General features: G+C 48.1%; 2 protein-coding genes across 2 annotated transcripts; one reads left to right on the top strand and one right to left on the bottom strand.

Moving 5' to 3' along the window:
- Positions 1–18,164: 18,164 nt before the first annotated feature.
- Positions 18,165–33,688, top strand: LOC116494400 (probable G-protein coupled receptor 83). The gene is made up of 6 exons (XM_032196278.1): positions 18,165–18,233; positions 21,075–21,947; positions 22,700–22,825; positions 23,932–24,065; positions 27,862–28,470; positions 33,651–33,688. Exons 2-5 carry the CDS (start codon positions 21,564–21,566, stop codon positions 28,454–28,456), a joined length of 1,239 nt encoding a protein of 412 aa, XP_032052169.1. The 5' UTR covers positions 18,165–18,233; positions 21,075–21,563; the 3' UTR covers positions 28,457–28,470; positions 33,651–33,688.
- An 11,539-nt stretch (positions 33,689–45,227) lies between these two features.
- EDA2R (ectodysplasin A2 receptor) lies at positions 45,228–51,377 on the bottom strand. The gene is made up of 8 exons (XM_032196339.1): positions 51,291–51,377; positions 50,432–50,610; positions 49,461–49,546; positions 48,994–49,158; positions 48,316–48,462; positions 47,419–47,933; positions 46,510–46,558; positions 45,228–46,086 (listed from the first exon to the last, which is right to left on the bottom strand). The coding sequence occupies exons 1-8, from the start codon at positions 51,375–51,377 to the stop codon at positions 45,791–45,793; spliced, it is 1,524 nt and encodes a 507-aa protein (XP_032052230.1). The 3' UTR covers positions 45,228–45,790.
- Positions 51,378–54,736: the final 3,359 nt, after the last annotated feature.

Here is a 54,736-nt window from a genome sequence, read left to right as displayed (position 1 = left end):
GAACCACTTCTCTGCTTCCCGGATGCATGGCTTTGCAGTGAGCAACTCTGTTCTTGCTTCTCTTCCTCCAGCAGCAGCTGAAGTTGCTCAAGGCCTTTAATTAGGTACAAACTATCTGAAGTTAATCATCACATGGGTAAGTACGGACCCCAGAAAAACACACTTCAATGTTTTCTGGGCCTGACTGTTACAGACTTGGGCTGGGAACACAACCCCAGTCCAGTCTGCTCCTAGTCATTTATGAATCCTAAAGGCTGGAGAAGTCTCATTAAGTCCACTGAGCCTTCTGCAATCAGTTAGTAACAGCATCTTTATGGTGATTTTTTTTACTGGTAAAGCCATACCTCAGGCTACAAGGAAACTCTTTTAATGGATGCATTTCTTAGAAAAATAAACACACACCAAAAAGTGCAAAATTAATTAGAGAAATAAAATCCCCTCTGAAATAAAATGGGAGAAAGAGAAAAGAAAAACTAAGTGGCTTGATTGTACAATGTGGTAATTTTCTTAAGTCTGAATAAAAATTTGTCACTAATGACAGAAAAAAAGTGTACCCTAAACTGTTGTGTACACTCTTCTTTGCCTTTAGTTATAATTGCAGGTTGCAGCATCCTATGTGTGTGACAAAATCAATGCGTTGTACAAACAGTTTTTCAGGGTTATTGTACTTCACAGACTGAGCTTGTCCAGAGCTTCAGAAATATCTTTACTGACACCTCCTCAAGCTGAGTTCTAGATTTTGGCAATCCAGTCTCCTGTGAGCTGAGATATGAGTTTCCAGTATATGCAGCATTAAAAACGGATACACGCCGATTGCTGAGAAGCAGCACTTGTTTTGTTCCCGTGTCAAGCATTGTCGGCACGTTCTTTGCGACTCGGCTGCATGACAGCTGGGAACCAGCTAACTGCTCCTATTTGTCAAACATGTCACTCAGCAAAAATAAAAACAGCTGAGAAAGCCCTGGCTTCTGGGAAGTCGGCAGATACCATCTCTGCATGTCAGAGCCATGACTGTGTCAGGGAACAACATTATCACTGTACCTTGGCATTGTGCGTGGAGCTCTCATCAGCCTGCTCCCACTGCGCACAAAACCCTTGGTGAAGGCAGAGCCACGCAGATGCTGGACAGCCCTGTGCTGCTCAAGTTGCTCCTGCACCCATCCCACCTCAAAGATGTCAGAGGTGGAGCCTGATCATGCATACAGAGCGTGCTCTCACCAAGAAGGGGCATGGTGTCATCTTCAGGCTGATGGAAAGGGGCACTGAATGCAGAAAGTCTCAAGACTTTGCTGCCAGTCTGCCTGATAGAAGAGTGAGAGAAGGAAGACTTCTTTTACTGTCTTAATGCCTGAAGAATCCCAGAATTTATTTTTAAAAAGGTTGTGTAGAATTAAAAAAAGAAAAGATGTGACTATAATGTGGTGTGGGACTGTGTTGGCTACCTGGAGAAGGACAGCTGGGGCTTGGGATACTGGCAACAGGTGGACCTTTGAGCTCATATTCCCACATTGACAGATTCTCCCTCTTTGTGTTCAGCAAATCACTTTATTTTTCCACTCTCCCCTTTCTGTAAAGTGAGGTTAACGATAGCAATTTCTGTGCTTCACAGGACTGCTGGGTAGGAATTAACATTTGCCAAATAATGAGACATAAAAGACATGATATTAATGTGGAATAAAATTGCTGCAGAGGAAATGCATTTTTTAAATTGTTGGGATCTCAGGAGTGAAATAGCTGGGCATGATGGGTCTAGACTGAGGAATAAGAATTAGATCTCAAAAACATTTGGGAGTTCATGTAATCTGGACTGGAATGCCTATGGCTAAAGCAGTAAGAGCGTGGGGTTGTCTTCAGGGTACAAAAAATGTAAATTCTTTCACTGGAAATAGAAAGGAAATCCTCACGTTAATGGGATCCTTAGGTAAAGGATCCCAGCAATGGGTGCTTTTTTTGTCTTCCTTTTTGAGTTGGCAAATTTAATATTAAAACTCATGATTTTAAGATAAAAATTCATAGCAGCAGACAGAAGTGATCTCCCTTGCTCTCTACCTCCCAGCCACAATGTGGAAAGCCTCGTCCAATGTTTATAACGATTCCAGCACTGAGGAAGATAAATGAGGAATTTGTATTGTTGGACTAGATTGTGTGTTTGTCAATAATTCCGAAGTAGTTCCTGAATTAGTCTATTATTAATAATCTATTTTCACCATAAATGGGAGGACAAGAAGTTCTAGCAGGCAATGCATGAGACATCCAGGAGAAACTGATTAAAACAAAGCCAGAAATATCATCATACTAGAGTTGTGAGTCAGATCCTGACCTTTCAAATAAGCACCACAGCGAGACAGCTCATGCGGCTGGGATGCCGGTGACCCAGGTGACACTAACTGGACAGCTCAGCACGGCAAGCTTTTAACAGAGGGGGGAACTGGGAAGGTCACACAGTGACTCTGGTGTGGAGGAGGCACGAGGGGCTTTGGGAAAGGCTCTCCTGGCCCAGGGCCTGCCTCCTGCCAGGAGACTCGCTATCCAACTCCGAGCAGGTCCTCCTGTGGGGCTGGGGAGCAGTGCCCTCCCCAGCCAGTCCTGGCTTGAGACCGGTCCATGCCTCCGGAGCACTCCGCTGTGGTTCTGCGGGGGACAGCAGCCCAGGTCAAGCCAGTGTCAGGCACTGCAAGGGGCAGGATGAGTCCTGAGCCTGTCCCTGGTTCCAGCAACAAGTAGCAGAGGCATGCCATGGCAAAGTGTGCATTTGGTAGGAGCAGAATGCTGCTAATGCCCATTTGGGTTCTCCTCCTAATTTTGGCTCAGGATCCAGACTTTCACCGAAGTCAGAACTGACTAGTCTGGTGTATGACTCAGGCCATAGGCAGCACAGAACTACCAGCTCCTCAGCAAGCGAGGATGTAATGTAAGCCTAACCCTCAGCCTGTGTTTATCTCAAACTTGTGCCTCTCCTTTATCCCTCTTTGTGTTTTGTGCCAGCCATCCCCACCAAAGTGCCCGACAGGATCCAGGGCCGCTGTGTGCCGGGGGTTTTGCTGTGCTTGCCCTGCCAGGTCCTGCAGCCCCAGAGCGATGCAGCGAGCTCTGCTCCTGGCGCTGCGGCAGACGGGAAGGAGATTCCAAGCATGTTAATCAGCTGAGCTGCTGACCTTATCCATTCTGCTGCAGGAAAACATTTTCTATTGCTCCCTCTTAACAACGACACACTGCCTCCCTTGTTCAGTCACCAAGGATCTCCACAAAGGCAGAGAAGAAAGCCCCATCTTCTCCATGAGCAGAGATCCACGGGGTCCTGCATACTCTGTGCCGAGGCCTCCTTTGGGGAAACTTTGTGGTGCCTGAGTCCCAGCTGCCGCTGCGGGACGCTGTGGGTGCTGGAGAGCTGCCAGCTCCAGCAGCCCTGGCTCTGGCCCCGCGGCCCTGGGCGCTGCCCCGGCGTGTCGCCCAGGCAGTGGAGGGGATGCTCCAGCGCTGCCGACCCAGCCTCCCGGGGAGTCGCTCGCCTGCCTGCCCACCCGCAGCCCTGGCATGCAAAGAGGGCGAGAGCTTCCACGCCTTGGACCCAGGGCCCGAAGCTGTGTTATCCGTCGCCTTGCCTTCCTGTTCCCCAGGGAGCTGGGCAGATAGCCGCCTGGCTTACGCACACAAAGCCGTTAAAACGTACAGACAGCTGCTGGCAGGAAAACAGCGTTTGTCTGTATTAATTCACTGATAAAAAGCTAAGTCTTTTTTAAGGTCATGGGCAGCGGAGTTGTTATGTCACATCCTGCTGTTTATTCCTCCACAGCAGCCCTTCACTTTCTGAACACGCAGAGCAGCAATGCCTCTTTCCAATAAATTAGCTCTGCTCACCAGCATTGCCTGGTAGCAGCAACAACCAGCAGGCCACGCTCCAGCAGCAGGAGCACGAAGAGCAGCAGCACATGATCAAATGGCGAGGTGATACCCGGGCAGCCTGTGGTGCTTTGCTCTCACTGAACTGTGGGAGTTGCTGCCTGTGCAGCTCAGCAGTCAGCAAAGCCTAATCAAAAGCTAGGAGGTGGAATGAATAATTAGAAAATTGTCTTCATATTTAGTTTCCAAGCCCAGAGTTACTCGCCTTGCCTGGGGGCTGTGGATGTTTGACAGGGATCTTGGTTGTTTCCTGGGGTCATGGACACAATTTTCTTCCTCCAAGGCAGAAAATAGCCAGATAAAAACAAACAAAAGATACTGCTTGTGTTGATTCATGAGGAAACAATTTCCCTTCTACTTTAGCACCATACCAGCAGGAAACTGGAGGGCAATATGCCACAGGGACATAGAAAATGACACTACGTACAGATTTCCTGGGTGTTAGATAATTCCTTGATGGCCCTAAAATCTGTAAGTAGGTTTACACTGAACAATATGATGTAGATTAAAGATATTTGTCTCAGTCTCTAGTAAGCTTCTACACAAGAAGGAGCTTAAATCATAGAATCATTAAGGTTGGAGTAGACATCCAAGATCATCTGATCCAACCACCCCCTCTACCACCAATGTCACCCACTAATCCATGTCCCTCAGCACCTTGTCCAACCTCTCCTTGAACACCCCCAGGGACGGTGACTCCACCACCTCCCTGGGAAACCCGTCCCAATGCCTGACTGCTCTTTCTGAGAAGAAATGTCTCTTGATTTCCAATCTAAACCTTCCCTGACACAACTTGAGGCAATTCCCTCTAGTCCTATCGCTAGGTAGTTGTGAGAAGAGGCTGCTCCCCAGCTCCCCACACCTTCCTTTCAGGCAGTTGCAGAGGGCAATGAGGTCTGCCCCGAGCCTCCTCTTCTCCAGACTAAACAACCCCAGTGCCCTCAGCTGCTCCTCACAGGACTTGTGTCCCAGACCCTTCACCAGCCTTGTAGCCGTTCTCTGGACATGCTCCAGGGCCTTGATGTCCTTCTCCTAGCGAGGAGCCCAAAGCTGAACACAGCACTTGAAGTGCAGCCACACCAGAGTAGAGCACAGGGGGACAATCAGCTCCCTGGTCCTGCTGGCCGCACTATTCCTGACACAAGCCAGGATGCCGTTGGCCTTCTTGGCCACCTGGGCACACTGCTGGCTCATGTTCATGTGAGTATCAATCAGCACCCCCAGACCCTTTTCCTCTGCACAGCTTTTGAGCCATTCTCAGTGGAGTGTTATCTACACCACTGGAAAACGGGATGGGAAGGATAGGGAACAGGAAGGGAAGTGAATCTCCTTGGTGCTCCCTGCTGTCAGCTGTGCTGGGACTTGTGCATGAGATTTCTCCAGGTTTGTATCCACACCTTGCAAGTGGCTCTGCTTTTGAGCCACTCAACTCAAGTTTCAGTCCCCACATCTTGAAGCACTTAAGAGTTTTAATAGCTTAGATTTCACTTTGCAACTAAAAGCCTTATTTGCTACCTGTATAATTGCCTATTATTATCTGCTTTTCAAGTCACAAAGTGGTTTCTTCCTCCTGTGAATCTTTCCGTAATACCTCACTCCTCTGTCAGTGACAAGGCAGTTTCACAACTCTGACTTCTCTGAGCATAGCTGCTGTACTCTGAGAATTCAGTGGCATTTGGTTATGTTGTGGCAGCTGAAGCAACCCTTTTTGCCACTGCTGGCCTCAGTAATTACTCCAATAAATGACCTGAAATGCTCAGAAAGGTGCTATGTAGTGATTCTTGAACGTGCTGGTTCTGAACTCATGAAAATTCAGCCCTTTGGGTTGAAGGCTCCCATCAGCTCCCATTCATGGAGACAAAGCCTTGTGTTTTCTGGGTCTCCTGGTTGACTCTGGAGTCTGTGGCTCTGGCTTTTAACAGCAGCTGCTCAAATAATCCTGTTCTGTGTTTTGTAAATATTCAGGAGAAGAAGACAAAAGATTGTCTAAACGAAGTGAGCGATTTTGCTTTCTCTGAGAATTGAGTAGCTGCTAAACTGCTTCTCCAAAAATTCTCCAACAGCTCCAAAATATTTTTCTCCCCTAGTGATCTGTCTTATTATTTCTGAGCTGCCTTGTGGCCACGAACATGATGATACAGTGAGTTAGACCATCCATTTCCTGTTTTCTCCAGGACTGGGGACATACTATCTTGAGTAGAGTGTAGCAGAATGTGTTGGTTTGGTCGTAAGAGTGGAGATAGCACAGGGAAAGATAGCAGAGAACTACTCAAACTAATCCAACATTAAAGATGTTGATTTGCATTAAAATATATATATATATATAATTGTAGGTCTGTATTTGTTTCCTTGTTTCTGCTATGATCTTTCTTCAGTAGTGAAATAGCTTGCAAACAGAGGTGCAAATTTAACAATTTGTTACACTCCATTGCCCACCGCCCTAAAAGACAGTAAAAATCGCTGAAAACATCCTGTTTCTAGAAGCCCTCAAAGGAAATCATATATGGTCTGCAATCTTGAAGGGCATTCTGATGAATACACAGATTAGCTCTCCTGCAGTTACCCTCAGTTTGGAATTTTGAAGTCATGGTCATCAATCTCTGTGAGCAGTAACTAAGAGAGCAGTAAAAGCAAAATGTGCTCAGATATAGAAAAATCAAAAAAATAATGAGAAAGTTAGGTTAGAAGGCAAGAAGCATTCATGGCTAATCTTGAAGGGAACTACCAAAGGATCTGCACTCCCCATCACCAGTACAGTTTCCTCCTCCCTTTCTGCACCCTGTCCAGGATGTTCATGCCACTAACAATGCCCACTTGGCCATCCTTGCGAGCTTCTTATGTATTTTTATAGATTTTTCAAGAAACTTTTTTCTGTCTCCTAGGTTGTGAAGAAATGGATAGTCCTTTAGTACAGTTCATGGATGAAGCACGTAGGAACTGGGATAGGTTTTTTTTTTGGCATTTTAGTGACATGAATATTCAGGCTGTCCTGGGACATTCACTGGAAATCTCTTTTCTACCAAAGTTCTGAGCTTCCTAAGAACCCAGAAAGAGTTTACAAGCAGCAATTCAAAAAATGTTTTCATAGCCTTTGAAGAGCCACCCTGTATCTTCTGGTCCCCTTTTATGTTCGATACTTGTCAGAGCATTAAGATGAGTATTAATTGCTGAGCCCTGTAGGAAATGGGAGTGTTATGATGTGGTCTATAAAGGAAGATCTCACATATTTCAAAGCACTCGAGAAACAGACAAACCCAGATAACAACATCAAAGCTGACATTATGTTCTTCTTATAAAATACACAGCATTTGGTAGAGGAAGAAGATTTCATAATATAGTTGTGTTTCTGGAAGAGAATAAAATACCACTTTGTGAACATTTCAGAGCTGCAAGAGCTGCACTGTTCACAGCTCCTAAGCTCAGTCATCAATCAAAACTCTCTGGGAGACCAGTTCCAGTAGTCTGATGGGCAAGTGCAGAGAGCAGTGAGGAATTACACCTGGGCCAGGGAGGGTAAACTGGTTCAGCCGGGCATTTGCCAGGTGTGTGGGAGGGGAGGAATTTGCAAATGCTTGCCAGGGACTGGAGTTGACATTATCTTGAAATGATTTTAAAGTTCTTTGAAGTACAATTACACTTAACAGCTTTTCATTTTAATGCATTGATTTCTCAAAAGTAAGTATGAGATAACCTGGAGAAAAACTAGTGTTTAATCTAGATTTGAAATTTTGAATTTTTATTGTCTGTCTCCAGACCAGACCAGGGTCTCCATGATAACATCCAGTAGTGAGATCTACATACAGATTGAGCCCCAGGTTTTATTTAAAAACTAGATACTTTGGGAAAAATAATAATAATAATAATAATAATAATAATAATAATAATAATAATAATAATAATAATAATAATAATAATAATAATAAAAAAAAAGACTAACAAGTTTGAAGAGCAACCAGTAGAAATTCCATCATGACCTGGTAGCTCATCTCCAGAAAGCAACTGTGTATTGATAAAGTGTTCATTAAATAAAGCTTATTTCCATTATTATCCATCTCTGGTGGAGAAGCAGCAGAAGTCCCAGTGGAGAGATAGTACTGGATTACATAGATGAAGATTATCATAAAACAGACACATAAACAGCATGGATTCATAATGCACAAGAAGTCTACTTGATTGCTGAGTCTTTGGCTGTGCAGTCCTAGCAAGCACTCCACCAAGGCAGTTTTCCTGTGGGTGTAATTGCAGATGAGTCTGGAATAGCTTGGAGCCTGGGGTGAATGTAGTGCTCAGAAGCTGTGATATTTCTCAGCTTTGCTGCAGGAAGCTAAGGACTGCTGGTAAGCCACTACTGACCGATAGTCACTCCTGGAGCACAGTGGGCTCTCTGTGGAGCAGATCAGCTGCCAGAAGGTCTGTGGCATCTGGTCTTTCAGAAGAAAAGATAAACTAATATTTTTAAACTGTAGAATGTTATTTATTTTGCTCTTTCTATTGCCCACACATTCATACATCACTTTCTTTCTTTTCGAAGTCTTCTTTTCAAGCTCTTTTTCAGTGTGTAGGATCCCAACCATATACTAAACAGAAAAGAAAGGAAATCACTTGCTGAGCAGCCTTGCAGAAGAATCTCATGATCTAAGGTGCTCACCCTGCTTGCTGTGGTAAGGAAGGTATCCAGGTGCCTATGTGGGCCACTTCCATCACTTTATTGCAGTCCTGATGATTGGCTGGAGCAGAAAACTCTGGCTGGCATGAGTAGGAGAGGTGAAGAGCTGCAGCTGCCTTGAAAGCTACCTGCAGCTTTAGCATATCTTTTCTGACAATGAGCTTCTCACACATGGAGAGGTTGTCAATTCACAATCACTTCAAATGCAGGCAAAGCAGAATATTGGCCTATCTTTGTTCACAGGCCCATGCAACTGTAACAGCCTTTTCTGCACCTTTTCTTTTTTGAGATAAACAAATACGAGTTCCTGAATCAGAATTGGAGAGCTTAGACTGTAAAAATAAGCAGATGGCAATAGCACAGAGATTTATCTGTGCTCTTGTATGAGGTCTCCAATGTTGACAAGAGATGACTACTTTCATAACAGAAGGATTTTAGGGTTCAATTCCATAACTCAGTTTAGGCTGGTCTGAGTCAGGCTTTCCTCCGTCTCAGCAAGCCACATCAGTGACCAGAGTAACTTTTTTTTTTTTTTTTTTTCTTCATTTAGATTATACCCTGTTCATTAGCACAAATGAACTGAATGGAAAGAGGAAAATTGCTCCCCAGGCCCTGCATTTGGCAGTGAATTTTCTGTATAAAAAGGAAATGCCTGTCTCTTCAGCTTTAATTGTTCATATTCTTAAGCAAACAAAGAGAACATAGTAAAGAGAGGTTCACGGTATTCTTCCTCTGAAGCCATTCATGTGCCTCTGGGAAAGATTTGGCTTCTGTGCTTGCCAAGCTAATCAGTGAAACAGAAAACACAGAACATTAATGCGCATTTTAATCCCAGGCACTGCATAGTCACAAAAAAAAAAAAAAAAAAAAAAGAGAGAGAGAGAGAGAGAGAGAGAAAAAGTTTGAAAGATAAATCCACCTGATACCCATGACTACTTGACACTAAACACCTTGGACTAGAGAGAGAAAAGCAGAAGGGACTTTTCCCATTTTAGTACCAGCAAGGACAGGAATAACAACTGGAAGAAGAATGGATAGGACCCAAGTTCCAGGTTGGACAAACCCCAAATACACAAATTAATCCATCATCCAGTGTAATTAAGCATCACTGACATGAGCAGTGGGTTGCCAGAGCGGCCAGATGAACAGACGATGTGGCAGGCTTTCCACAGGTCTCAGTGTTAGCCTTGGCTCTGCTTGTACTGTGGATAGCATAAAGCCGACCAAAGGCTTTGAAATCCTGCTCCACGTTTCCTCTTGGGAAAGGCCTTCACTTAGCATCTGTATCTGAATCCTGACATGGCGTGGCTCTCCCTCACTTTGACAAAATATTTTGTAGCTGTGGGTTAGGTGTTTGGAGGCATGCACCGTGTGATGCAGCACACAGCGGAGAAGGTCAGGCTGGAGTGTGGGGCAGCCTCCCCTCTCCTTCCCTCTCCTCCCCTTCCCAGCCCCTGCTTGCTTTAGCTGTGTCCCAGGCAGCTTCCCTGAAAAGACGGGATGTGCCATGAGCAGCAGCAGAGGTGACTTGTCTCTTCTTGTGAGCAGCTTGCAAAATGTTGGAAAAGCAAGAAAGAGTTTCCTAAGTTTTGTTCTCACATCTAGAAAAGGAGGAACCCTATAGGACTGTGATTTAGATCAGCCCCTCAAGTGAAAGAGATGGAAGCAGGACGCAGGAAATCAGCATTCCTGTGACATCTTCTTGTATCGAGGCTACGGCCTCAGACAGGACTAGCAGCCTCTTATTTGCCAAGCACAACATCCAGCAGCTGAGCAAAGCCGCCCCCAAAATCCAGAGGAAGATCAGAGAGTTTCAAGAACATTTTGAAGCTTCATTTGACATTTCCCTGGAGATAACAAATCTGCAGGTGCTGCGTGCAGGGTCATGCCCAGAGCACCCATCCGGGCTGCAGTGGCCAGGGGCTGGGGTTTGCTCCCCAGGAGACTCAGGTGTCACTGCTGGCACCCGTGGAGCCGCACGGCCACAGATCACGTCAACAGCCATGGGCAAACTGAAACTGTGTTGGGAACTGGAGATCAGCAGCTGCTTGATCCACGAAAGGTGTGGAAGCCTCGGCAATTCTTCCGAGAAGAAAGCACTGCAAAGAGGTAACAGGCAGTAAACCTTCATGTATTTTCATTCTGCTTTGCATTTGTTCCACAGTCCTGGTTCCGGAAGATTTAAGATTAACTCCACAGAAGCAGTATTTGAGTTTCCATTTGAGTAAGTTGTAGAAACTATTGCAGATAAAGGAGCCTAAATTTACACATGTAAACATATTTTGCCCAGTAATTGGAACTTGGAACAGTCTTCACAGAGTATGCTGGCTGGCTACTCCGTACAGCCACATGCTAGTTGGGTGGTTTGCCTATTTATTTGTTCCCTGGATTGTTTAGAACACTGGATGATTCTGCATCAGGAAGGAAAAAATGGAAAATTACTACCTTGACCACAAAGTATTACAGAAATCCGTCCCCAAATAGCTGTGGAAATCTTTCTGTATTGCTTGGTCCCAGGTCCAGAGGTCATTTTCCAGTGCTTTCATTTAGCTCCTTAGACCTGAGATTTTGAGGCTGCAATTTTCCCAAGCACTGCATTTTGCAAACACACTCAAGCTCCGGAATTCTTTGCCTGCTTAAAGCTGTAGAGATGTGAGTGTGGTGCGGCATAGCTGTATGTCTGAAATAGCAGTATTTTTCAGCAGCTAAATGCCAGCCCCTCAAGTAAGTTCCAGCACTGCTCAGCAAACCTGAGGCTTTCCCTGACATTGAAAAATGCCCCTCTTTGCTTCTCATCAGTTAAGCCAGTCCTCCTTTGCTGCAGTATTTTCCTGGACTGCTGTGGAGAACATCACAGCCTGCAGCCCTGCTGCCTGCCAGTGTCCTGCACAGGCTCTCCTGCTTGTTGCCCTGGGGCAGGTAAAGCCACCTGAATTCCTTGCTGCCAGGTTTTTGTGCCCCTGGGCTGTCCGGGCTGTCCTGGGCGCGCCATCACATAATGGCTTCATTTCTTCAAGAGCCTTTGGTGAGAAATCCAGCACTTACCTTTCTGGGGACCCAAACTGGCTGTACATAGTGGGTCCTCCTTGTCCACACTGCCTTCTTTAAGCAAGAATGTTTCTCTAAAACCAAGGCATCCAAACATTTCCTCTAGTCAATCACCTTTCTCCACATGTGTGTTGATTTTGTTTTTCAGGCTGCCTGGAAGGGAAGCTGGACGTGCTGATTTGAAGTGACCGGGATTGCCCCTGGCTCTTGTTTTAGAAAGGATGCCACATTTGCCATTTTGTGTTCCCTTGGTGGTAAGACAGGTTTAATTTATAAATTAAAAAGCACAGTAATTAGTGTTTTTGTATTTGAGCACTTCAGACCTTCTGGGGAAGTACTGTTTGGAGTATGCTCTTCAGATTTCATTATTGTAACTTCATAACCTCTTTTGCCTGAATTAACTGAAAACTAAAAAAATAAATGCGTCAGAGTGAGTGACTGACAAAAACAAATGTCCCTTTCTGATTGTTTTTGCTTCTGCTGCCACATGTTTGCAGGCACAGAGAGCTGTACTACTCATCCCACCCCTGCTGAATTTCTAACCTGCAGAGGCTTTCAGCTGCCCGTTCTCCCCACGAGGTTGTGGCTGCTTCAGGCATCACCTGCTGCCCAAAGCCCTCCTGAGCCACAGCTCCTTGCACAGCTGCCCACAGGAACACTTGTCACCATATTCAGGTACCCATATCAGGGGCCTGAGGGGTGCTTTTGCCCAAGCAGAGCTTGGAAGGACACTAATTGCTGCCAGCTTCTCTGTGGGACCATCCTTTGTAAGCTAATACATTTTTTTTTTTCTTTTCACTTCTCTTCCTTTTCTCAGAGCTGCACAAAGAGACAGACTTGAAATGAATGCACACGTGGCCACTACAGCTTGAGCCTCATCTTTCTTCATTCCTCGCTTCCTCAGTACGTGAGTTATCCCAGCAAACCTATCACAACTTCAAATCAATCCAGGAGCAGAAATAATGGGCAAATGCAGGATGCCCTTGTTTAAAGGCAGGAAAATGCACAGCAAATGCTGAGGTACTACTGAAATTTTTCTCACCTTGTCAGATGCTTCCAAATCCCAGTTAATCAATTTGACTTCCTAGATGATGAGTGGAGAGGTGTAAATGAGAGGTCTCCGCTGTGTCTTCTGGTCTCTAATGCTTTGCCAATGGCTCAATGTGGCAGGATTCCCGTTACAGACTCTTGCCGGCAGAGTTGGAGCTCTCTGCCCTCAGATCCACAAGGCACTTGTAGATAGGCTTGTTTTTAAGACTGAAAAGTGAACAAGTTTTGAACTTCTCATCAAAGGCAACACAACTCCATGTGAATGCAGAGAGAAGTGTGCATCTAAATGCAGTTTCTGGATGGTCTCAGCTGAAGTTTAGGGTCTCCTGCTTACGGTGTCTGTATTTTCACAGACAGACTAAAAGCAATACGCAGAGGTTGGTGCACCGAAGAGCAGACTGCTTTCAGAGGTGAAGAAGTGTACAGTATCAGTATATGTACATGACACAGTAAAAATCGCCTACTTTCTCCATTCATTGTCAAGTCATTTTTGTTAGCAGTGAGTTTTCAGTTAAGGAAAAGATGGTTTGGGTTTCTTTTTTCTGTCCTATATTCCAACAGAGATTATGAAGAATGACCAGATTTAGCACCTACCTAAGAAGAAAACTTACCCTAAGGCGCGTTAAAGGCTTGGAGACTTCTGGAGCCAAAAGTCTACCACAGCAAAGGATACTGCATTCTTCTGAAATGTTAGGGTGGCTGCTCTTCCCAGAAATGGGGGCTATCCCTGTGGACTGCAGAGTGCCTACCAGTGCAGTGAGCTGCGCTGGCGTACCCAGAGACTCCAACAGGACTTTGCTGTCTGTCAGTGTTATCTGCTGGTTTCATACCACCCACAATGGATATCATGTGGCCAAATGTCAGATGGGAACCGAACACACTGTCAATGGCAGTCTGTGTGATTTTAAGGAGATAAAAAGGAAAAAAGAAAAAAATAAAGAAAAAAATAAAGGCTCAAGATGCAGACCCAAGAGGACTAGCTAGACAATACCCATCAGCTCAGACAGAGGGAAGATTTACAATGTCATATTGGTTTTCTTTGTTCTGTCACCCAAATCTTTCAGCTGAAAATTCAAGGACTATCAAATCCATTTTAAAGCCTTTCTTTTCCAGCCACTCTGAAGTTCCATTATTAGTAGCTATTACGTACTTGCCATTTGTGTTTTGAATAATAAAGTCTAAATTGTAACAGTCCACAGAAAATCAAATGCAATTGCTATTGCATTGTTGGTCTTTTCTTGTTTTCTTTCTTTTTTTAAAATTTTTTTTTTCTTTTTTTTTCTTTTTTTTTTTTTTTCTTTCTATTGAAGCTCTTTTTATAAGACTTTTCCCTCCACCCACTTGCTTATGATGAATGTAAGTGCTCTTTAAAATATATGCTAATGGAAGATTTTAATCTGAAATAATGTGTCTGAAAGCACTGTTCCCATTTATATGGACAGCTAATGCTGGATCATACTCTGACCCTGGGGAAACTGTGCCTGAATATCACTGGAAGTTTAACTTACAGTTCCTGCCACCTGAATTTTAATTTGACTTAAGACAGCAAATGAATTTAAAATTTCATTATAGTTTCTGTTTTGAATTTGAAATATCAGATGTTTAGATATCTGACATTTTTATCCCAGGTAGGCAAAGCTTCCACACAGCTCTGTCTGGAGGGAGGCTTGAAGTCCCTGCTTTGTGAGCTGAGCTCAAATGGAATAGTAATTTGAAGGGAAGTGGTCTGGTGCAGAAGATCTTGCCCTGCAGTTCAGAATTTGTTAATTCAATCCCTGGCTATGCTGCCATCACCTTATGTAAACCTGAACTGGCTTTTTAAATGCAAGTCTCATGAGGGAGAAGGGGTGAGTAACCTACATGTTGCCCATCTGTATACATTAAAAGGTGAATGCAGGTATCATGCATGGTGATAAATATTTCAGAGAATTGGCTGTGCCTTTTGTGCCTCAAAATACGACGATGATAACAGAGCAGACATCAATATTTGAGAGCATAAGTAGTTTTCCTGAAGCTGGTAAGTTACAATGCCTCTGTACCTGTGTATCATTAATTCATCAGTCTAGAGGGCATTTAGCCCTCCAGGAGACAAAATGACCTTCTGACATTTAAAAGTAAGACACCAGAAGGAAAAATATTGAATGCCTTTAACATCTTCAGTCTGCAAAGTCTCCACAGAGACAGGCAGGTAACTTGAATTTTGCCCAAGGAAAAAATGCAGAACACTCGAAGCAAATTTATTCCACAGCACAGCCACTCCTGCTCCTAAAATATTTTCTGGTAGGCAAAGAAGCGGACTGGTGTCAGAATGACATGGAAGCAAACGCTGGCTGCTCCATAGGGTGCCTGAGGGGCAGTGGGGCCAGCAGCTGGTGCAGGGGCTGGGAGAGAGCTTGCTGTGAGGAAAAAAAAAAACACAGGAACCTTAAAGCCAGAGCATGACAAGTTTCATTAATATGAATTATTTCAAAATAACTTGATTTAAATGAAATGTTTTAAACAGTGCCTTTGGAAACATGGCTGACTTGTTTTAGTCTCCACTTGGGTTTCAGGTTGCAGTCTGAGACCTTCAGTTCATCCAGAAGTTCAGGCACATGCGTGAACGTCAGGTGCAGCAGAGCACCACAACCTGTGCTAGCTCTGAAAGCCACAGACAAGTGCTGTACTGAGTCAGCTTACCAAACGAGTCTGGACGGGGACATGCTGTGGGTTGTGTGCTGGCTGGCTGAGGTAGGTGTGTCAATGTTAGCTATCAGGGAAGTGCACAGAGTGAGTGGGGTGGAGAAGGTGGACTGCTCCTGGCCAAACCTCTTCTTCTTCCCCCTTCACTAAACAGGGGGCAGTCGTCCTGGGCAGGAGTGAAGGCCAGGGAAAGTAGCAAGCATCACCCAGCTTCTGGCCCATCCTCAGTGCAGAAATGAAGCAAGCAGTAAGGCATAAGCAGAAAATAGCAGGACCAGCTGCAAAGGGGAAAGTCACTGTCCCCAGTCAGGAGGGCTAATAAGGATTATTGTTGTAATAAGAATACTGGAGACAGTGACTGCTGTGCTTCAGGTTTTCATTCTTCAGCAAATGAGTGCTGGACTGTTTCAAGAGGTTCTAGCACATACATGTAATTAAATAATTTGTACCTGAAGAAAGCTAATATGCCTGGGATTCTGCTGTGAATTTGATTGAATTCATAGCTTTCATCTTGGAACACGCTTGCAGTTAGAAAGCAAGTAATAATGTGTGTCAGGTAAGACAAGCATGAGAAGATAATGAAATGGCTCTTGAGATGCAAGGGAATGGCCAGCTTCCATTGCATGGTAACACAGAGAAAGCCTGACTTTAGGAAAGAGAAAAGGACTGCACTTGGTGCTGTCAGCCTGAGGAGAGGAAGGTCCCTGGGCGGCGGGGGAGGCAGCAGCCCCGTGGCCAGGGCACCGAGGTGCCATCACCAGTGAAGGACCACGGCTTCGCTAACAGCCACGTAATTCAGACCCCGAAGGGCTTGTCAGGCCTGGACGATGTTTGCTGTGTGTGGAGATTACTTCAGCTTCCTTCAGCTGAGATCGCAAAGTTCACCTACAGTTAGGTGGCTAACATCTAACTTAATTTTAGTTTTTATGTATCTTTATACAACTGAATGCTTTTTTTTTTTTTTTAAACTAAACCCATTGCACCGTGTATGATAAAAGTCTAGTGCAATCAAGGAGTTGTGTCATAATTAAACTTCTGGACCAGAAAGAAAGATGTGTTAACAACAAAATGGTCAGTGATGGCACCAAGGAGACCAAGATAAAAGGGAGGTGGACTATGGAAAGGAAAAAAACACTGGTAAGAGGCAAAAATTGTGCAGAGGGAAAGGAGGGAAAACAGCCATGGACAGAATCAGATCATAGGGGAGACTGGAAGTGGACAGAAAGCCAAACCTTTTTTTTTTTTTTTTTTTTTTTTTAATAAGGTGTGAGCTACACACACATACACAGGGTGGAAAATGAGAAAGACAGTAATCTCCACTTCAGAGATATGTCTTCTAAAATCTTTAACTGAAAACTAAGCTGCCTTTATGTTTTTGCAAATCTGTGTCAAAATCCATCAAGAGGGATCCAGGCATGGGAAAAAGCACTTACCTAAGAAGAATGCATCAGTGCTGCAAATCCACTAAGAGCCCCACTTCAAGAATTCGGACTTGGAGATTTTTGTGATTTTTTTTTCCTTTCCCATTAATTACTTTACCAGCATCTCTGCGCAGCCAGATGCTCCATACCGAAAGGTCAGTGGAGGACCCTGTCTGTGTTCGACGCCCACCCTGTGCCCGCTGCCCCAGCCCCCTGCCAGCAGCCTGGCCGCAGGCTGTGCTGCAGCACCTGCCGTGTGCTCGCTGGGACCGCAGGCAGCCTGGCTCCGCGCTTCCCAGCCTGGGGACTTGACCCAGAGCCCAGTGAAGACAATGCAAAGATCTTCATTGAGTTCACTGGTCTTCCAGTCAAGCTTCTTGGCAACTGCCTTTCAGAAAGGTGCCATAGGCACTGAGTTTCTGTGCCAGCTGGTCTGGGAATTAACGTGTGGAGGAGACCAAGCTTTACCCTTGGCATCCGGGGCTGTGTGTTCTGGCAGCCCACACAGAGGAAGGCACCATTCTAGCTCCTGTAAATGACTTTTGAGACTGACCAAATCTCTTGGAGTAAGAAGAAAAGAATCTCATTCTTTTTTCACAAGAACTGATGAACAGCTTCTGTTCAAAAGGAAGTGACAATTTTACTACACGTATCAAGCATCCTATCTGCTTTTTCTTACACAGTGAAAGAATAGCATGATCCTTGTAAAGGTAATACAACAGCATGAACCTCTTCACTCTTCTAAATGTCATAGAGGAAAACGTGAGTTATGATTCCCATACAGCTCTCTCTATAGGAAACTTCTATCTTTGGACCTCTCCTTTATGTTCCTGCAAAGCATACGCGAACCCACGGCACAGAATAAACCAAAGACTCGCTAATCGCCGGCGTTGCTCGCTACCTCCACTCGTCCATGCCGGGAGATGAATCGTGTGCCTCGGCGCTCGGGTCCACCTGGCATCCAGCTCTGCAGAGCCGCGGGCTGCCGTCAGAGCAAAAAATCGGTAAACGCTGCGGGAGCCGGCGGCGGGGAGCCCCCCAGCTCGCGCCCGCTCAGGGAATGGCCGTGGCCGAGGGATCTGCCCTCGGGCCGCTCCGGGGGGGCAGCTCCGAGCCCGATCCAGCCCGGGCACCCCCCGGCTGCCCCCTGCGCCCCTGGGCTGCGGCCCGGAGGGGTCGGGGAGGGGCCGGGCCGTGGCGGCGGCTGCCCGCGGTGGGGGAGCGCCGCCCCCCGCCTGCTGCCGGGGCGGGGGCTCGGGGCTTCGGCAGCGCCCCCCGCATCAGCGCCGCAGCTCGCAGCCGGCCCCGCTTCACCTCCGGCCCTCCGCGGCTGCTCGGGGGTGGAGCGCAGCCCCCGGGCCGACCCGCCCCGCGCCCAGCCCGGCAGCAGGACCCCGGGGGGCGCCTGCCGAGCCCCGGGGGCTTCCCGAGGAAAGGATGCGAGCGGGAGGATGGCACGAGGGGACGTAAGTGGCGGCGGGTATTAGCTTTTTTTTTTTTCCTCCTGTTGTTTGGGTTTTGTTGGGGAACTGTGAATAACTTGTGCTTGCAACGCGCGTGCTCTTCTTTAAAGATTTATCCGGTGCAGAAAGTGAAGCGTTGATTTATGTTGAGAATGCAAGTAATTTGTCAGACTGTGTTTGGAAAGATGTACTTAAATTCTTTGGAATGAAAGCATCAGGAAGAAATTACTGTTAAAGCAGGGAGGTGTATTCAGCCAGCCTCTTGCAACCAGATCGTAGAAGAGCCGGGAAAAGTTGAACCAAGGTGTGATCTTCCTCTCTGGTCCTTCAGACTATATTAAATTATATAATTGTATAATTTTTCAGTTGAAAGCTGAACTCTTGTATTGCATGCAGCCATAGTGTTCCAGCTCATCAGGGTAATCTGCATTTAAACACTGTCTCAAGAAGACAGGATGGCCATCTCTGCTGCACCTGTGGTCTAAAGCAACAGCCAGTGCTGACAGCTTCAACAAGCACCTCACATAACGTTTTAGTGGGTACAGAAAGATCTGAAGAGAAATTCCATGTCAGAAAATCAAGTTGTAGCTCCGTCATCTTTCTAAGCTCTTCCATTCCCCTTGTCCATTTGTTCCTAGAGCCTTCCTTGGAAGAAATAAGGTTCAGCCATGGAGTGGGCCAGGTCAGAAGGCTGATCCAGCTGGAAAAGCTGATTATTTAATTTTCAGCTGGAACAGCTTCTTGATTTGATTGTACAGGTACCTAGACATAGGCACAAAAGAAAAGTAGTAACCAAGTCCCCCTTCATTACCCACATTTAAGGCTGTGGCACCCTGATCACTGTGAACTATCTAGAGTGCAGGTCCTGCAGGTAGTCCATGAGAAACAGGCTTCTCAGTCACATGGGCACTTCAGAAAACCTGTCTGCACATTTTTTAAATTAAATAATCAGTCCTGAGATGTTTCTTGATCTGTTTTGACCCATGCATTGTAGTAGTTTCTTGAAACTCAGATTCCATTACAAGCCACTCTCTCAGGGTAGCAAAGACAATTGTACACATGAGATGCAGGGAAGGCAGTAGGTGTTTTCATCTGTCATACCACAGCGTCATCTCTCAGGCTCAGTGATGGCATTTCAGTGCAGCATGAATATCCCAGATGTGCTTGTTCAAAGATGAAAGTGGTTCTGCTAGAGCTGACTAAAATTGTCTGTCTTTGTTACACGTACACTGCGCTACCTTTACAGATCACTGTGGCTTCCTTTCATTGAAGAGTGAAGAATGATTGCCTTGGTGTATACCACAGCAGACATTAAAGAGGCATGGAGAACCACATGCGCCTTTCCCAGACATGATAAACCTCACAGGTCTTTTAACACCCCAAGTGGAGCGGAGAGACTGTCTGCTCTCCCCTTGCAGAAGTCCAGGTGAATGTAGTTCTGGACGCTCTCATTTCTGGTGTGAGCATCAAGTCTTTTCTGGGTTGTGCCAAGCTCCTAGTCTCGGAGATGTGTCGCTGCAATGAGTCCCCTGTGCCAGCCGTCTTCTTCAAACAGGATGAACGATCCCTTTCCTCACTTGCAGCTCTCATTTCAGTTTCATAGCAGCACCCCAGCACCATGTCTTGTGAGAAAGTCAGATTAGGACCTGCTCTAGGGCTGGACAGATACTGAAACAGGGAATAAAGAGGTCAGATATAGAGACCGGGATTTTCTGCCTGTTGCACTAGAGCTGCTTTGCTCTAGCAGAGTCCATGAGCATTTGTCATGCTTCCTGTCCTTTCAGGGTTATTTCATGCATAAATTTGCCCAGGAAACTGCCACTGCCTGTACTCAAAATTTCTTCTTCTCTTTGTCTCCTGCATAATTGCACCTTCCTCCCACCCCAAGTTGTTTCACATCCACTGCTTTTGAGGGCCATCCTCTTGTAGGTCCTCTGTATTCCCTACACTCACCAACGTAAGCAGACAAGCAAAGGAGATGTTATTATGGGAATGTATGGGTATGAACACACATATGCTGCTTACTTCTGTAAGAAATCTGTTGATCCCTGATTCTTGCTCAGTGATATTTGCAGCTGAGGTCCAGAGGCAGGAGCAAGCGGTGTGTTAGAGCTTGGGATCTGCTGAAAGCCTGCTTCAGGCCCACCACCTGCTATGCAGTGAGTTCACTGCCCTCAGCAGCCTGACAGTTTGCTGTGTGGGGAGGTATTTCAGGGAGCTTTTAGCGATCTGAAAGCACTGATTATTAATCCTGCACTCCATATGAAGTCCATTGATTTGTGCACACAGTCATGGAGCTTGACAGGAATTGCATGTACAAAACAAACCGTCTCTCCTCTCTGAGAACCCGGAAGAGTTTCTAAACAACTTTCTCCTCCTGTATGCAGCATATCCAGAAATACTGGTGTGCGTGGTTCATAAGTTCCACCCAACACCAACAGATCAATGCAATATAAAATAATCAGAAATGTGTAAAAACAATAAAAGGAGGCCTAAAGGTGAGTAAGCAGAGATTTTTTTGTCTAGTGAATTGTTCTGGTGCACGTAGCATTATGTACTGGTTTGTATATGGTATAAGTGTGTAGTCTGGAACTTGCATGCCACTTTTATTGCTAAGTCTCACCTTTTGCAGGAGAGACTATTTTCTCACTGAAAATGAAATGCTGTAAGCTGAATTCAGCTGTTGTTTAGAAGAGAAAATATGAAATAGATCAAAGTTGACTTCTGATGTGATTTCCACATTCTGAACCACTTTGGGATAATTGTTGGGGTTAGATGCAGACAAAAGCTTCTTGTGCTTTTAAAGGTGGTATCCCAAATGGCTCTGTCTTTATGTTTCAACAGGGAAGAACCAGGTGTTTTGAAGTAGAGGATGAAAGCACCAACTGAGCAGCCTTCTCTGAAAGCTGGAGGAAAAGTGGGCTCAGCTGAGAACAAATTAGAACAAGCTGACATGGAATTAAAGCAACTTCAAGCTCCATCTGAGGTTTTCCTACATTTACTTCATGTAATAACTAATTATTCTTTCCAGCCAACCTGTGGAGCTATTACTGTTCTTGATATATGAAGGGGTTGAGGGTGTGCAGTGCCAAACCAGCCCCTTTCCAGTGTGCCTGTTGAAAATGCTCCCCAGTGCTGCCTCTGCCCCTGAGGAACCCATCACACCTTAGAGGCTCCCTTTGGCTTTGCACTTAAAGATATTGTTCATAATGCCAACTGCATCTTCATCAGCTTCCTAGAGAACCGAGCAGTTGAAGCTGACAGATCACTTGCTATGCCAGCTAGAGCTGTGGTCCCAGCTGCCCTGAGTGATCAGAGTCTGGCTAACCCGCCATGCCTTACTCCCTGCTTCAGTCGTACAGGCCACAGATGAGAGGTTTTCTTGAGGAGTTTGACCATTACTCTTCCTTGGTCAAACTCATGTCAGTATACCAAGCAACTAACAGGACCACCTTCAATTGGACAGACAGCCGCATTGTGGAGTGGGAGAAATTTGCTGAGCTGGCTAAATATGAGCCAGAGTCCCAGAAGCCAACAGTGAAGGCTCTCCTCATCGTGGCGTACTCGGTGATTATCATCATGTCGCTCTTTGGGAACATGCTGGTGTGCCATGTGGTGCTGAAGAACAAGAGGATGCACTCAGCCACCAGCCTTTTCATTGTCAACCTCGCGGTCTCTGACATTATGATCACGCTGCTCAACACACCTTTTACCTTGGTAAGTGGCATGCTGTGCTGTCCTTTCAGCCAGGAGGGACATCTTGTGGAAAGGCTCTGCCTGGTGGTCTCAGGCTCTCTGCTCATGCTGTTCTAGGACTGAGGCATGAACCCAACAGAAATAAGTCTGATAGACAACTCTGCCAGGCAAGTAAAACTCTGGTCAGGAAACTGTGTGCTTCCCTTGCTCTTCTAGACTCTATTTCCTAAAAGACTCCGAAGTCTCTCCAGGTATGCTGCTGAATGGGGAATGGAGAATAGGTGTCTGGATATGTACGTGATGTTAACATACATGCTGGGGGATTGCAAGGTCAAACTTAAGACTTAGTGGGTCAAAACAACTTGAATGCTGGTTGTACTTAGATAACTGGAAGAAAGAAGGCAAGTTCTTCAGATCTACCAGATGGATTAAGTCTTCAGTGAAAGTTCTCCAGACCTGCAGGGGGTGGTTGTGTGAGCAAACTATGGTCCGCTTTTTCCAAATAAAATTGTCAGTATAATCAAAAAGTTATTACCATTGCTCACGAATGATGTTTATGTGATTAAGCCAGGAGGGCTGCAACAGGACCATTCATTTCAACTATGTTTTTTAACCTTATAAACTCTTCTGTAAAGTGTTTTGAAATCCAGCATAGCTAGTTGGGTTTCAGGTGAGGCTGCCCAGACAGCCAACCAAAAAGCATGAGCTGGCTCGGGTGCTGTCCAGGGGCTTTCCCTGTGGATTTCCTTACTGATGGCTTGTTTTCCCCTCAGGTTCGGTTCGTGAACAGCACGTGGATCTTTGGGAAGGCCATGTGCCACATCAGCCGCTTCGTGCAGTACTGCTCGCTCCACGTTTCCACGCTGACTCTAACAGCCATCGCCCTGGACAGGCACCAGGTGAGGCACTGCTTGTCTGCGCTTCCCTTGCAAGGCTCCCCCCAAGCCCCTGCCAGTCTTGGCTGAGCCGGCGGTTCAGGCTTTATTTTAAATGGGGGCCTTGAAAGACAGCAGAGCCGCTGCTGAATGAAACACGTTTGTTCAGCTATACAGGGAATTTTTTCAAATATTTTCAGCTTTCTATCCCTAAAGCCATAAAACACTGGTCTGTATCATTCTGAGCTTAAATTCTGACCTCGTCACCTGTTTGTTCTTTTGTTCTTCTTTTCCCACTGGGCATTTGCTGCATCATCCAGATGCAGGGCAGATTGAGTTGGTAGCAATTCTTGTCTCACTGCAGCAGTGAGTAAAAAGCAATCCTGATGTTAAAGTTCTAAAGTAGAGGATTAAAGTGTAACTGTGGGACTGATGCTGGACCGTAAAGGGGAGTGGCAGAGTGAGAAACTTCTGTTGGCAACACTGGGAGGACATGTTGGAGCTGTGAGAAGACTACCTGCCATCTGCCTACAGCCAAGCTGCATCAGTTGCTTACTTACTGTAATAAATACTCGAGGTACTGCAAGTAGACAAAGGAGGAGGTAGACCAGGGCAGTGCTTATTTCTAGCAGTCACTCTCCTTTCCTGTATTATATATACACCTATCAGCCAAAATGATGTTCTTCAGACTTTGAGCTTTTATAAGCTTGTTATCTTTTAATCTAACTCAGGAAATTTCATAAAAGGTGAGTAAATCCCTCAAAACATGGGAGAAGGGCTCAGCTTGATAGGTTTAGCTAGTACAGAAGACATTTTGTTATGTAATTTATACAGAATAAATGAACGTATTCATTATTGAAGAGACTTGTGTAGATTTTCTTTAAGTAACCTACAATTTAAAGAAAATTAGTCTCACAGAAGAAAATAGAGAAAAAGTTTATTTGAAAGCACTTCTGAAAAGTTGAAGGGTTGACATTTTCTAGGTCACTCTAATAAGCAGGACATTTTCCTAATCATGGATGTTATTTTCTTAATAGCATTAGATCATGTGAAAAATACCTCTGCTGTGTGTACTGGTGGAGGCTTTGCTTTCTCATGAGATAAGAGTCACTGTGAAGTCTTTATTACAGGTCATTCTGAACCCACTAAAGCAAAGGATGTCACTAACAAAAGGAGCGCTGAGCATTTCTGTTATCTGGCTGATGGCAACCTGTTTCTCCCTGCCACATGCCATCTATCAAAAGCTTTTCCAGTATAACTACAGGTGAGTTCCTCCCTGGCACATCTGACCCCTTCTAAGCAAGAAGTCTTGCAGCCTTCAGCTGCAGTGGTGGTGGCTTTTAGCAGGCAGAGCTCCTGGAGGGGCTCCCAGGTTCGGGGGGGGCAGGCAAGAAGTTGGTGGAATCAGTGGGAATTTGTGTCTGAATAAAATCTAATTTCCTATGGCAGAGGTGGCTGCTGTGAAGAGCCTTGTGGCTCACTTCAGTGCACATATGCGCTCAGGACGTCACTTTGTTTTCATCTCCCCAAAATCAGGACGAGTGGGTCAGTCTCACCTGTGCAGCCTCGTTCTGGTGGTAGGCTGTAAGGCACAGGTGGGCAGGTGGTGCAGCTCCACTGGGGCACGGCAGCTCGGGGCCTTCTTGAGTTTCATTGCACCTTCAGGGTGGGCTCTGTCCCCAGTTTCTCCCAAGGGCCTTTCCTCTTCCCTCCTCACACTCACTCAGCTATTTAGTCCCAAGAAGACCATGTCTATCCAGCTTGCCCAGTACCCAGACAAGGAGGAAGTGGAGAGCAGGTGCAGCAGTTTGAAAAAGAAAGAAAATAAAACTTACCATGTAAACATCTGGTACTTGCTTTAGCAAGACTACAGAAAACCACCTGAAAAACTGTTTCTAGTATGCTTCTTTGTCTTCCCTAGCAATGAAGAGGGCTCTTTGCTTGGCAGAACACAACAAAAACTATTAAAAGAAGGTAAAGTGGAATTTCACACCCACGTGAAGACTTCTGAAGCATCAGAAGAAAGTGAAGGTTCTGCTCTGGAGAAAAAAAAATAAAAATAAAAAATATGCTTATCTTCTCATCTACCTGTTAGTCTAGTGAGGGCTTTCATTGTTAGGAAGTCACCCTTTCTACTAGGGAGAAATAAAGAATCAGAAGTCTTGTTTGTGTTTGCCCTTGCCATCTGTTTTTCCTCCACATTATCCGATCTACTGCGGTCCTCTTGTCCTCATGAGGCTCAAGAGTGGCATGTGGCAGGAATGCCGACAGACCCATGCGAAGCTTTTCCCTGGGTGCACAACATAGGTCAGGAGAACCCACAACCCACACGCCTGTGGTGTCACTGCAACCTCCTGGCCACAAAGTAGGCCATAATGCTACATGGTGTGTGGTTTTTGTGGTGCTGCTTCATATTGCTGCTGCCTGCATTTTGCAGGAATGCCGGGCTCGAGGCCAAGGGACTGGAATTTTCAGCCTGAGAGCTGAGTACCAGGGAGCAGAGTAAGAAGACAGCAAGAGAAAGATTTTTGTTGTAGGTATTGAGCTTCTGTATAAAGGACAAATGTCTTTCTTCCTACGGTATGGCCACTTCTCTCCTATCAGTGTGACAGGGAGAGCATTCAACTATTCGCACAGGCTTTTTATAGCTGTTTGCGTACAGGAGGATACACAAAATAGGAGAGTGATCAGGGCTTTCACAGCTCTTCCTTGCTTGTGCTTGTAATTTATTTGCTGAGAGATGCCTTATGGGGGATATAAGATCTTCAACCGCTTAGACTTTGTAAACAAAGTGCTGGGTTACTCCAGTGCTTGCATTGCTTCGCAGCTGCGCTCAGGCTATTACTGAACGAATTGCTTATGAATGAACAAATGCCGCTATCTCTTTCACTGCACCTGTCTCTGCTCATCCTTTAGTGTGCCCAGAGGAAACCTAGCCTCGAGCTGGCATGAGGCAGCTCGGCGATATAAGGACTTCCAGGACACGTTATTCTCATCGCTGTTTTCCATTGAATAAAAATCCCGGTTGTAATATCGCCCATAATAGGTCCTGTGGGGCAGGAGCCCCTGAGACATCCGAGCGGGGAGCTGTTCCTCCCATGGGAACAGGGATGGGCTCCAGCAGCGCCGGATCCCGCTGGCTGTGGTGTGCGGTGGCGCAGCCAAATCCGTGGTGACCCCGGGCTCCACCAGCACCCAGCGGCCTCTCCGGCCTCGCTCTCTGCCAGCCGCCATCCCTGAGCAGGCAGGAGCTGCTTCTCATGCCTGCACCATCCGCAGGCCAGCTGGCAGCCCCAGGGCACGGCCTGGCCTCCCCGTGCCCCCCAGGAGGAAGCGCGGCTGCTCTCCTCTCCCACGAGCATCCTCGGAGCCCGCTGTGGCTCCGCTCAGAGCTCTGCTCCCTGCCCTTTGTACTACCTCTTCACAGGCGCAGCTCCACTCACTGAAGTCCTTTTCCAAGCAATCTTCTATTTGTGGCACAAAAGCCAACTCCGAGGGTTGAAAACAGGATATTAAAGATATTAATCAATACTGCAGCAAATAATGTGGCTTGATGGAGGCTAACAAGTGAACAGAGGACAAGGTTTGAAGAGAAAAGGGCAAAATGGAGTAAAAAAAGAAAGAAAAGGAGAGAACATCCACAGGAAATAAATTTCTGAGAGCCCCTTCCTCTTAAGGTGTTATTGTTTCCAGGCATCTGCTGTGCCATGTGGAGGAACACTTGGTTCTCTGCAGGGGCTGTTGAGGTACGTGTGCTGAGAGCAGCAAAGCAGCGAGGGAAATGCTAACAGAGCACGTGTCTGTTGTGCTGAATTTGGCAGGTTAGTTAATTTCTGTTGAATTAAGCTATCAGATATAGTTAAACTATTTTTTTTTAATTTATTTATTTTTCAACTGTTGTTTTATTTATTTATTTATTTATTTTTGTTAGTTAGCCACCAGAAGTTAAACTGGTGTTCAAGTTAAACCAGCGTTAAGCAATCCATTTTTCCAATAGCTGTGCCTGTTTTAGGAGGCAGCAGTAAGGTCCCTGGAGGAAACATGACGGGCAGGACACAAAGCCGTGCTGTCAGGGGTGCAGGTGGCTCTGCAGGGGGCACCCAAGCACTCCCTGGTGCAGCTCTCGGCCTCCAGCCCCGGCTGCCTGCAGTGGAGCCCCGGACAGGAGGGTGGCTCAGTGGCATAGTGGGGCCCTCAGGGTGCCCTGGGCAGGGGGGAGGCTGCAGCAGTGTGGGCAGGTCCAGCGTGGCAAAGACAAGTGAGAGCTAGGGCAAGCAGGCTGCAGCGATGACCCAAGCGTGTCCTGAAACTCTGCTGCGTCCCGGCTGTATCGGGTCAGTTGTGCGTGGACAGACAACTGCTTGAACAGGCCATCCACAATAGGAGTAATGCATCCTGGGCTGGATTTCTGGGTGGACACATTTAGGGAGACCTGGGCATCATGTGTGCTTTACCTGGGTATGTAGGAATCATGTACAAGCTGGGAGAACAGCAGGGAGTTCAGTGGTGCTCACCCTTTATCACCTCTCCTCCTGCATTGGGATTTTCAGGAAGAGAAAGGTGACACTGCTGTGTCTGTGCCCAGGCACACGCAGGGAAGGGGCAGATCTGATCAGTTCAGTGCTTCTTCCACAGGAGCCCATTTGGTAAAAAGGGGCCTTCAGGAGCAGCTTCTTGCCATGTTAAGGGGACTCATCCAATTAAAATCCACTGCAGCTTCAAAGAAGAAACTCCACATTGTCATTCTAAGACTTTCTTGTATCAGACAACACAACAATTTAGGAAGAAAGGTGATACAAATACACAGTAGCCAGTCAGCATCAGTGAGAAAGATATGAAGAACATCATGAGAGAAGGCTTTCTGCGAAACTGAAAATAAGCAATTTTGAATTAGCTTTGTTTGGTTGAGATTAGCAAAATCTGGCCCTCCTCTGTCAGCATTACAAGCCAGAGGAAGTGGTTGTGGGTGGTGTGAAAGCCCCTCTATGGTTTGCCAAATTAGCAGCATCCATTTACAAAGCAACGTCCACATACTATATATGTATTTCTTTGTTTTCAAGGGAAGCCACTGTCCGGAGCTTGTGCGTCCCTGATTTTCCTGAGCCTGCAGAACTGGTCTGGAAGTATCTGGACCTGTCTACCTTTCTCCTCCTCTACCTCCTGCCCCTACTCATCATCACCGTCACCTACACACGCCTGGCTAAGAAGCTGTGGCTCCGCAATGCCATCGGAGACATCACCACGCAGCAGTATATCACCCACCACAAGAACAAGAAGAAGAGCATCAAGATGCTGATGCTGGTGGTGGTGGTCTTTGCCGTCTGCTGGTTCCCTCTCAACTGCTACGTGGTGCTCATCTCCAGCCTAGGCATCAAGACGAAGAACTCCCTCTATTTTGCTCTGCACTGGTTTGCCATGAGCAGCACCTGCTACAATCCTTTCATCTACTGCTGGCTGAACGAGAGCTTCCGCTCGGAGCTCAAGTCCCTGCTCTGCATGTGCCAGAAGGTGCCCCAGCCTCGGGACAACGTGCTGCCGCCTGTTATCACGTCCTGCCGAGAGGCATGGATGGAGCAGGCCAGGTGCAGGAAGGGACCTTCCTCCCAGACCATTTGCTCCACTGTCAATGTCCAGACAGCCAACACCGATCTGTGAGCCAAAGGGCAGAGGTGAGTTGGTTGGTGGACATCAAAGGGCATCTCCATGTTTCTTCTCAGGAATCCGTGTTGCTGTTCTGGTTGATTATTACTGCTTTTCACATATTATTTACTGGTATCACAGTAGTACCCACTTTACTCAGTGCTGTGGAAACACAGACTTTCAAACACCCTCTCTCCAAGCCCCCAGTTGAAACTGGCCCAAGGAGCAGGCAAGCATGCAGAGAACATGGGAGAACATGGATGGGGTAGTTGCTTTGCAGGGGGCTCCCATCACTGTAACAGCACAGGCTGTGGGACCCCTAGATTTACAGAGGAACAAGTGGATGGAGTGACGTGCTGTGCCCAGCACACAGAGCTCCACGCAACCAAACCTCCACCCTCAGCGGCACCTGGGGAGCAGAGACAGTAAACAGGAAGGGATCGTCCCCACACTGCAGCTGAGACTGGAGCTGTGCTTCATAACCAGACACAATTTCATATAGTCCAGTGAGAATTCCTTCTAATTTCTATTATAAACTCATTAATTCATCAAATAAACCTACACAGGAACTAAAGGCCACAAAATATTGCATCAGGGCTGTAGCATTCACTAACTGAAGAATTAAATTATTCTACATAATTGCTATTTGTAAGAGAAATTCATTTAGACAGCTGAATTGACTCAGAGTAAGAGGGAAAGTTTTGTTTACAATCCTGGGAAAAATACAGTTTAATTTAGATGTGCTTGGGAGGTAGATGAAGAAAAGAAGATGGAACAAAGGAAAGAGAGAGAGAGGAAGAAAAAAAAAAAGAAAAAGAAAAAGACAAGGACAAGAGACAAAGAGGCGGGCAGAAACCAGATTTGCTATGTGATTTGCAAGCAATGTTGGGCATTGGGAACAGGATCTGCTTCAGACCTAGCCAGAGCTATCCCCTCCCCATCATGTCACCCCTGTAATAAATTGCACCAAGACTGGAGATCAAGAGAGGCTGAAATAGTCCCACAAAATGCACTGCTCTAAAGTTGAGAACCCTTAAAGCAAGCCTCAAAATGTGTTCATTGTGCTCTCCGCAAGTTGTGCTCAGTATGTCTTTTCATAGTCCCCTTTATGTGTGCACACAAAACACATGGTTTCGAAGAGATCCATCTTTCTACAATTTCAATTGTACACTTTACTTACAGGCTTCTATGAAATAACCATAGCAACAATATTAACATGATATATTCCATGAGAAACATGGCTCTCACTGTAATTCTGTATTTTCTTGTGGTATTTGTCCAAGAGTGCTTGTACAGACTGGCTGCCTATTTCCCTAGAAAGAGCCACACTTGTGGGGAGCAGCGAGCCAGCCCTGGGGTCATACCTCCTGGCATCCTCTTGGTACAAGAAATGGTCTGGGAGCACCTGTCACGTCTGTTGGCTATGGGAGTATTGGAAGTCTCTCAGAAATCTCTTAAGCTTGTCTCAAGTCCATCTTTAAGATTTATTAGTGTTTTTTCTTTTTTTTTTCCACTTTTTTTTTTTTTCTTTCTGTCTTTAAATGGCTTCATGATCTTCTTCTGGAGGAATCAAAGACCTCAGTCCAAAGCAGGTCTCAGTTCATGCCTTGGTTTATTGCCAGTCCCCTGCCATGCATTTAGCTGTCTCTTGCTATGAAAAGTAACTCAGCTTTTTTCCTTAGATCTGTAAACTGTAGCATGTCTTTATTGCTGAGATTTTTCTCCCCTAAATGGGCATGATGTAAGAGCTGTCTGTATTGCATCTTTGTAATGACTTTGCTATCTGGACTGACAATTATCAATGCCTGAATGAGATTCAAAACCTCACACGTTTTACTCATTACCTAGGGGCTCTTATATCACTTGAGGATGGATGCACTGGCTAATCAGCTTGCAAGGAAAGGTTAGGATGCATGACTTGGAAAAAAAAAAAAAAAAAAAGAAAGGAGGAAAGCTGAGCTATGTTGTTTGATGTGGGAAGGTACAGTGACTGAGGGGCAAGAGGGTGCACCTCTGCTGATATGCAGGGACAAGGTTTGCTCCTACCATTAGAAGGCTTACCTGGCCAATGTCTGGAAGAAAATACTTAAGAAATCTGCTTTTGCTAAAATGTGTCAGGGTCGAGCCTACTCAGCAGGTAAATAGATGCTGAAGTGCTCAACACTTTGTCTTCAGACACACGCTCACCCATGGGAATGGCTTCCTGAACGGTGCCCAGGCAGCTGCATGTCCTGCACCATGGCTGTGGCCAGCCCTTCGCGCCGGGTGCTCCTGTCCCCCCGCTGCCCCAGCAGGCTGCCGGGGGCTGGCTGTGGCTGGGTGGGCAAGGCAGGTGTGCCTTGTGCCATCAGTTCTCCACGGCCCTTCTGGCCCTGGACACCCTCAATGCTGGGGTGGTGGGGTGGGCAGAGCAGTCCCAGGCAGCCTGACCGCCACGCAAGCCCTTGTCCTGTCCCTGGCCAGGCTGAACCGGCCTCTGCCGCCCTGGCTGTGGCCCTTGGCAGCTCGCAGGTGACTCAGATTTATCACTGCGGGAGGCAAGATCCCGAGGGTGAGTCTGGAGGACACAGTCCCAAGACGGCGACTTACAGGAGCCTGCTCTGCAGGAACTACCCGAGCACACGCAAATCAGTATGCAAAGATTCAACAGGGAAATGTCTGAGTGATTAACAACCCAGATTTACTCATGTTAGCTCATGCCAGATGTATCCAACTGCCTTCAGCAGAGTTGCTGATGAAGGCGATAACAGAGAGCACAGTGCAGAACATACCTGAATTCCAGAGACAAATCCCCTTATATAGCCCCACCACATAATGAACAAAGAAACCACAAAATGCCAACTAGATGAGGAAAAGCAAAGCAGAAGAAAATGCACAATGAGTCAGAAAATTAGCTCAGGAAGGAGAAGCAGAATAGAATTATTAGCAGTTAGCTCTTCAAGCTGAAAACAGTACAGAAAGTCTGTTCAAAGGAATAAATGGAAATGTTCTGTCCGATCCAGATCAAGCCCTGAGAGGTGGGAATGCAGCTGGGCCAGCACCAGAGACCATCCTCTTGCACTGCTATAAAAATTAGCAGATTTGTTCATGCTGATACCCAGAGGGAGAAGAGGGTGAAAAACCCCCAAACCTCACACAGGAAGTTTGGATGCAAAGTGCACACCTAGAATTAGCAGCTGGAAATTAACAAACAGACAGCCCCTGCCATGGCCAGCAGAGAAGAGTCTCTCCCGCAAGTCAGGGAAGATTGCTCTACCCTCTCACCAACTGAAAAGCAAACGCCCATTTCCCTCAAGCTATCACCTCCTACATTGTGGTGGGGAGAAAAATTTGTCTGATCTCTCCAGATTTTGGATGAAGCCCAAGCAAGAATACTGAAGGGATAAGGACAGGGTTCTAATGCCCAGCTTAGAGCTGCAGTTAGCTCTCATCTTAAAGATTCAAGGCTTTTCACAAAGCTGTCCTGTCCCACCGCTGCTCAGCAGTAGTCCCTACCCAAATTCTGTGGATGTTCCTACATCCTGAGTTTGATCTCCAAGCACTCCCAAGGGCACATGCCTTTCCAATAACAGCCGCTCCATGTAGCTTGTCCTGAGCAGCTTCTGCAGGTACGCCAGCAGCAATTTTGATGTTGGCCATACCATATTTTGGGTGTCTGCGCAGGAACAGAACTGCAGTCCCTGGCAGAGCTGTCAGGACAAGCAGCCGTGCAGGAGCAGATCCCTGGATGCTGCCGAAGCCCCGGTGCGGGTCTGCCTGAAGCACCGAGCTGCATGAGGAGGTGGGTGGCACGGGGTCAGCATACCCAGAAGAAGGCATGCAGGAGGCTGTGCCTGATGTGCTGCACTGTAACAAGCCCTTCCTAAGGGGCTGCTGGATATCTCCCTCCAGATCAAAGCCAAAGCATTTCTTGCTTCACGTCCTGTTTCCCCTCACTGTATTTACTCCTCTGCCCCCAGTAATAGGGGTTAAAGTAACACCTTTGGTCTATACAAAAAAGATTTTTTCTCCTGTGAGTCAAGAGTGGCTAATAATGCCTTGTTTGGCAATGCTAAACTGTGTGATGATCTCTGCAATGAGCAGCCAGTGAAGAGCAGCTGTCACTTATCGGAGGTGACAGGGAAAAATATAATAATAATAATAATCACCAGGCTGAATCCCACAGAACCCAAGTGCTTGGTTTTATAACACAATAGTCTGTCACTTCGAGAGGCTTTTTTTTTTTTTTTTTCCTATGACAGCCCTCATAAAAATCTCCTTGGCAGATAAGAACAGACAAATTGCTTTATAAAATTGGACTGATGGACCATCTAATTTGTCTGCTGGAGACAAAAACAATTGCTTTATGGAGTACCATAAGAGACAATCATAGGGAGTGTCCCGTTTAATGGAATTCTTGCTTATTGACTTGAAATTAATGCTGCTTTAGTGTATATAAGTTTATATCCTCACCAAGTGTCTTGTCTGTCCGACCTACCTGCATGCTTTCCTGGTGCACATAAGTAGCTAATCCATATCATGTCCTGGCAGGCTGTCGAACCTCGGCAATCTCTTGCAGAAAGGATTTCCACTCTGGCAAGGAGCTCTGCTGGGTACGTGTAGCTGAAAGCTACAGTGATTTTCAAGACATTATGGTTGACAGCTTCATGCCATTCTAGCAGAACTGCACCAGATGCTTCTGCCAGATCCGCAAAGTCTTGTGGCTTCTTCTTCTTTTTTTAATTGGTTGGAAACAGGAGTGCTGAGAGACTAACAGGCTGACTCCCGTCCTTACCCCTGCCCTCAGAGTGGTTCCAAAGAATGTTTTTCAATGTGGTGATAGGTGCTTTATGTACATAAATATATATAAAGACTTTGTTCAAATCCTCACTTGTAGCCAGCTCTAGTATGGTAATCAGTGTAATTCCAAGGTTGCCAGACTTTGGATGTTGTTAAGGGGATAATTTATGATACATTGCAAAAATGATGGTGGGCAAGTATTTGAGCAGCAGATCTTGTTCCTCTTCTCAAGACAGAAATGATTGCTGGCTGCCACATCTTGTCTTGGGCAATTTCAAACAGGAGTTAAGTGACCAATGACCTAAACCTAGACTCTTTCTCCCTTCATTGCTCTCAAATCCTGTTTGCCTTGGCTCTGAAGGGGAACAGGGGGGAGTGTGTTGGAGAGGCTTGTCCCCTGCCGTCATGGCTTTCCTTCGTGCTTTTGCAGGCACAGCGACACGGAGCTCTGGCAGAGCAGCAGTGCGGCCGGCAGCAGCTTGTGCTTCTTTCCCTCTTCCAGTCACTGAGGAAGACAAAGAAGACGGAACAAAATAAAATATACTGCAGATGGAAGAAATGTACAAAGCAAGCAAGAAAGAAGTTTGGTAAAGTTTTTTCTCCTTATGAAACAGTTTATTTTCTTATTTTCTTCCCCAAATCTCCAGATAACCATCTAGAATGCAGCTGAAGCCTCCCACGGAAGCAGCTCGAGAAAGGATGCTCACAGCTCCTGGGGGTCTCCTGAAAAGAGATTTTCTTCCTTCTCCTGCTGCTGTGACTATGCGTGGTGTTTTCAGGTTATCTGCTAACTCGAGGCACGTGGCAGGGTGGAGCTGCTGGCACAGCAAACATCCACTGCTCCTCAGCCTGCCTGAAATACATCTTCGTTGTTAGTTCAGGACATGTGTTTGATTAACCAGCTCTGGTCGCTGCCCATTGCAGTGAATGTGTAGTAAAAAGGGAGCGAGGCAGCACTGCACCCCAGCCTGCTTGCTGGCCTCTGCCACCAAACCCTCTCATGAGCAGAGCAGTTCCACTGGGATGGGCATGTTCCCCACCTGATATTCCCCAGTTTTGCTTTTGGGAATGGGGGTGGAGAGGGATTTTGAAATAAACGAGTGCTTGTAACTCCTCGTGGCACAGCTCAGTACATGTTTTGGGGGCAGCCCCTGACAAACCCCACAGAGAGCAAACACCCCCTGCCATGCGAAGGGCAGCCTGAACCAAGGCAGCATTTCCCTCCCCATGATAACAGCTGCAAGATAAATGAATTGCTGGGCTGTAACCCTCCTTTATGCATTGGTTCATCTGGATAACACATCTTTAAGTTCAGAGAAATGGCTGATTTTCAGCTGCACAAGCTGCCCATGGCAAAGCACCTGCTGAAGTGGCAGCAAAGGGAAGAGCTGCTGGCTGCTGCCCGGCTGCTGCTCAGGCAGCCTGGACTTGGGAACCCCCTGCCATCAAGTACCCCCCCAGCACATCCAGAGCACCTTTAGGGAGAAGGTGAGATTTTTAATGGGGCTGAGACAAAGCAGCCATAGGCACTGCAGAGCAGGCAAGCTGCCACTGGGTGCCAGGGGACAAAGGTACCCTCTGAAATTTGGCTTATTTGCAGCACCCCTACTCTGCCTGAGCTGCTTGAGCAAAGCAAACAAACCTGAAGTCTATTACATCTGCATTAGTGGGATTTAAAACTACCTGCACCAACACAGTAGAGTTAGCTGCACTGATAGCTTAAGATTCGTTTTCTGTAGCCTTAGTCCATCACTCCAAGTAATTTGCCTGCAACAGACACTCTTCAGGCTTGACTCAGTCAAGCATCACTCAGCACGGTTTGTCCTCCCACAGCAAGTACAGGGCCATTTCCTTTTCCCTTGCAGCTGAAATCACTGTTGAAATCATTCTACAACTGCTGCCAACACTTTTCCCATTGCAAGAAAAATAAGGAAGATAACCCCACACCTCCTGAACCTGCTTGGTGAGGTTGCTTCTGATTGCTTAGCACATTTTATTCCAGCACTTCCCATTTGTTATTTGATTCCAAACTTAAAAACTAGAGCAGGACAGCAATTTCAAAAACAGCAAAATAATAATGGCACCAAGCTAAGGCCTGGTATCATGTGCTTTACCAAGCTGTTGTTAGAAAAGCTCATTTCCCCACTGGGTACCAGTCTCCCCACCTTCAATATGTTTACCAGGGGCCAGCATCAGCCTTTGCTGCTCCACCAAGCTGCCACCCTCAGCCCCTGCAGCCCAGCAGCAGCTCGTGCTCAGACGAACAGAGCAGGTGCTCAAGCAGCAGCGGTGGTGGTGTTGGACTAGCCAGGTGTAGGCAATTCCTTTAACAGTGATAAACTGTCAGAAGCCTGGAAAAGAGAGAACAACCCTATTACTCCAGCATGGGAGAAAACATGGGTCTTGTGAATGTCCATGCAGGCTCCTAGAGGAGGACCCTGCCCAGTGGGAACCTCGGGGAGCACTGGTGCCTTCCTTTCCCTCCACCCCTGCCTGCCTGCCTCACCCTCTGCCTCGAGCTCTCTGCCTGGCAGTTGTTGCTGTCCTCCTGGGCTACTCTTTGCCTGTGCAAAATGAGTGACAGCTGCCGGGGGCAGGCAGGAGGTGAATTACCTATTTTTCCTGAAGCTAAGTTGTCAGTGATTTTCTTTCACCGTTGCGTTTCCTCTGCCATTGTGAAGGAAGGAGAGGTTGAGGGTGAAGGTAGGAGGACCTCCAGTGTTTTCCTAATTTTTGCTTTAAGCATTGGTTCTTCACAGAGAGGGTGGTTGCACACTGAAACAGGCTCCCCAGGGAAGTGGTCACTGCACCGAGCCTGTCTGAATTTAAGAAGAGATTGGACTGTGCACTTAGGCACATGGTCTGAACTTTTGGGTAGACCTGTGCGGTGTCAAGAGTTGGACTTGATGATCCTTAAGGGTCCCTTCCAACTCAGGATATTCTATGATTCTATGATTCTCTGCCCCCTCTCCTGCTATGAATTGGAGGATACGAGCCATTCCTCCACTATGTTTTATATAACTTTGTTTACATTTCTGAATATACACATACACTGCTGATGCTGGGCTGACCTCCTCCTTCCCAAACCCACTCCCCGGTGCGTGTGCTAGGACTGGGCTCTGTCCGGGCAGCCCCTGGGCAGGGCTGGGGTGGGGGGCTGGCAGCAGGGCCCCGGTGGTGCTCACAGCAGCCCTGCTGGGAAGCCCCCTCCTGCTCCCTACTGGAGTCGCTTTTGCCATGGGTGGCCTCTGGAAGTGGCCTCTGGGCTCTCAGATGCGGTATGTGCTCGCTGCTTCTGCTTGCTTCAAATTAACCGTAGGAGGTAAGAAATTGTGAAAGCTGGGCCTATTGTTATTGTGTTTGATTGGGGTATTTATTTGTAATCCTGTAATTTCTTAAAAGCAGCTCAGGGGATGAGGTGAGGGGGAGTTTGAAGAGGTACTGAATGGGTTGCAAAAGCACATTATTTATTTTCTAAAACTGTGCTCCCCAATGCAGCTGCGTTCAGATCCAAAATCAGCCCATTATCCCGTCTACTGGCTCCCGTTAAGGTAATAACTCTTGCACAGAAATAGGCTGGCCAGTCTCAAAAAGACTCATTTACCACCAAGACTCGGAGAAGGAATACAGGAATTTCACTGGGATAATAGTGTATTTTTTATGAAGAGTAATAATTACTGGCTTCGGGCTGTCCCTGAAGAAAAACAGTGTTTATTTTTAATGAGCAGGGCTTTCTGATTGGAGCAGCGATGCTTTCCACTAAAAATGAGCTTCTGCTGCCAAGAGAAGGCAGCGTGCCCTCGTTTTTAATCTGTTGCTCCCAGCTTGGTTCCAGTGGGGAGGCTTTGCTCTCATGGCTGTCCCCCAGTGCTCTGAGCAGTGAGCGCACTCCTCAGCCCTGGCTGTGCAGCCAGGGGACATGGGCTGGGGGGGTTCAGGCCAGGGGGGCTTCCCTTCAGACCAGGTTCGGCCCCAGGCCTGCCCGGAGCTTCCCCTGCCCCATGAGGCGCCAGCACTGGGGCTGTGCTCCTGGCTCGGGCAGCACAAAACATTTGGAGAAGCTGCACCCCAAACACGTGACTCATGAAGCCTTTTGGCTGCCTTTGGAAAGCTGCATCTGGAGAGTCCCTGTGAGCCAGCCCAGGGGGTTGCAAGGTGAGTTTACCTGAGGCAGAAGAAAAATGATTTTCTATCTCCTGGCAAGCACAGTCAATAGTCCAATAATATGCTATAAAATGTGTGTTTTCATTCACATATAATTGCCCTAATGTCCTGCGGAGAAGTAATGAGAACCACACACACAGGGGGAAAACTGTGGAAAATATAAAATGGAAAAATCAGAGAATGAGCAATAAAAAAATCATCTGTCGGGAAGGAGAGAAAGGAAAGAAACGTGGCCCTGGAAATTCAGTTCTCTCTAATGGATTTAAGTCTTCATTTTTAGCAACCAAAATTTAACTAACTGTTCTCTAACCTTCCCTGTAGAGGAGACAGGAACGCAGAGAAAATGGTGCAGGGCGCATTTGAGAGGTTCAGTGCCACAATTACTCTGTCAAGGAGAGCACGGACATGCACAGCTGTGAAAGATGAGCCCAGCAGGAGAAGTGGTTTATTACTGTGCTAAGTGAGACCAATTCCTACCAGGATGAGTAATTCACATGCAAGGAATATCGGCAGACAAGAAGAGATGACGAACATCGCCAAGGCCCTGTCCTTCCTGAAATTTAAAAGCACAAGCTGAAATTTAATTACTGGCTTTCTGCTTGACTTTTCCCTGTGTGAATGCACTCCCCCCTCACCATCGCACCCTCACGGGTGGGGAATGCACAAGCAGCAGGGCCGGCTGCTGCCTCCCACCTGTGCCCCCCTGTGCCAAGCAGCGGCTCACTGCTACTGCAGCGATGGCTCATGGGGACATGGGGCTGCCACAGGGACTGGTGGCGGTGCTGGCACAGAGGCAGCTGGCAGCGTGTGCCCACCTTCAGGGCTACAGCCAGCCTGGTGCAGATGTCTGAAGGAAACGTCTGCTGGAAGGTGAGCATCTGAGCTCAGGTGTGGTTGGCTGCCCAGCTGCCACGCTTAATTCTGCCAAATTATCCATGCTGCCTAGGTTGATGCTAAGGACTTGGCTGAAGGTGCCTTCAATAGGCATAAAAATCAGATGGACCACCTTTCACTGCCTGAATGTCGGCCGAGCAGGATGGTGCTGCTGAGGTTAGAGCCTAGAACCGGCACCCAGGTGGTGACGGAGGGCACTGGACAAGGAGGAACCAGAGATGCTAATAGCCAAGACTTGAGGGTCTTGAGAAATATGCTCTGATCATTTATGAAAGATGCTAGTGACTGTCACATAATTGCATGTAATCAGGCATCATTGTGTGCTAATGAACAGCTGTGCCATGTTAAACCCCTGTGGAGCCTCTGTTCTGCTTACCAGGGGTGGTTTTGCTGCTTCTCATTTGTGCGTGCTCAAACAGCTTTGGGAGGCCCCAGGTTGCTCCTTGTCCACTTCTACTACATTTTATAAGCTCTAGCAAGCTAACTGCACATTGCTCTTCTGCCTGTTATTACTCTTCTGCCTGGTCCTATGGTCCCTTTTCCTGCCCTCTCCTCCATTTGAGCACGGGTTTTTCGTCTGTATTTTCATGTAATGTTTTTAATCTGGATCCTCTCAGACCAAAAGTGGACAAGCAAGCACAGGGTTTGAGGGGCAAACTTTTATAATAAAAGTACTCACTGGGTGCATCCAGACTCTGTGCACAAGAGAAAACCTTAGAAAGCTCACCTGCCATTACCATTCACAGGTTGGGCAGTCATTGTTCACACAGTAACAGCCAGGCTCACTGCTGGTTGTGGCTGTAGGCTGCCAAGCAGGATCCCAGCACAAGCATTCTGCTGATGGTAACAGCTCCTTCAGCCTGACCTGACCTCTCCCATCAACTCTCCTGTGCCGCTCAGCACTCGCCGGGCAGAACGATGTGCCCTCAGATGCGAGCTCCCTGTGAGAGAGATGCAAAGACACACTTGACTGGCAGGGCCACCTCAGTAGTTCCTAGGTAAAGCACGTTCAGGGTTCCCAGGCCTACACAAGGACATTGAGAGCCTCTGATCTCCATGTCTGCAGTTACTTCACACACGTGATGCGTTTCAACATCCCGTGTCTTTCAGCCAGGCTCTTTAAAGCAAACCCCCTTGGTAAGGAATATTCAGCCTGGCAGGATCACTAGCTGTGCACCGGGGCTGCTGTCAAACACAGGATGCACTTTTGCATTCCTGCTTGAGACCAGCTCAGGAGACCGCCCAGTGCACGTGCCTTGCGTGGGCCAAAGGGCATTCACTGGCATCCTCCTCTGGAACTGGAGGCTCGTCAAGCAGTTGGCCCATGTGCTTTGAATGCCTTCACAGCAGCTTTGTGTCCCAGCTGGAGATGCTCCTCCCAGAGGCAGCTGAGGTGAGGACCCCGTGTACCCCAGCATCTTGATATGCTGCCAGACTCTGCAAGTCATGTCTGATGGGGCACCAGACTCTGTCTTATTCTGAACACCTCGGGGCTGGCTTTCAACCCCACACTTCTTACATGGAATATTTTCCTCCTGCCTGCTCTCATCCTCAGATGTAGACTATTATCACAGTGCTGAGACCAAGAATGCCAAGTACTTAGAGGGGAATGTGGCTTCGCATCACTCCTTAAACATTGGCCAAACATGAGAGAGCAGACAGTGCAAATGCCCCAAGGCAAGCACAGTGGGGTGTAAAGCTCTTGTTCAGAGGGGACTCCTGGTCTGGGTGTATGCCTCTCCTCTGCATGGGAGTGGTCACCCCAGGTTGTTCTCCAGAAGAGCAGAGAAAAAGGCCCAAACCACCCCCACCTGACCTACTGCTGCATGGTGCCCACAGCCCCCCAAACCCAACAGTCACTGGAAGATTAGGCAAGGTGTATTCTGATTTCCCATCCCATCACACAAGCGTGTAAACCCAAAGTCTTGCTCTCCCACTGAGTTGGCCCCAGGCCTCTCCTCCAGACCAGCCTTCCTGCTTCAAGCTGCAGAGGTGTTGGGATCACTGCACGCCTTCAGGAAAGCTGATTGCAGTCAGTACGGCCACTAATGCACTTCACTGTGTACTTGGAGAATATTTCAAGCATGTGTGATAACAGGCAGCATATACCCAAGATGCTCTAAGCAAAAGGCTTCTTCGGAAGCCACGCATTGCTGAATGCCTTTACTCATTCTGTACTTTTGCATCCAGTGAAGAGTGAGTGCTTTCCCATGCCTTGATTTCAGAGGCTCCTTTACTGACACCTATTGTATTGCTTCAGTGGTACAGGCTCACTGGACTGCACATGGCTACAACGCACGTGGGTGTTCCTTACAACTCAAACAAGCTACACTAGTACAAGAACCTGCAAAGCATGAGAGGGTTTGAGCAAGTATAATAGCCTTAATTGGAACAAAAAAATGATATCCTACACTCTAATACGAATACTAAGAGCAGACTGAGTTCAAGGGCATGAACAGACTTAATAAGGACTCTAATTACAAGCTGAAAGAACAACTGCTTCTCATTGAAGCTGCAGAAACAGAGGGCTCCTTGGGTAGCATGTATAGGGTCTCCATAGCGTCTCTGCCTCTTCCCCCTCCCTGGGAGCTGGGCCCACAGACAAACCCCACCCAGGATTTGGCACTTCTGAGAGAAACCAGGCCTGCAGAACAAGTAGCAGCTGCTGTGTGCCACCGATCATGAAAAGGATATCAGCACACAACTCTGCTTCTGCCCCCAGCCTGTGTTTCAGCAGTGTGGGCACTGGGTCAGGCTCCTCCACACCCAACAGACTGGGACCCCTGCGCAGGAAGGACAGAATTAAAACTCACAGCGCATCATCACCTCCAACTCTGGAATTTATTTAACTACAAGCACACAGCATTCAACAGCACTATGTCTGGGTGGAATGTGGGGAACTCAGACACCCCTTGTTTAACAAAACTTAGGAGTTTCAGACACTTTTTTTTGAATACAAACTTCACCCCAAAAAAACAATGGAAACAAATAAAACTTCAGAATTACAATGCTAATGACACAGGATTTACAAAAATATAAATAACCTATTCATAACCTTAAAGAAAACAGAACATCCACCATAAAAATTATGTATTCCCAGCAGTAAACTATGACTACAAAAAATTATTTATTTAGTTTTAGAAAAGCACCAGAATTTGCATTGTTAATTAATCCAAAACACATAGGGCACCTCCCCATAGGGCATCTCCACTTGCAGATTTTTCAGAGCGTGCCCATATTGTAAAAAATTTTCTTCAGTATTGTCCACTAATGTAAGAGTGTAGTGAATTCTTATAAGCACCCTGTTTGAGAATAGCATCCAAGGATGTACAAATTACTTCTTTATTTTAATAAGATTTAAATATATGCCTATTTTTAAGTGTATGCTTAGAAGCTTTCAGAACAGGGCTGGACTGAAACCCATCACAAATTCTTCTGTAAATCAGACTTCCAGACAGGACTAGTGTCAAAACAATTGCTTGTAAAAAAATTAAAAAAATCTCACCACCCAAGAGTATTTCCATTGTTCAATCACAGCTAAAGTTTGCATAGATACTGGATTAATTTATTTCTTTCAACTCTTTTTGAACCATGCCAGCTTGGCTTTGGTAGCTTCCTGAAGCTGAAATGTGAGATCCAGCGCTATGAGAATTTCCTTCCCTTACATTCCATCTATTGTGCTGAAAATACCATTAAGAAAAAGCAGAAAAGTCAAGTACCAAGTCTATTGGTTCCCAGCTAAAGAAACTGAAGCTCGCCCACCTGCCCAGTGATGGCCACCGTTTGCCAGTGTCCAAAGTGCAGCGCCAGAGCCTGTCTTTCAGACTCTTGTGGTCCCCCTTCTTCTGAGGACTTCAGCTAGACTTGTGAAAAATCAGCCCAAAGGGCCTTGAGCTGGCTAAATTAAAGGCCATGTAAACACAGCTGATTCTGAGACTGCTGACAGCACAGCTGGATGGCAGCTGCTGGCCATGGACATCAGCACAGGTGGGAGCAGCCCTGGGACAGGAGCCCATTGCCATTAAAAAGCCCACTCCAGAATAGTACAGTGTGGGACTGAGCACCCATGAAGCACCATCCACAGAAGCTCACACTGCGACTGTGTAAAAGGCTCTGAGCAGGCTCGAGTCTTCTCAAGAACAGTTAAAATAGTTAAAACACAGCTACCCACAGACCTGCTGTGGAGGTGGCTGCCCCGGCGCTCCCAGTGCGCCAGGCAGGGCTGGCAGAGCAGCCCCACGTGCCGCCTCCTCAGCACCACGGCGAGGTAGGTTTTGGATGTGAACAATGTTGCTCAGATACCAAACAGCTAAAATATAAGTTTACCTTAAAAATTGTTAGGGGAATGGGGTTGATTCCTTAATAGAACAGCAACAACAAAAAAGAAAAACAACAAATGCAGACCCCACCTACATCAACAGGAACACCCAGCAAGCACAGGAGGGACAGAGACCACTGGCTCCCAGTGAGGCTCTGCAGCACACAAGTGATGACAACCCTTTTATTCACTCCATTTCTCATTTACCAGGCTGTTGCTAGCCATTGTTTGCTCCCAATCCCACAGCATTGTGCCGGGAAGGAGCCTGCTTCGCCATCCTGCACCCCACTGGATGGGCAGGGACATGCAGGACAATCCACACCTACACCTGCTTCAAGTTCAAAGCCATGCCTGATTAGTTAAGCTGCATGGATGTTTTTAATTCACCTACAGATGTGTAAGTAATCTTCATTCCCGTTGTGTGTCCATAAAGAGATTAAATATTTGATTTTGTTACATGATTAATGCAAACACACTCTCTCCCTGCCACAGATAAGCCTCCAATGGAAAAACCTTATCCCCAGGCTGCATTTACACTAGAAATACTTTTTCTGACTGCTTTGTAACAGACCAAGTACATCACCCCAGCCAAAAACAGGTACAAGCTCTAACGCTTCTGGTTCTCACAAAGCAAAGAGCAATAAAATGACCATGGCTCTGAGAGAAATAAACGGTGGAGGAGATAAAGTGTCACATCCAGTTGAAGCTGTCCATGCCTCCTGTTATCTGACCACATCCTGAGTGTGTTCAAGTCTTAACAGCATTTAACAAGAGAAAAGGGGGAGGGGGGAAACAGAGCAGCTATTAATACTGCTGTTTGGGCAGATCTGAGCAAAGGGCTATGTTCCCAGAAGGTCGCTTGCTTTTTCCAAGTACTGTGGTCAGATAAAAGGCAAAGCCTGGGGATGCCCTGGTGGCGGCGGGCAGGGTAACAGTGCCGCTTGCTGGCGGCCACCATGCCGCCGGGGGCAAGGACAGCGCAGGAAGCAGCGCTCAGAGCCAGCCGTGAGCTGCAGCCTTCAGTAGGGACACACACACAGCGAGCACCGTGGCTCAAACCCCCTGCAGGTCCTGGGGCACTCGGGGCCCACAGCCACCCAGGGCACTGAGCCCTGCAGGAGCCGCACCACGTACGGGAGCTGGGAGTGGAGGCTGCGAGGGGACAGCAGCACCAGGGAAGGGTGGAAATGGCATGAGATGTCCAACAGACCCCAAGGACAGGGCGGAAAAAGTTGGGCAGTGAAACTAAGCAGGCACAAAACGGCATAGAAAGAGGGGGAGAAACAAGACAGGCTTGTTCTCCCTGGCACATGGCAGCAGAGGCAAAAACCTGCTCCCGCTGACCTAAAGGCATTTTTCACTCTGATCTTCAGTGGGATCAGGCACTGTCCTGGTTGAGTAAGCACAGTGGGTCCACTTCATTGCTCCAGAGGAGGGTGTAAAAGGCTTTAGTAGTCCTGGTGCAAGTGGCAGGGACAAAGCTGGGGGCTGACACCTCCTGCCTTCCTCGGCAAGCAACCAGCTCGCAGCAGGCTTCCTGCCCCGGCCACAGAGAGGCTGGAGCCAGGCACAGGGCGAAGACCGCTCAGCTGCTCCGCGCCATGACCTCAGTGGGACAGGCATCCCCGTCCCGGGAGGCGGCGGCACAGCGGGGCCAGGCGCGTGCCGGGCGGCCGGGGCCGCTTCCCCAGCTGACGGCAGCCCCGCATTCCCGTCCGCCCCCACAGGGCCGCTCCCTGCGCCTCGCCTGCTGCGCAAGGATTCGCCCCCGACAAAAATCCTGGAGCGGGAGGCTTGCACAGACATTGCTGCCGGCAGGCAGGGCACGGCTTCCCACTGCAGGTCTTCTCTAGCCTCATGAGCCACTCCACCATGGACCCCCAAGTCCCACTTGTCAGACCGCCTGGCCAAACCCCGTGTGACACTGCGAGACCCTGAAGCTGGTGGCAGACAGAGGAGAACAACAGCACAGCAGCCACCAGCCCTGCAAGCTGCCCTGCAGCTCCACAACCAAAACTGAGGGGAGCCTCATGCAGGCAAAAGTGCTGCAAGCTCTGACAAATCCTCCAGGAACAAATTAAATGCAGAAGGGTGTTCCCTCCATAAGACCTACTCCCAAAAATGAGAAAATTAGCTTGTTTTTAGGCAGGAAAAGAAAAAAAAAAAAAAAAAGAATATTCTAAAGCAAACCTGCTCTGCCACAGGGACTTCAACACTCACTGCAGCACAGTTGCAGTCTTCAGTCTCCAGCTGACCCCTACATGCCTGGCACTGGCAGGGCACCAGCTGTTCCCTGCAGAAGGCAGAGGAGGGTCCCTGCCTCTGGCACCCCGTGCTGCACCCCGCATCAGCCTGCAATGCCTGATGCACACCGGGGAGGCTGCCAGCACAGCTGAGTAGAGGCAGTCACCAGCAGACCGGGGAGCAAAAACTGCCCTGGGCAAGGAGCAGCACAGCACTGCACCTAACACAACTGTACATCAAAGTACCCTGGTGATCAGCTTGGAACTTCCTTAAGAAAACTATACCAGTTCAAGTAAAGGAAATTAATTTACACATGCCACTTGCTGCACTGGCACAGAGACTGACTGCTCAGCTCTCCCTGCCACAGCAGCAATGGTCACACAGGGAGGAGCAAACAAAATTTCAACTCAAAGTGGCAACAGGAACCCAGAAAAAAATAACACAGTATTGGCCAAAGGAAAATGTTCTGAAAAGCTGGAATGGGAGAGAAGTGATTGTTGGCCCTGTAAGAGAGTGGCACACAACCAAGCCCAAGCCCCTGCACAGCATGTGGCCAGGGACCTCACAGAATTCATCCCAACACCAGCAACTCGCAAAGGACAGGGCTTATTACAGACAGGCAGCACAGTGATTGTGACACCACTCTGCTGCTGGACATGGGTTAAGTACAGATGAAGAAAAATGAACTCGGAGGTGCTGAGCACAACCTGCCCAGAAGGGGCAGGAGTGACAGCTGTGAGGATACACAGTACTGTCACCTCCCCAGCTCCTCCACTCTTCTCCAAGGAGGGAGACTCCTCCTCACGTGCTTCTATTCCACAATGCAAAGACTCTCTCCACATACTCCCCACATGCATGTTAGAGAGATTGTGTGACCACAGGGCTACCAGATCCTCTCCCGTACCAGTACACACAATGCTTGAAGTTTCCTCCATCCCTTCCATCTTATCCTAGCACTGGTGGCCCTGAATCTGGCTGAGAGCAAAGTGGTCACACAGCAGGAGCAAGGCGTCAAACCGCTGCAGTCGCTGCAGAGCCTGGGCCAGATGAGGGATTGTGACCGAGTCTCCTGAGTAGGTGAGGTGAGTGATGAGCTGCTCAAATCCAGATATCCGTCCCAGAAACTGGGGTGCAACCCCCAGCTCCAGTGCCACATGGCTGAAGTTCTTCACACCATTCAAGGATGGGTCTAACAAGAAGGCAAGCGACTGCACCAAGGAATGGGGCAGCTCTGCAACAGGGAGACCTGGGGGCAGCAATACATAAAAGTGGGGTTAGAAACCACGTCCAGGTTTGGTGAGAATAAACACTAACTAGATTCAAACCCCCGTCCCTGCCAAGCTGGTGAAACATCTACTTGTCATGGCAGGGATCTCCTCCAATATTGCCTTCAGAGCTCAGCAACACAAAACCGGATCAGTCCTGGGGAGACTGCCAACAGGCAATAACTGGGTGTCCATTCACCACCCACCCTCAAGCCACTTTGAGCAGTACTGCAGGATATCTAACCTGGAAACTAGCACCAAAGGCAGTGAAAGTCACCACATCCCTGTAATGAGTGTCACCTCCACACAGCCAAGGTAGGCTTTTGGAGGAGCTCCTTATCAAAATCTGCATCTCTGCTACGCCAATGCATGGTGAACAAAAATGAGGCTGGGAAGACACTTACCCTTCATTGTGTTACTGATCTGAGTCACAAGGCTCTGGGCATCATTCACCTGGAAAGAGAAAGACACCAAGGTTGGGGACAGTCTGACAGCAACAATGATGCCTGTCAGTCCTCCCAGGGCCACCACAAAGGTTCAAAGCAATGGCACTTGTCATGCCAGCATTACTATCCCAGGAGCTAACAACCTCCGAGGGCCTCCCAGCAAACTGCTTCCATAAACAGTGACCTGGAGCTAAGTTATATATATATATATATATATATATATATATATATATATATATATATATATATAATGCCTGGTAAAAATATATATATATATATATATATATATTTTTACCAGGCATTTTCATTTTCTGAACCTCAATTATGTTAATGACTAGGCTCATTATAAGCTAACCTGGGCGGGAGTAGGAATCACTGCCTCCTGGTGCCAGGTCAGCTTTCTAGATGAGCAAGAGTCTAAGAAACACCCGCAAAGTACATCAGTTAACACATAGCTAAAGGTGGGTTTATACACTGAATAAATGGACTCCGGTCTTTTTATTATTTGAAACCATCCCAACAGGTCCTGTCTGTGGCTGATGGCCCTCTGAGGGCTGGTGACCTTATGCCACCTGCAGCGATGGCCAATCCACTTAGAATGCTAATCCTTTCCTCTGGGAGATACACTGGACTTGTGCTGGCTCACCAGCTGCTCCACAGCTCTGACATGACCTATGGAAAACGATCCTCATCTACTCCCAAACATGCCATGAAACATCTGGCAAATCATTTTTGGTAGTTACCCGGTCACCCTAGACATTAATGACCCTAAATCTTAGGAACCCACGTCCCTAACCCACTAGCCTTCTGTGCCCAAGGGCCAGGACATGTGATGGTGTGTCAGAGAGGTGATGAGGAAGAACTTACCGGCTGCTCCCCGCTCTCAGCAGTGGGGTTTTGGACGGTGGGGGACAGGCCCCTCGCCGGGTCCACCACGAGGCTGCTCCCAGCCTCCAGCGCTGCACTGCCCCCCGCCCTGGGGACTCCTCGTGTTGCCTGGCTCCCCACCTCCTCCGACCTCTCGCTACCCACAAACTCCACCTGGGAGGAGAACTTCTGCAGGTCGAGCTCGGTGCACTCCACCGGGGCATGGGGCCACTTGTGCTGCATCTCGGAGGCGCAGGAGGAGAGGGGGGCCAGTGCCTCCGCCACTCCCCGCTGGCCTGGCCTGAGGTCGGAGGGGGCCAGGGCGGTGGCCAGGCGGTCGCTGCAGCCCGAGCTCCTGACCAGGGGCTGGCTCTCCAGGACGCTCCTCACCAGCTGGCCTTTGGAGGCAGGGCTGACCGCCACAGCCGACGGCAGCTCCAGCTCTGGCTGCGTGGGCGGCAGCTGGAGGCTGATGGCTTCTCCCTCTGAAATGAACTGAACTGCTTCCACCGGGCCTGGAATAGTAAAGGGCCACAGCTCAGTGAGGTGTGGACCTTGCCCCGTCCCACCTCCCACAGCCTTCTGCCCTTGGCCCAACACCACGACTCCACAACCCCTCTGCAAAGCTTTGAGTCCCATCTGTGCCACCCCCACCACAGCGACAGCTAGGACACGGCTGGATGGAGGCTTGAGAGCCACCAGAGCTGAGTGCAAGTGTTTCTGGTACAAAATCTGCGAGCAGTTGTTAACAGAAGACCCCAAATTTAATTTTGGTGGAACCTGGACACTCTCCGTCTTCCCTCCTCAGAAAGTCTCAGATTATCTTCAGACTGTGTGAACTGGAGCCCAGCATTGTCCTCCCTTCCCCCCCAAGAGGAAAGCGAGAGGAACAGGTACCTTCCGCCTGCCTGTAGCAGGGGCTCAGGTTCTTCACGCCCAGGCAGCAGGGGCCAGACATCTGCTCTTCACACAGAAACCTGCCAGGTGCAGCCGACGTGGGGAACATCGCTCGCTGGCCTGAGAAATTCTGAGTCCTCAGGAAGACTTGGAGGATAGAGAAGAACCAGTCTGAGCAAAGGCTTGGCTTGTGTCCCTAGCATGGCCTCAGCTGCATAGTATGTCTGCTGGCGAGGAGCTGGGAGACAGCAGCTCCCTGGCTCACCATCTGGTGAATGCCAACATGAATGCACCCCAGCCCAGGCCATCAAACATACTCCTTCCTACCTCTGTACTTCCAGCCCCACTGGTCCTGCACTGCAAAAAGCCACTTAACATCTACCTGCCCTTGAGAAGCCCCAGCAAGAGAGAATGCCAGCTGACAGCAAAACGACATTTTCCTCCCACTAATTATGGTACTAAGGAGGAGGGAGGCTCCTCTGTGTCTTCGTGCAGGTACAAAAAAGCAAGAGAAGTCCTGCAGATGTGAAAAGCAGGATGAGCCATCTATTCTCTATGAATAGAGGAATGTTTGACTTCCAGTGCTCAGGACAGTGCTCTACCCAGCAACAAAGGGGCCAGAAACATGTATAAACAGCAAAGGGAGAACAGAGAGAAATGCTGCATGCACTGACTCACCTCGCTGGCACTGGCTCTTCCAGAACCGCTTGCAGTAGATGATGGAGAGGGCCAGAAGCACCAGCACAATGATGACTAGGGCACTGCTGGTCAGTGCGAGAAGGGCTGTGTCCTGGGGAGGTACCGTGGGGACTGCTACTTTCACCAGGTTTGTTCTGGATCGACCTGCACACACACCAGACACAGTGTTGGAACCCGACCCAAAGGCTTTGGGCCACCCCTTCCCTGCCCCTTCACATATAACAAACAAGCTTCTTCCATCGGGCCCACACAGGACAGGGGTTCAGTGTTGTGGAGAGAACAAGCAGCAATAGCTCAAGGATGGTGCAAATGTACATCCGAACACACGCCTTTGGCATGGTCACGACGGCTTCCCACAGACACCACAAAGCTGCCCAGCCCCGTCCCCCTGCTCCCTGCACCCAAGGGCCAGGCCACCCACAGGAGGTGGGCTGTGGGGCACCTACACTGGGGCTCAGAGGGAGGCGTCTGCTTGGTGCACGGGATACACTCCCAGCCCAGCTGCCCGCTGATCCGTGCCTTGCGGTAAAACCTATAAGAGAGCAGAGAGGGTTCTCAGCAGCGTGGGGCCAGGAGCCAGCCTGTGCCCCCCCCACCACGAGAAGACGCGCCCGCCTTCCTCAGCCGGCGGCAGCCGAGCCTCCTTCATGCCACAGCACGCCGAGAAGGCACGAGGCACCATGTCTCTCCCAGATGCCGGCTCACGCAGTGCTCAGAGCTACTTTTTCACTTCGGTAGCTGCTTTTGCCAAGGAGTGACATCACCCAGAAGCAGCCTCCCGCCTCCCTCCTCCCCCTTCCCTGGGTCTTGCTAAAGGAGGGCGATGGTGATTAATAGCTCCACAAAACCACAGAAAAACTCCAGCTAGCAACTTGGTCTGGGAAGGGATTCAAAAACCAGAGCTCTGACATTCCTCTGTCACAAACCACATTGCTTGCTAAGAAATGGTCTGCAGCTCTCAGGCATTTCATAGGCTGTATGTAGCAGTCTTCACTTTGGGAACTCCTTAAAAAATTTGCTAAAAATCAACAGTTAAAGAAACCACAGCTTCCTCCACATGACTGTGCTTGGAAAGAGGCACCCATCACTCGAGGTATGGTCTCTACCCTCCTCTTCAGGGACTGCTAATTGCAGTGGTCAACAGACACTCCTCCTCCAGGGCTTGGCCACCCGGGTGTCCACAGGAAGAGCTCAGGCCTGGAAGTCTTCCACTGCTCATTCGTGGGAGCTTTCAGGTTCCCTTCGGATGGCTCTGATTTGTGGTTCCTCAGAGAGGCAGCTCTGGGCCACCAGGGCTCATCCTAAGCACCGTGTGAGAAGAGGCCTCAGGGGAAGCTCCCTGTAGCCAACCCCTCCCCGCACGCTCCCAGAGGTAACCACCACTGCGGGCCTGGAGCAGGGATCCGGCCCTACTCACCCCGGCAGGCACTCCCCACAGACCGCGTTGGTCGTTGCTGTGCAGTTGGACTTCTGGATGCGGTTGATGAGAGCGCAAGACAGGCAGGGCTTGCAGCTGTGATGGCCCCAGCTATCCTTAAACTTCCTGGGTGGGCAGGGAACGCACTGCGCATCCCCCCCTGTACCATCACCACATTCCTGCAAGACACGAGGTTGGGCTGCAGTGAGAAGCCACTTCAGAACCCCAGGTTATACTGAACGAAACGGCATCTCTTCTTTGGAGGCATGTGGTGTAAAGGTCCTCCAAACACAGCTGAAAGCAGAGAGCCTTAGACCTGTCCTCATGAGGAAGCCGTGTTTTGCCCAGCAGCAGCCCACAGGCTGCCCCAGCTGCTGGAGCACGTTTTAGAGAGGAGACCCCTGCAGGGCTGTATTTCAGGAGGGAATGCTGGAGATGGCCAACCATGACTGCCATGGTCAAGGCTGGGCCAGACCCAGGTGTTGCAGGAGTGTCCTGCTCATGCTCACCCAGCCTGCAGCCAGGCCTGCATGGAGAGCTCAGGAAGGAAAAAAGCTTCCTCAGAAGGGCTACACTGCTGCAGCTTTACCCAGGGTACTGACTGGGAGAAAATTCAGATTTCCTTTGGCAAAAAGAGAACCACCTGAGCAGAAACCTGGAATTCCTCCCCACTTTTTACTTCTGTCTTCTCACCCTCCTATGCAAGGTGAGTGAAACTGCTTATCTTCCCTTCCCAAAGAGGATCAGCTCCTTCTAATGTATGGGGATCATCCTTCTTAATGACAATTAGCAGAGGATTCATCCAGCACTGTAAAAACCTTGGTGCTAGATGATTCCTAGTTCTTCCAGAGCAATTTACCTTGGAAAGCTCCTGCCCAGGCATGCAGTTTCGACATGGGGTGCATTTGCTGTGCTCATATGGGTCCTCGCTCTCTTTGCAGTCCATTGAGGCTGGGGAGGTGCCGGAACCTGAAGAAGGGAGGAAGAAAAAGCACAGAGGTCATAGCAAGTCCCAATACTTACGAGGAGCAACGTGCCCTTTTCTGGGCAAAAGTTTCCACACCGGCCAGGAAGACAGCCTGCACTTCTTATGCACCAAGAATGTCACTTTGGCAGGAGCCAGACTGCCTGCTCTCACCCACGCGGCAGCCTGCACAGAAAGCTCAGGAAGGAAAGAAGATGCTTTCTCAGAAAGGCTGCAGACAAAGTACCCGATTTTGCTGCCATACTGCAGTCCTCAAGGTAGAAGAAAGATTAAGCTAGATACCACTCAAGCCACTGGTTCAACAGGCAGGTAGTGGGTTTTGCTGGCTCCAGCTGTATTTTAGGGCACCCCAGACTGTCACCCAGAGGGATGAGCCCCAGCTCAGGGATCTGGCAGCCATGCTCTGGCCAGTGCCATGACAGGCAGTCCCAGCCAGCCAGGACACATGCCCAGACCCCACAGCCACAGCCCAGGGCTGCGCAGGCTGCTCGAAGCTCTCAGCACGACACAGACTCACTTGCAGCTGCCTCGGAGGGCTGGCAAGACAAGCACCCATCTCCCTGCAAAACACCATCCAGAGCCTTTCCGAGGGGAATGAATGGCTCGGCTGAAATTAACGGCAGAACTGACCCTAGTCTCAGTGGAAACACAATTTCCACCTTCAGTGAGTGTGGCTCATGAGAGAACACAAGACTTAAAGATTCACCAAGAACAAGCAACAAAACCCAAAGCTACAAAACTGAGCAACTTGTTTACCATTTCAGGGCTGTTTGTGCTTTTCTGTATATTCTAGGTGGGTTCTTATCATGTCAGAAATGAAATAAAATCCACCCCCACAGGACCACTCTTCCTTCTACTTCTCTCTGAACCTTCTGCAGCCGGCCAGTAGAGAAATTCATCCTGCCTTGACAGCAAGACCTGTTAACTTCTGAACACCCACCAGGAGCAGGGAACACTTGGAAACGCTCTTTTGAAGAGCGCCACTCCAAACAGTCTGAAACACCTGGGAAACTTGGCATTTGAGCCAGAGCTGTCCTGTTTAGGGCCCCAGGAGATGGCTGGCTCAGCCGGGAGGACAGCACCCTGCCAGACCCCTGTGCAGACCAGGGGGACAAGAAGAGGACTGCACAGCCACCGAGCTCTCCCCGCCACCCCCTCCTGCGACAGCCCCTCGCATCCTACCTGCTCCACCAGCAGGCACAGATACAAGTGTCCCGCAGCACACACTCGAGTCTCTGCGGGCTTTCTCTGGACTTTGTCTAATCCCCTACCACTCCCATGCAGACTGCCTTTAGGAAGCAGACATTTGGCCAGGCTCCCCAGTCTCTGAACCATCAGGATTCATTTGAGATGAAGTCTGCCCCGGACAAGCTTAGAAGGTGAGTCACTGCTTACTGCAGCTCACACACATGGCCAGCGGCTCACTTGCTACAAGGAAAGGCAGTGAAAGCCAGCGAGGATTGGACGTGAAGACATACGGCAATGAGAAGCTAAGGGAGCTAAATTTATCTTGCAAACATCTCGGGAGGGGCACGATCACAGCCTATAAATAGTGTAAAGGTTACTGACAGGATAGAATAAATAAAGGAAATTTGTCACCATCTCAGAAGGTGGTAAAGAGGGACCTCTGTGCTATTGTCAAAGGACAAACATTCAAGTTCAGTGTTAGGCTCCTGCTACGGGCTGAATGAAGGAGGAGAAACAAAAAAACAGGAGACGGGCTGAGCACGGGTGATAGCCACCACTTCAGCAGGCTGCTGCTCCTCGGGGCTCCAGGGCCCCAAGCCTTGGTAGGATCCCACCATGCCGGGCTGCCCAGACAGCACTGCCGATACTCCGGTACCCGGGGCTGAACTCAGAGAAAAGGAGGCAAGACTTCAGGCTGCCTGCCTATCAGCTCTCTAAAGTGTCCTCGTAATACAAGAAAGAAGTACAGGTGTCAAAGGAAGTCTTGGTGAAACTGTAGCGCAAACAACTTCTGCTGCCACGACCTCTTTCTCTTGTGAATTTACAGACTTCTCTGCATGTCAGAAGGGTTTGCAGATAGGGACACATCCCTTCCAGACTACCTCCCCAGGAGGGGCACAGCTTAAACCAGTTTGCCAAATAGAGAAAGTTACACAGGCAAAAGGAATCTTATGCCAGTGCAAGTACGCGTACATTAGGACACCTGCCAGCATGACGGTATCGCTGAGGGATGGCGGGGGAAACATCACACCACAGCCATGCCAGCAAAACTGTGAAGCATAGACCAGGCCTGCTGTTTCTCAAGCCACAATATAATGATAAGTGGAATGAAAGCTTTCTTGGATATCTGGCATGAAATTCAAAGCGATGGTACTTCTTAAAAACCTTTTTATATTAACAATACCTGAACACCAAGACATTTAATTTGTAAATGAACCACACATCAAAAACCACATAGCACTGCCCTGGTAAAGCAGCAATTTCTGATTGTCTAATGAACAATGAAAACGACTAGTCCTAATTAGCTGAAAGTAAAAAAACAAACCCCTCCCACCTCTCTGAAAACACAGGATCTTAGGGTGACTACCAAAGATCAATATAAACCTGGTGTGGTATCAATGTACTTGTCAGCTGGAAGGCAACAAAACATACTGCCATTGTTTCAAGATGTGTGAAATCTTCTAACTTAAAAGAAAAGTCGCAACTTGTTAACGTACTTTTTTATTGTCTTAAGGGGACAATTGTCTGAGTTGGGTGAGCAGCGTGTGCTCCCTGCTGTGTTATTACTGAGACAGCAAAAATGTAAATTGCTGAATGAGTTTCATCAGATCATCATCATCAGATAAAAAGAACATTTCATCAAAGCTACAGTGCGAGTCCCAGATCATTTACCTCAGTGACAGCTCTGAAGCCCTGATTCTCTTTTTCCTGTGAAAACTAAGTTTTCAAAAAAATTAAACTACATGGGGATCTAAACTATTTATACACTCCCTTTTGCATCCAGCTAATGGATTGTGGTAGGGAACAAAAAGGAGGAGGAAATAAATGAAGGGGTACCAAAAAAAAAGTCAGTGCAAACAATGTCGCTCCTGGTCCCTGCCATGTCACCACTGCAGCAGGTACAGAGGTTGGGCAGGGCAGGACCTGCAGCAGAAGGTCAGCCCCAAGAGCCCCTGCCCTGGGCCACCCCTACACGGACCCACAACCCCCCCCTCCAGGCAGGCGTGGGGGTCTCTGCCTGCCCCCACTGCTGGGAGAGCCCCAGCCAAGACCTCTCCTTTGGGTGCCCTTGTGTCTGCGCACAGGGAACAGCTCCTGGGCACCGCTGCTCGAGCCAAGGGGCCGGGCTGCCC

The sequence above is a fragment of the Aythya fuligula genome, chromosome 13, assembly GCF_009819795.1.
Source record: "Aythya fuligula isolate bAytFul2 chromosome 13, bAytFul2.pri, whole genome shotgun sequence".
In the NCBI taxonomy this organism is placed as follows: domain Eukaryota; kingdom Metazoa; phylum Chordata; class Aves; order Anseriformes; family Anatidae; genus Aythya; species Aythya fuligula.
The sequence above is the reverse complement of the archived record's forward strand: the minus strand, read 5'-3'. Positions and strand labels throughout refer to the sequence as shown.

Excerpts from the sequence above, each read along its gene's own strand:
- LOC116494400 (XM_032196278.1), top strand. The coding sequence starts at position 21,564 with ATGCCTTACTCCCTGCTTCAGTCGTACAGGCCACAGATGAGAGGTTTT. Across the intron at positions 21,948-22,699 it reads TCAACACACCTTTTACCTTG|GTTCGGTTCGTGAACAGCAC; the intron begins GTAAGTGGCATG and ends TTTTCCCCTCAG. Across the intron at positions 22,826-23,931 it reads TCGCCCTGGACAGGCACCAG|GTCATTCTGAACCCACTAAA; the intron begins GTGAGGCACTGC and ends TCTTTATTACAG.
- EDA2R (XM_032196339.1), bottom strand. The coding sequence starts at position 51,377 with ATGGACTGCAAAGAGAGCGAGGACCCATATGAGCACAGCAAATGCACC. Across the intron at positions 49,547-50,431 it reads TGTGGGGAGTGCCTGCCGGG|GTTTTACCGCAAGGCACGGA; the intron begins GTGAGTAGGGCC and ends GCTCTCTTATAG. Across the intron at positions 47,934-48,315 it reads CTGCTACAGGCAGGCGGAAG|GCCCGGTGGAAGCAGTTCAG; the intron begins GTACCTGTTCCT and ends TTACTATTCCAG.